The following is a 71,890-nucleotide window of genomic DNA, read 5'->3' as shown; positions in this document are numbered from 1 at the left end:
TAGGACCTGCGGGGTGTTATCTCCTCTTTGGAGGCCTTCGCCTCCCAATTCACTTCTCTGGAGGCAGACAAGGCTTGGCTGCAAAAGGAAGTTAAATCTTCCTCCTCGAAGTTGGATGGCACAGTCAAGATAGCTACCGAAGCTCGCCAAGAAGTCGACTCCCTGAAGGAGGAACTGGGCAAGCTAAGGGAGAAGCTGAAAGAGGAGGAGGCATCCAGGCTGGCTACCGAGGCTCGGGCAGCTGAAAAGGATGAACTCCTTCGTCAGTCTTCCTTGGCTTTACTTGGTAATCTCTTTTGTACACCTCTTTCGATTATTGCACTTGTGGATTCGATCCTTTGTCAGTGACCTTTTCCATTTCATTCTCTTGCAGAGGCCGCCAACATCCCTGCCGATGCCTTGGACAAAATTCCAAACAACTCTCCGGCAAACGGTGTGTCGATGACTCTCGCCTCCCACCAGCTTACGCGGGAGCTTCTTGAAAAGGGAAAAGGTGCCATGGCGCGGATGCACTCAATGATCTTCCCCAAGATCAATCAAGACAAAACTCTGGTGCTGTTGATCGACGCCTTCGCGGTTGACACCAATGAGGTTATCGAGGTATTCAAACGCACTTTGCGTACCTATGGTGCCCTCCTTGCCTTCCAACTTATGATGAGTCATGGCTTTAAGGCTGACATCGAAGAAATGTCTAAGGAGCTGCCGAAAGAGCAGGATGGGCGGTTTGTTGATTTAAGCATCTTCAAGACATCGGCTCTTAAGTGTGCACGCCAGCTCCTCGAGCTGGTGTCATAAGGAAGACATCGGCTGGCCCTAGTTTATCGACTCAGACCCAAGCCCTTTGATTTTTGTAACAAAACTTTCTTTGAGCTGATGTGAAACAATGCTCTGTCGGATAACTTCTGCTTGTAATAAACTTTGTGCTAGCAATGTTGCTAGCGCACTCTATGTTATGATATTTTTGCTTGCATTCTCCCGATGGGAGTACCTTCAGATGTTGATATGAATCGATCTGTCATGCCTTTGACGCTTTTCCTTGCAGGTGTTCCCAGTGCCTGCATTTGTTGACGATTCTTCGGTTGCTCTTTCTGAAGATGATCGAGTCCAACGTATGAAGGATCGGATCACACAGTTGGAAAAGGATCTGCGCAGCACCTATGCCTTGGCTGCTATCATCAAGAAGAAGGGCGAGATTGCAGCTGACGTAGAGCGCTATGCTCTTACTGAACTGCATAAGGCCACTGAAAGTTTAAACTGTAAGTTCCCTGGTCCTTGCGTTCATTACTTTTCCGTCAAAAACGTATTGCCTGATCTTCCGTTGATTACTCTGCTAGTCATATCTTTGAACCGTGCGGAAGAAACAGGCGGATTCACGAGCGTGTGCATGCATTGACCCAGTTATCATCAACCGAAGAAATTTTCTGGCGGGAACACTCGAAGGCTTCGGCTGTTGCACAATTCCAGGATCGGGTCTGATACGTCCAATTTGCATCACTATTTTATATCATAATTTGCTGTTATTCATTGATATATTTCATATTGGGACACATTACTTATGTTATTTCATCTATTTTGCATGTTTCATCGTTATTGGAGGATCGAACACCGGAGCCAGGATTCTGCTGGGAAAAGCACCGTCAGAACGCAATATTTCGGAAGATCAACTCTGGAAGGAAATTATACCAAAAATCCTATTTTTCAAGATGACGAAGGAAGCCAGAAGGAGGAGCCAGGAGCAGCCAGGGTGGGCCCACACCCTAGGGCGGCGCGGCCCAGGCCCTGGCCGCGCCGGCCTGTGGTGTGGAGGGCCCACGACCCCTTTCGCCTCCTTTTCTTCGCCAAACCCTTCGTCCCGAAGACCTAAGCCACAGAGGGTACCTCGCAAAGAGTTACAGCCGCCTCTGCGGGGCGGAGAACACCAGAGAGAAAAGAGCTCTCCGGCGGGCAGGAATCCGCCGGGGAAATTCCCTCCGGGAGGGGGAAATCGACGCCATCGTCACCGTCATCGAGCTGGACATCATCGCCATCACCATCATCATCATCTCCACCATCATCACCGCCGTCATCACCGCTGGACACCATCACCGCCATAGCAATTTGGGTTTGATCTTGATTGTTTGATAGGGGAAACTCTCCCGGTATCGATTTCTACTTGTTGTTGATGCTATTGAGTGAAACCATTGAACCAAGTTTATGTTCAGATTGTTATTCATCATCATATCACCTCTGATCATGTTCCGTATGATGTCTCGTGAGTAGTTCGTTTAGTTCTTGAGGACATGGGTGAAGTCTAAATGTTAGTAGTGAACTATGGATGAGTAATATTCAATGGTGTGATATTTAAGTTGTGGTGTTATTCTTCTAGTGGTGTCATGTGAACGTCGACTACATGACACTTCACCATTTATGGGCCTAGGGGAATGCATCTTGTATTTGTTTGCCAATTGCGGGGTTGCCGGAGTGACGAAACCTAAACCCCCGTTGGTATATCGATGCGGAGGGATCGCAGGATCTCGAGTTTAAGGCTGTGGTTAGATTTATTTCTTAATTACTTTCTTGTAGTTGCGGATGCTTGCAAGGGGTATAATCACAAGTATGTATTAGTCCTAGGAAGGGCGGTACATTAGCATAGGTTCACCCACACAACACTTATCACAACAATGAAGATTATTTAGCCGTATGTAGCGAAAGCACTAGACTAAAATCCCGTGTGTCCTCGAGAACATTTGGTCATTATAAGTAAACAAACCGGCTTGTCCTTTGTGCTAAAAAGGATTGGGCCACTCGCTGCAATTGTTACTCTCGCACTTTACTTACTCGTACTTTATTCAACTGTTACATCAAAACCCCCTGAATACTTGTCTGTGAGCATTTACAGTGAATCCTTCATCGAAACTGCTTGTCAACACCTTCTGCTCCTCGTTGGGATCGACATTCTTACTTATCGAAGATACTACGATACACCCTATACTTGTGGGTCATCAAGACTATTTTCTGGCGCCGTTGCCGGGAGTGAAGCGCTATTGGTAAGTGGAATTGGTAAGGAAAACCTTTCTTGTTGTGCTGATTTTATTTCTGCTGCTATAAGTCATTATGGAGAGATCTTCTCTTCAATTTCTATTTGGGAAATCTACTACTACTGCAACGGTAGTGGATGGGGCGCCAGGTGAGGAAGTGATACCATATAAAATACCTATGAAAATTATTGAACGTGTTATGGATAACCGCTATGAAGGGGATGGAACTGTCCATCCCGGTGATCATTTACTGTTTTTGCATGAATTATGCGGGTTATTCAAATGTGCAGGTATTGCTATGGATGAAGTGAGGAAGAAATTATTCTCTTTATCGCTGTCTGGTAAAGCGGCGCATTGGTATAAATTACTGGATAATGGGGATTCTCTTGAATGGAATGATATTGTGCCCCGGTTTTATTCTAAGTTCTATCCTCCAAGTGAAATTCATAAGGATCGGAATCGCATATATAATTTTTGGCCTCATGATGGAGAGAGTATTGCCCAAGCTTGGGGGAGACTGAAGTCTTTAATGCTCAAATGCCCCATTCATGAGCTTCCTGGTAATGTTATTATTGATAATTTCTATGCAAGACTTTCTTTTCAAGACAAGACCTTGCTGGATACTTCTTGTTCTGGATCATTTACACGCAACAAAGAAGAGTTTAAAAGGGACCTTCTTGATCGAATCCAAGAAAATACTGAAGGATGGGAGAACGACAAAGATCGAGAATCAGGTATAATTTATGATTATAAATGCATTGAAGCTTTTATGGATACTGATAAATTTCGTAATATGAGTGCTACATATGGTCTTGATTCTCAAGTTGCTGTAAATCTTTTTAAAGCTTTTGCCTCTCATTATGAATTGCCAAAGAAGAACTTTGATAAGTATCATGAACCATATAAAGATAAAATTGATTCATCTATTAATAAATGTGTTGTAGTTGAAACTGCTGATCATGTTATTCCTGAGGTTTATATTGAAAAAACTCCTTTCCCTGCTAAAATGAAGGAGTACTCTGTTATAAATAGTGCGGTTCATAAAAGTGAAAAGAAACCTGTAGAACCTGAAGAACAAATAAAAGTTGAACCTCTTTGTTGCAATAGTTAAAGATCTTGTGACTGAAAATGTGGAGGATGGTCATATTATTTTACGTGAAGATGCTTCACATATTGTTTCACATCCTAATAAACCCAAACAAGCTAGTGTTCCTATGCTATCTGTTAGAATTGGTGATCATTGCTATTATGGATTATGTGATATTGGTGCAAGTGTTAGTGCTATTCCGTATGAGCTTTACACGGAGATTATGCACGAAATTGATTCTTGTGAACTTGAAGATATTGATGTGGTTATTCAGCTGGCTAATAGAGAAACTATTTCTCCAATTGGTATTGTTCGAGATGTGGAAGTTTTATGCGGTAAGATTAAATATCCTGCTGACTTTTTGGTACTTGGTTCTGCTTGCTAGTGATTATTGTCCTATTATCTTTGGTAGACCTTTTCTAAATACTTGTGGAGCTATTATAGATTGCAAGAAAGAGAAAATTTTGACTAAATTTGCTGGTGAATCTTATGAGTTTAACTTCTCTAAATTTACTAAAACTCCTTATAAAGCTGATTTGCCTAGTAATGATATTAAAATGGAGCAATGTGCATCTATTGTTCTTGTTCCTAATAATCCTTTGCAGCAACATTTGGAGGATAGCGAGAGCGAAATTTTTAGGAAAGAAAGAGATGAGCTTGAGGAAATTTTTCTTCGCCAACCTATTCTCAAGCATGATTTACCGGTGGAAGATTTGGGTACAACACCGCCACCAAAGGAAGATCCTGTTTTTGATTTAAAGCCTTTACCGATAATCTTAAATATGCTCATATTGATGATAAGAAAATATATCCTGTTATTATTAGTTCTAAGCTTTCGAGAGATTGAGGAAGAAAGGTTATTGGAAATATTGAAGAAGCATCGAGGCGCTATTGGCTACACTCTTGATGATTTGAAGGGGATTTCTCCTTCTATTTGCCAACATGCTATTAATATGGAAGATGATGCAAAGCCTGTTGTTGAACCTCAGCGTCGTCTAATTCCAAAGATGAAGGAAGTGGTAAGGAATGAGGTACTACGACTCCTTGAAGCTGGTATTATATATCCTATTGCTGATAGTAGATGGGTTAGTCCTGTGCATTGCGTTCCCAAGAAAGGAGGTATGACTGTTGTGCCTAATGATAATGATGAGCTCATTCCTCAAAGAGTAGTTGTAGGGTATAGAATGTGCATTGATTTTCGAAAAGTTAATAAAGTTACTAAAAAGATCATTACCCTTTACCCTTTATTGATCAAATGCTAGAAAGATTATCTAAAAATACTCATTTTTGCTTTCTTGATGGTTATTCTGGGTTTTCACAAATTGCTGTTAAAGCTAAAGATCAAGAGAAAACCACTTTTACCTGTCCCTATGGAACTTATGCTTATAGACGCATGCCTTTTGGTTTATGTAATGCTCCTGCTACTTTTCAAAGATGCATGTCTGCTATTTTTCATGGTTTTTGTGAAAGTATTGTAGAGGTATTCATGGATGATTTTTCCGTCTATGGGAATTCTTTTGATAGCTGCTTGCGAAACCTTGATAAAGTTTTGCAGAGATGTGAAGAAACTAACCTTGTTCTTAATTGGGAGAAATGCCACTTTATGGTTAATGAAGGAATTGTATTGGGACATAAAATTTCTGAGAGAGGTATTGAAGTTGATAGAGCTAAAGTTGAAGCAATCGAGAAGATGCCTTATCCGAGGGATGTTAAAGGTATTCGTAGTGTTCTTGGTCATGCTGGGTTTTATAGGAGATTTATTAAAGATTTCTCTAAGATTTCAAAGCCTCTTACTAATCTTCTTCAAAAAGATGTACCATTTGTTTTTGATGATGATTGTAAGGAAGCGTTTGAAACTCTTAAGAAAGCCTTAACAACTGCTCCTATAGTTGAACCCCCTGATTGGAATTTACCCTTTGAAATTATGTGTGATGCTAGTGATTTTGCTGTAGGCGCTGTCCTTGGACAGCGAGTAGATAAAAAACTGAATGTTATTCATTATGCTAGTAAAACTCTTGATGCTGCTCAAAGAAATTATGCTACAACTGAAAAGGAATTATTAGCTGTAGTTTTTGCTTGTGATAAATTTAGATCTTATATTGTTGATTCAAAAGTTACTATTCATACTGATCATGCGGCAATTAGATACCTAATGACAAAGAAAGATGCTAAGCCAAGGCTTATTAGATGGGTACTTCTGTTGCAAGAATTTGATTTACATATTGTAGATAGGAAAGGTGCTGATAATCCTGTTGCTGATAATTTGTCTAGATTGGAAAATATTGCTTATGATCCTGTTCCTGTTAATGATAGTTTTCCAAATGAACAATTGGCTGTAATAAAGGTGAGCTCGCGAGACAGTCCTTGGTATGCTGATTATGCTAACTTTATTGTTTCCAAGTACTTGCCTCCAACCTTTTCAGTTCAGCAAAGGAGGAAATTCTTTTATGATTTGAGGCATTATTTCTGGGATGACCCACACTTATATAAAGAAGGAGTGGATGGTATTATGCGAAGATGTGTTCCCGAATATGAACAACAGGAGATATTGAGTAAATGTCATGGTAGTGCTTATGGAGGACATCACGCCGGAGAAAGAACCGCGCAAAAGGTTCTACAATCAGGTTTTTATTGGCCAACTCTCTTCAAAGATGCGAGAAAGTTTATTTTATCTTGTGATGAATGCCAAAGGGTTGGTAATATCTCCAGACGCAATGAAATGCCTATGAATTATACTCTTGTTATTGAACCGTTTGATTGTTGGGGATTTGACTTCATGGGACCTTTTCCGTCTTCAGAAGGTAACACTCATATACTTGTTGCTGTTGATTATGTTACTAAATGGGTGGAGGCTATACCTACAAAAAGTGCTGATGGTGAGACCTCTTTAAGAATGCTTTTAGATATTATTTTTCCTAGATTTGGAGTACCTAGATATATTATGACTGATGGAGGTTCTCATTTCATTCATGGAGGTTTTAGAAAAACTCTTGCTAGGTATGGTATTAATCATAGAATTGCTTCTGCTTATCATCCTCAAACTAGTGGTCAAGTAGAGTTATCAAATAGAGAGATTAAATCTATTTTGGGAAAGACCGTTAATAAAACTAGAAAGAATTGGGCTAGTAAATTGAAGGATGCACTTTGGGCTTATAGAACTGCTTATAAAAATCCCATGGGAATGTCACCTTATAAAATGGTTTATGGGAAAGCTTGTCATTTACCTTTAGAACTAGAGCACAAAGCTTATTGGGCTGTTAGAGAATTAAATAAAGATCCTAAACTTGCCGGTGATAAGAGGTTGTTGCAATTGAGTTCCCTAGATGAATGGAGAAGTGAAGCTTATGAAAATGCTAAACTCTTTAAAGAGAAAGTTAAAAAATGGCATGATAGGAGGATTATCAAAAGAGAATTTAATATTGGGGATAAAGTCCTATTGTATCGGTCTCGTCTCAGATTCTTTGCAGGGAAATTACTCTCGAAATGGGAAGGACCATATGTTGTCGAGGAGGTGTATCGTTCAGGAGCAATCAAAATTAGCTCTCTCCAAGGCAATGCTACGCAAGTGGTGAATGGACAAAGACTCAAGCATTATATCTCAGGTGATTCCTATAATGTTGATGTTGATATTATTCAAGTGGAGACACCGGAAGATTTCATCAAAGGGCAAATTGACAATCCGCTTAACTCGACTTTGAATAGGTAATAAGATCTGGTAATGAAAAGTACGCAATTTACCTTCCTAAATATATTTTTGCTGTTTTTGGAAAATATTAGAAATTACGAGTTCGAAACGGAGTGGAAAGGACGCACGAGGGGTGCCACCATAGGCGGCGCGGCCTGACCTGGGCCCGCGCCGGCCTATGGTTTGGCCGCCCGTCGCTCCTTTCCGACTGGGTTCGATCTGGTATTTTCCTTATTTCGCGAAAATATTTGCTATATAATCTCCCGGACCCCTGGAGGTCCGTATATCGTGTTTTCGACGTGTTTTGTTTCGAGCTGTTTCTGCCAGGATTTGTTTTGGATCTAGAGTCATCATGTCTTCGTCGGAAACTCCGAAGGACGGCTCCAGCAAGGATGTTGGCAACTTGTACATGGAGGAGCTGAAGATGCACCCCAAGGAGTTGCTGCTCGTTGAAGGAGAACTGCAGGTCAAGGATGTCCAGGGTCCTAAAGGAGAAGGAAGCCTGGAAGACAGGATGGAGAAGTTAGAACAAGAGGTTTTCAAGTACAAGAAGATGGCTGAGCGTGAGGTGGATATCTTCCACAGGATTGTGTCTGAACTCATTGCTGAACATGAGAAGGAAACTGCAAAGCTTTGGAGCGACATCCTCTCGCTTCACGACACCACCAACAAGCTCCAAGCACAACTCTATGATTTTCAGAATCGGAACTCGTGAGTATGAAAACAGGTTTAAATACATAAGCCGTGCTTTGCTAGTTTCAGGATCCCCGAGACCAAGACGTCGTTTCTTGATGGAGAGCCTCTTCCTTGGAAGTTTGATGACGGGAGTTCATCACCACCATCGCCGCAGGAGTAATTCATCATCGGTATTGGCATCCCCTTGGTTTGTTCCAAGCTTGGGGGAGTGCCGCGGTATCACATTATCACTACCTTTTACTTTTATTGTCAAGTAGTGTCATATCATGAGTAGGGAAGTTATCATATAAGATGGGTTGCGTTTGGAAGTATCTCTCCTTTAGTTGGTTGTCTATGTATCCCTTGGTGTGAGTTATCGTTATGGAATATTAATGAGAAGTCTTATCATTTACATATTGCACATCTTATTTTAGTTTGCAATCTTTACTATATGATTCACCTTGTTGTTAGTATTGGTATCACTTTGGGAGCATTGAATAAATCTATTTGGTTTTGGCAAACTTAGCATGGGTCAATAGCAACAACACTTTAAGGTTTAAATAGAAAAGAGAAATACATGTAGATGTTTCATTGTCTTTCTTGTTAGCTCATAGCTTATTATTCTGAAGTTAAAATTGTTTGTGCTTACAAGGAAGATGCATGATTGTTTCTATCACATGTATATTTGTTTGTTTCCCTCGACTCTTATGCTTGCTAATTAACCTTGCTAGCCAAAGACCTGTACTGAGAGGGAATACTTCTCGTGCATCCAAACCTTAACCCAAACCTATGCCATTTGTGTCCACCATACCTACCTACTACATGGTATTTTCTGCCATTCCAAGTAAATACTTCATGTGCTACCTTTAAACAATTCAAAACTTAGTATCTCTTATTTGTGTTAATGTTTCATAGCTCATGAGGAAGTATGTGGTGTTTTATCTTTCAATCTTGTTGGGCAACTTTCACCAATGGACTAGTGGCTACATCCGCTTATCCAATAATTCTGCAAAAAGAGCTGGCAATGGGATTCCCAGTCCCAAATTAATTAAACTAAATAGACACTCCTCCATGGTATGTGATTGATGGACGGCACCCGAAGGATTCGGTTAGCCATGGCTTGTGTAAGCAAAGGTTGGGAGGAGTGTCATCATAATAAAACTAAAATAAAAAGGCACTCCTTCATGGTATGAGATTGTTGGCAGGCACCCGAGGATTCGGTTAGCCATGGTTTGTGAAAGAAAGGTTGGAAGGAGTGCCACACAAAATGAAAATAATATGGGAGCCGCTCTTAGGAGGTTGTCTGGCAAGGGGGCTAGAGTACCCGCTACCAGTCGTTGACAACAACAAACACTTCTCAAAATGTTACTTTTATTCTCTTTATATGATTGCAAAACTGAAAAAGCTCTAGCACATGATTTAACCCCTGCTTCCCTCTGCGAAGGGCCTATCTTTTACTTTATGTTGAGTCAGTAAACCTATTTCCCTCCATCTCAAGCAAGCATTTGAGTAGTTGTGATCAAACCATTATATTGCGATTTGCTACATCATGTCTTTTATTCTTCCTTGTTTAGTACAAGTTTTATCTGAATGAATATAGCTTTGCAAGTTATCAATGACCATGAGAAGACCATTATGATTGAGTATGCAAGTTGTGCCTTATAAACTCTAACATGAGAGCGCTGCTCAATAAGATAAATATAATCTGTTAGTTGTTCTCTGACCAAGAACGAAGTTTGCCATCACCAATCATGATTTCTCATGCACCTTTACTTGTGATTACCCTATACTTGTTTCAATATGAGTTATAAGAGGTTGTCTACTATAATGTCCTGTGTGAATGAATATGATGCTTCTTGTCCGTATTTTATTTATCGACTCTTCACTCCATAAACATGTGGTCATGTCTATCGAGCTCAGTTTCGCTTGGGGACAAGCGAAGTCTAAGCTTGGGGGGAGTTGATACGTCCAATTTGCATCACTATTTTATTTCATAATTTGCTGTTATTCATTGATATTTTTCATATTGGGACTCAGTACTTATGTTATTTCATATATTTTGCATGTTTCATCGTTATTGGAGGATCGAACACGGAGCCGTGGATTCTGCTGGAAAAAGCACCGTCGTAACGCAATATTTCGGAAGATCAACTGCGGAAGGAAATTATACCAAAAATCCTATTTTTCAAGATGACGAAGGAAGCCAGAAGGAGGAGCCAGGGAGCAGCCAGGGTGGGCCCACACCCTAGGGCGGCGCGGCCCAGGCCCTGGCCGCGCCGGCTGTGGTGTGGAGGGCCCACGACCCCTTTCGCCTCCTTTTCTTCGCCAAACCCTTCGTCCCGAAGACCTAAGCCACAGAGGGTACCTCGCAAAGAGTTACTGACCGCCTCTGCGGGGCGGAGAACACCAGAGAGAAAAGAGCTCTCCGGCGGGCAGGAATCCGCCGGGAAATTCCCTCCGGGAGGGGAAATCGACGCCATCGTCACCGTCATCGAGCTGGACATCATCGCCATCACCATCATCATCATCTCCACCATCATCACCGCCGTCATCACCGCTGGACACCATCACCGCCATAGCAATTTGGGTTTGATCTTGATTGTTTGATAGGGGAAACTCTCCCGGTATCGATTTCTACTTGTTGTTGATGCTATTGAGTGAAACCATTGAACCAAGTTTATGTTCAGATTGTTATTCATCATCATATCACCTCTGATCATGTTCCGTATGATGTCTCGTGAGTAGTTCGTTTAGTTCTTGAGGACATGGGTGAAGTCTAAATGTTAGTAGTGAACTATGGATGAGTAATATTCAATGGTGTGATATTTAAGTTGTGGTGTTATTCTTCTAGTGGTGTCATGTGAACGTCGACTACATGACACTTCACCATTTATGGGCCTAGGGGAATGCATCTTGTATTCGTTTGCCAATTGCGGGGTTGCCGGAGTGACAGAAACCTAAACCCCCGTTGGTATATCGATGCAGGAGGGATCGCAGGATCTCAGAGTTTAAGGCTGTGGTTAGATTTATTTCTTAATTACTTTCTTGTAGTTGCGGATGCTTGCAAGGGGTATAATCACAAGTATGTATTAGTCCTAGGAAGGGCGGTACATTAGCATAGGTTCACCCACACAACACTTATCACAACAATGAAGATTATTTAGCCGTATGTAGCGAAAGCACTAGACTAAAATCCCGTGTGTCCTCGAGAACGTTTGGTCATTATAAGTAAACAAACCGGCTTGTCCTTTGTGCTAAAAAGGATTGGGCCACTCGCTGCAATTGTTACTCTCGCACTTTACTTACTCGTACTTTATTCAACTGTTACATCAAAACCCCCTGAATACTTGTCTGTGAGCATTTACAGTGAATCCTTCATCGAAACTGCTTGTCAACACCTTCTGCTCCTCGTTGGGATCGACATTCTTACTTATCGAAGATACTACGATACACCCCCTATACTTGTGGGTCATCAGGGTCCAACAGGTCCACCATTTCTTCGACAAGTGCTACAAAGCCCTGAGGGTAATTTGGAGGACGATGTTCCCCTTGAACAGGGTTCCTCCTACGCTGCTAACTCTGATGTCTGAGTTTGGAAATACCAAGAAGATTCGAGATTTGGTGCGAACTCAGGTCTTTGCAGGGGCCAGGTTTACACTTGCCCTTGTCCTTGCACGTTATCCCTCAGCGAATCTGCTGTCTATTGCCAATGCAATTGGTGATTTGGAGACACTGTATCCGAAGGTATTGTTGCCCGCCAATATGATTGTCGACAAGCTTGAAAAGGATACAAAGGTACCTGAGGAAAAAGAGACTCCGCAAGGGTGATTCAAGGGTTAAGGTTGTTTTGTAAATAGGTATTTTGGCTATTTCATCCGAGTGTTTGGATTGTTTAGCCGAGACTTTTTATTCGGTAGATACATGTATATGTACTTTTACCGTGTTAATGCCGTTGGCAAATTTTGAAGGAGCAAATCTTAATTGCCCGTTTAGATGTATGTGTATTCGTTGGTCAGCAAATCATTTGAGTGATCAGCTCGTGTTGCAGGTTTTGCTAAACCTGTTGTATGCGCAACTTTGCTTTCAACCGATGTATGTTTCGACAGCCACTCCCGAATATTTCGGGTGCAATGATTCTGCCGATGAGCCCGTTGTTCTTTGATATTTCCATAAGTAAAATATCGAACGTGGGTTGTGTTTATATGTATTTCCAAACTCTTGCTATTTACGGCGCTCGTAGAGGCATCTATAGCAGAGGGAAGAGTTAATGTCCTTGTTTATTTTGCATCCTGTAGCACTCGTAGATGCTTTTTTCGGAGCACGATCTTCTGCCGCGCACTATGTTGTACCATCGTTCACCAAGGGGCGTAGGCAAGGTTTACAACGATGCGGTTTAGGTGATCCGATTAACTGCAATGCTTTCCAAGGGATCAAAACTTAAATTCTCATTAATGAAAAACACGAGATTAAAGGGCGAAAAAAGGGAGAGCCCTGCTTGAAAAGAAAAGGGAAGCTAAGCACTAGTGGATTGCTTAAGCGTTGAAGGGGTTGACGGAATCCTGCAAGCTGACACGAGACATCGGTTCACAGACAAGCGGGGAGAGCGATTTACTCAGGTTCGGGGCCCTCGATGAGGTAAAACCCTTACGTCATGCCTGTCTGTTCTTGATTATGAAGATATTGGGTTACAATGGGGTGCCGAATAGTTCGGCTGAGATCTCGTCGAGAGGCTAAGTGCTGCGGCGACCTAGCTCTAGACTTTTGGTGGCTAAGACTGCTAAGATTGATTGTGTCCCGCGGCAGCCCCTCTCCTGGCCTTTATATAGGGTGCCAGGTCTCAAGAGGTCTAACCGAGTACGACTAGGTTTACAGTAGTTTTAAAATCTAATCTTTCCTTATTCGGCTACTTCCTTATCTTGCTCGTCAAGGAATCTTCTGGTGCGCCATCCAGGTGGCCCGTCTTGCCTCCAAGTGCCTTCATGGACCTCCAACTAGATAATATGGGATAGGGCAATGTCGGTTACCCGAAGGGTAATGCCCACGTCACCGGCGCCTCCCGCGCCAACCATCATCACCTCGACGCTGCCGGCGGCGCAGTTGGAGCGCGGCCCGCGAGCAGCTGAAGACCTTGGCGGATCCGGCGCCACCAGCACCAGCGATGGGTATTGGCGCTCCGGCATGGTGCCAAAGTAGATGCGGTGGGAGCCGAACTCGAAGATGCAACCGTTCTTGGGGAAGCGACCGCCACGAAGCAGCCCGCGTTGTCATTGACCAAATCCAACGAGCCGAGGCGCTGGACGAGGCCGGGCACCACACGCTCGCCGGAGACGGTGAGGAGGCCCGCCCGGATATGAACTCCAGCAAGCGCAGCTGCTGGCCCCACGGTGGACGCCAACTGTCATCGTGGTGTAACAACAGATGCCATAGGATGGCTTAAGTTGGGGCCGAATGTGCGCTAGAGGATCCGGGGGAGGGTTTGGTTAACAGGGAAAGAGAGAAAAGAAACCGGTATATATTGACGAACTTGGCCGATGGCCAGAGGTTGAAGATTGTACGGTACATGTTGGGGGGATAACCCCCGGTATGCCAAAGGCATGCCAAACCGGATGGTTTGAGCCATCGAGATACCGGTTTAATGTTCTTGCCGGAAGCCTAGTAGGAATCCGGGAGAGCAAGGCTAAGCCGGTATCCCCAAAGGGGTATGCCGGGACCCGGTATAAAAGATACCGGAAAGGAGAGCCTGTCGGCAGGACTGGTCAAAGATTCTCTTCAGAGCAAGAAGACAAGGATGAGCTAAGCCAAGTAACTTTATTCAGAGCCCTGGCGCCAAAGAGAGAGGTGACGGAGAAAGAAGCCGGGGGACGTCAGCTTCTATGATAAAAGAAGGCCCCGGTGTCATCTATGATTAAAGTAGCTTTGTACAAGAGCTTGATTAAAGTAGCTTTGTACAGTAACTCTGTAAAGTAGTTTGTCCAGTCAAAGATGCCATTAGGGTTTCTTGCAGTGTAAGCCACCCTCTCCCCTATATAAGGAGAGGGGGCAGCCCATCTTCACGGGAAAGTATGTACGCGTGTATGTAGGAAGGCAGAGCCTGTAACTTGTGTGAATCTATGAACATGGTGATCTAGAGGGAGTTCTTCCTTGTGTCTTTCTTCTTCAACCTCTGGCCTTGGCCAAGTTCTTGAGGAAACCATCCGGAATCTCTTCCCACCTGATCGCAAACCCTCCCCCGAATCCTCTTGCGTCCATTCGGCCCCAATCTAAGCCATCCTATGGCATCTGCTCGTTCACCACGACGACAGTTGGCGCCCACCGTGGGGCATGAAGTGGCGCTTGATGGAGTTCACATTCGGGCGGGCGTTCTCGAGATCTCCGGCGAGCGTACGGTGTCCGCGTTGGTGTAGAGCATCTACGCCATGGACTTCATCAACGACAACGCGGGCTGCTTCGCCAACGGCGGCGTCTTCCCCAAGAACGGCCGCATCATCGAGTTCGGCAGCCATCGCGTCTACTTCGGCACCGTCCCCGTGCGCCAGCGCCTCTCGCCGGTGCTGGTGGCACCGGACCCGCCAAGATGGCTCTGTGCTGGCCGCGCCGCCGGCAGCGTCGAGGTAATGATGACCGGTGTGGCTGGTGCAGGAAAGGAGGTTGCGGCTGAAGGTGCCGGTCGCGCGGTTTCGACCCGTGCGGCTAAGCCACCGCTGAGCGCGGCGCAGGCGCAGCGGGAGCATCATCCGCGCCACCGGAGACACCGCTCCAGGCGGCGATGAACGTCCTCGCCACCCCCATCGCGCAGAACATCGATCCGGCAGCGGCTCAGGCGGAGCTGGAGGCGCAGCGCCAGAAGATGCTGGAGAGCGGCAAGGACATCGTCAGGGCGCAGCGCGAGCTGAACCTAACCGTACGTGAGTATAACGCTGCCCATGGCTTTGCTTCTGTTAGCGCGCATGCTGCTAGGATGCCGGAAAACCGGCTAAAAGCTCGCAACCTAGATCAAGATTTGCGCAAAGAGATTCTTACCGGCAAGAGCGCCTACGCATCCGTTAGCATCGTGGAAAAGCCTAAGTATAGCAGCCGGATAAAACTATAAAAGCTGCTAAGGCCGTAGAGCTGCGAGTCGCTTTCCGGAGAGGCTTTGGTAAAGCAGCAAGAGCGTGTTAGAGAGCTGCTGGAAACCATTGAGCAGCAAAATGCTGAGCAGCTGGCTAAGCTGAACAAGGCAGCGGCCTCAAAATCCGCGCGTTCAACAAAGAATGCCGGTAGCAAATCCCATGGGCAGGCTTCGTCCCCATCCGGATAGAAGGAGAGAAAAAGAAGTGAATGCGCAGCAGATGACCGTGTACGATCCGGTTCTTGCCGGAAAGCAACAAGCCGGGCAACACGATGCCGGTAGAAAAAGCCAAGGGGCAGAGCGAGGCTACGCCAGAGGCTATGCCGGAAACAATCATGCCGGTAGATATGAGACCGGGCAAAACTATCGAGCTGCAAGGGCAGCGTACGAGGAGGAGGAAATAGATCCCCCAAGGTATCGGCAGGCAAGGGCCGCGGTACCGGAATGTCACGATGAAGCCGATTCCACGAGACCGGCAGCATACCGGAACCCATTGGGAGAACGCCGGGGAGAGAGATACTTACCGGAACGGGATGCGAGGCACCGTCTGGATAGAGTATACTTGTCGAAATGATCGAGGAGGAAGGTCCTCCGGGTCCAAAGTGTTTTGGCCCAAGGATCATGAAAGAAAAACCACCCGATTCGCAACTTTATGTTGCCCCGTGACACAAAGACGTATGACGGCACCACGAAGCCGGAAGATTGGCTCGCGGATTACGTGACCGCGGTATACGTTGGTGCGGTGGAGGAACCGTAGCGAGAGGAGGAAACCGGCGTTGGGCCGTGAGGATCATACCATCGTGTTTGGTTGGACCGGCAAGAATCTGGCTAAACAACTTGCCGGCAGGAAGCATAAATGGCTGGCTGGATTTTGAGGAGGCCTGTGTGAGCACTTTCAGCAGCACCTATCAGAGGCCCAACATGCCGCAGCAACTTGCTCTGTGCGTGCAGCGCCCGAATGAAACAGACCGGGATTATCTAGCCCGGTGGAACACCACAAGGAACTCCACTGAGTGGGTGATCGAGTCACAAGCCATTGCTTGTTTTAGCAGAGGATGCAGAATAGGTTCACCGTTGTTGCAAAAGTAGCAGCGCAACATGCAGACAACGTTGGCGAGATGATACGTGTGGCGGATAGCTATGCGTTGGGAGACCCAACGCAACCGGCAGTGCAACCGGAGCCGGAACAGCTGCGCCACGAACAACACCGGGACAACCGGAATAACAAAAGAAGGGAAGATTTTCCGGATCGAAGGTACGGTCCGCAGCAAGTTGCTGCTGTGCAGAAAACTTTGAGGCCAGCGACAACCAGAGGCAAAAACCGGATCGCAGCCATGGGCGGGTCCTAAGAAACAATGGGTGGAAAAGAAACCCTGGGTCCGGAAGAAGAACTGCAAGAACCCGCGAAATACACCATGGAAGCTGCCATGGATCAACCTTGCCGGTGGCCCACGCCGCATCCGGCACATCCGTCAAACCATCTGACGAAGGATTGTACCTGGACCAAGTACTTGATGCAAAAAGGAACAGTGAAAGATGCGCGGCCACCGCAAGACATGCCGCGGCAGCAACAACAGCTACCGCCACCACCACCACTTACCGGGGCAAACGCCTTACCGGTGCAGCCAAACCGGCAGCAGTACCAGCAAGTTAACCGGGTGGAGCAAAATGATAACCAGCCACCTCCACCGGCACCTTTAGGCCGGAATGTTTACGAAGATCCGCATCTGTGCTGTGTTGTCTTTGTCACTGAGCCAACAGACCGGCAAAGTGTACACCGGCGCTCCATGGAGGTCAATCTGTGATGCGGCAGTTCCCAAGTACATGATGTGGTCCAATCAGGAAATTACCTGGTCATCCAAGGATCACCCAAAGATCATGCCGAATCCGGGTGGATATGCTCTTGTTGTGGACCCGATCATGAAAGGGCCGCAAACTCGAGTGAAGTTCAGCAAGGTGCTGATAGACAATGGCAGTAGCATCAACATCATGTACAAGCACACCATGCAAACGCTGGGCATAACAGAAAACATGCTTCAGCCAACGCGCACAACGTTCCATGGGATCGTCCCTGGCTTGTCCTGTGCCCTGATAAGAAAAGTTCGGGTGGACGTGGCATTTGGAGGACGTGACAATTGCCGGGTGGAAAATCTGGAGTTTGAGGTGGTGGATCTGGACAGTCCCTACCATGCATTGCTGGGGAGACCGGCGTTGGCTGCTTTCATGGCCACCACTCATACGGCTTACCTCAAGATGAAGATGCCGGCACCTCGTGGGCCATTGACTCGTGGTGGGAAACTATAAGATCTCACTGAAATCGCATCTGCCGGATCAAACCTAGCGAGAATCGCTGGTGATCGCGGAGGAAAAGAAAAGAATGCGAGACATTGTTGCGCTGGCTCAATCCTCACAAATGAGTTTGGCGGCAATGAGTGAAAACATGGGCACACCGGCATTCAAGCCAACCAATGAAACAAAGAACATTGTGCTGGATCCGGCTTACCCAGAGCGCACCGTTCGTATCGGCGCCGGCCTTGATCAAGCATAGGAAAGCGCGCTCGTCAGCTTCCTCCGTGAGAATCGGAATATCTTTGCCTGGTCAACTGATGATTTGGTAGGTGTTCCGAGGGAGCTGGCTGAGCACTCTCTAAACGTCCGGAAAGATGCCAAGCCGGTGCGGCAACCACTGCGTCGGTTCGCTGAAGACAGAAGAAAGATCATAGGAGAAGAAGTAACCAAGCTGCTTGTTGCCGGATTCATTGTGGAGGTCACGCACACAGAGTGGCTGGCCAATCCGGTAATGGTTGAAAAGAAGAAAGATGAGAACCTGGAGGCAAAAGCTCCGAAGGTGTGGCGCATGTGCATCGACTACACCAACCTGAACAAGGCTTGCCCAAGAGATCCTTTTCCTTTGCCACGAATCGATCAAGTGATTGATTCAACTGCCGGATGTGAGTTGTTGTCCTTCACGGATGCCTAGTCCGGTTTCCACCAACGTCCCTTACAAAAGGAAGATCAAATAAAAACTGCGTTCATTACCCCGCACGGGGCTTATTGCTATGTCACTATGCCTTTTGGGTTGCGCAACGCTGGTGCAACGTACCAGCGCTGTATGCAAAAATGCTTGTTTGATCAAATTGGAAAAAATGTGCAAGTCTATGTGGATGACATCGTGATAAAAACTAAGGTAAAAAACACTTTAATCGATGACATCCGGCAAACATTCGATAACCTAAGGCGGTTCGGATGAAACTCAATCCGGCAAAATGTACCTTTGGTGTCCCCGCCGCAAGCTGCTCGGTTTCCTGGTTTCAAGCCGGGGCATAGAGGTTAATCCGGTAAAGATCCGGGCGATAGAAAGAATGGCTATCCCTCGAGAGTTAAAAGATGTGCAAAAGTTTACCGGAAGCTTGGCATCGCTGAGCCGGTTTGTAAGCAGGTTGGGAGAAAAAGCTCGCCACTCTATGCTCTCATGAAGAAATCGACACGTTCGTCCTGGACCCCTCGTGCTACGCAGCGTTTAAGGAGCTAAAACGATGCTAGCCACAGCACCCATACCGGCTTCACCTCTAGAAAGGGAGCCTATGCTGTTATACATAGCAGCAACAAACCGGGTTGTGAGTGTAGTGGTTGTGGTTGAAAGAGAAGAGGAAGAAAAACCGTCCGAGGCCGGTATACTACTTGAGCGAGGTGCTCTCCCTCTCAAAACAAAACTACCCTCACTTCCAGAAAATGACTTATGGCGTGTACATGGCCGCCACAAAACTCAAGCACTACTTTGAGGAGCACCCCATGAAGGTGGTGAGTGAAGCACCAATTTCCGACATCATGTGCAACAAAGATGCCAGCGGCCGGATTGCAAAATGGGCGATCCGGATATCACCGTACGTGCCGGTATATGAAAGAAGAGATGCCATAAAATCACAGGCTTTGGCTGATTTCCTTGTTGATTGGGCGGAGATGCAATACAAACCGCGGATCGAGGATAGAATACTTGGAAGATGCACTTTGATGGATCTAAGCTCAAGGAGGGTCTAGGTGCCGGTGTGGTGCTTACTTCACCAAAAGGAGACCACCTCCGGTATGTTTTGCAAGTACATTTCAGGGCATCGAACAATGTCGCTGAATATGAAGCTTTGATCCATGGGCTTAAGGTCGCAAAAGAAATCGGTGCACACCGGATCATTTGCTATGGCGATTCAGACCTTGTGGTACAGCAGTGCTCAGGAGATTGGGATGCAAAAGACGCCAACATGGCCTCGTACCGGTTTCACGTGCAAAAGATTGCCGGATTCTTGAAGGATGTGCGTTTCACCATGTGCCGCGAGCAGAAAATGAAGCCGCGGATGCTTTGTCCAAGTTGGGCTCATCTAGGCAAGAAATTCCTCCCGAATAGCTTTGGCTCACCTAAGAGTGCCATCGATCAAGCCGAGCCCGGAATCGGAATCAATTTTTGTACCGAGTCACACGTAGTACCCATGGATATCGATGAAGGGAACCTGGGACTGCTCCGGCAAGCTCGGGGACTGCTCCGGTAGGCTCGGGGACTGCTGTACCCATACCGGAAAAAACGATGCTGGTAGATAGCATGGAGATAGATGCACCGGTGTTTTTGGTTCGAGAAATACCATCATGGGTTAAACCTATTAAGGAATTCCTGATCAGCGGCACCTTGCCGGCTGACGAAAATGAATCAAGGAGGATACAAAGAAGGTCCAAAGCTTACACATTCATCAATGGTGAGGTGTACAAGAGAAGCGTTACCGGTGTCCTTCAAAGATGTGTGGAACCGGAGGAAGGAAAAGAAATGCTTGAGGAAATTCACCAAGGAGAATGTGGGCATCATGCTTCATCAAGGGCTTTGGTAGCAAAAGTATTCCGGCATGGGTTCTATTGGCCCACCGCTTTGGAGGACGCCGAGGATTTGGTAAGAAAATGCAACGGCTGCAGAGGTACGCCAAGCAAAACCATACCCCAGCATCCGGTTTAAAGACAATACCGCTAACATGGCCATTCGCTGTTTGGTGCCTTGACATGGTTGGACCATTCAAAACTGCAAGAAGCAGCATGACTCACATCTTGGTCATGGTGGATAAGTTCACCAAGTGGCTGGAAGTAAAACCTATCGCAAAGTGTGATGGGCATACAGCTGTGAAATTCTTGAAAGATGTCATTTTGCGGTATGGATACCCGCACAAAGATCATCAACGATAACGGAACCAACTTTGCTCAAGGTGAGTTCAAAAGGTTACGTGAAGAAAAGAACATCCGGTTGGATTTGTGCTCGATGGCACATCCACAGTGGCAATGGCCAAGTAGAAAGAATGAATGCCTTGGTGCTTTCGGTATCAAGCCTAGACTCATTGATGCGGTGGAAAAGTCACCGGGATGTTGGCTCGATGAGCTACCATCAGTACTGTGGAGTATAAGAACAACTCCAAACCGGTCTACCGGATACACTCCCTTCTTCATGGTTTATGGAGCAGAAGCGGTGATACCAACCGATATCATCCATGATTCACCAAGGGTACAGCTCTATACTGAGCAAGAGGTCAAAGAGGCCAGAGAAAACGATGTGGACTTGCTAGAAGAAGCAAGAGAGCTGGCTTTGGCAAGAACAACCATTTACCAGCAAAACCTAAGACGCTATCATAACCGGAAGGTTAACCCAAGAGTTTTCCGGGAAGGAGATCTTGTACTTCGCACAGTGCAGCGCACTGAAGGCCGGCATAAGCTTTTGCCACCGTGGGAAGGTCCCTTCATTGTAAGCAAGGTGCTTCACAATGATGCATACTACTTGATAGATGCACAGGAATGGAAGAAAGGAAAGGCGGACGGTCCGGCGAGGAGAGCAAGCGTCCATGGAACGTAGCTCTGTTGCGTCCTTTCTACTCTTGAAGTGGTGGTGTAAGAAGTTCCTTTTTGTACCTTATATGCTATGAATAAAAGATGCCGGAACCTTGAGTGAATCTCGGGGACTACCCCAACTTAAGTTGCATGTAACTTGTCTATTTTTTCAGTTTACCGGTTGCTTATTGAATGTTTTTTCTTTCCGGTTTAGTAGTGTGCTAAATCCTACCGGAGTCTTCGACTCTGCTGCTGTCCGCAAACCGGCTTCATGGCAAGCAAGATAAACCGGTAGGGGATAAGCACATGAACTGCGAAAAGGGAGAGCAGGAAAGAACAATCTAAAAAATTTAATTAACCCCGGTTAAACCGGTTTTTTGCAAAATTTCAAAGTTATTTCTAAGTTCAAGAAGATGCTTGTTTGGTGAAAGAACCTTGTGCTCATACGCCAAAGAACGCCCAGAGAAGGCAGGCAGAGCCAAGGCAAAAGAACCAAGTATGCATCAAATTGGATGCGGAAGCAATTGAGAAATCTTTGCAGTGCAGGATAAAAGCGGAACCAAAAGCAAAATATGCTAAGGCAAACTCATAAGTACTTAGCTACCGGTATAACTTACCGGCAGGAAATGTTGTAGCACAACCACAGGCAAACTTAAGTTTTACATCATAAGCCCCGGCATTCCGGGGCAGAATTTAACAGATATTGTCTTAAAGCAACAGGACCAACAGATATAATGAGCAAACACTTCAAAGGAAATCATCATGCGGCGGGGCTTCCGGAGGAGCATCGCCGTCACCAGCATCGCCCAGGACCTCTTATTCGGCTTCACCCTCCTCCTCGTCGAGATAATCCGTGACGCCAGGAGGGGGAGGGATGAAGGTGCGCATGTCGGCATACTCCGCGATGCGGTACGCGCGATCCTGCCGCTTGGCGGAGAGGATCGGGTCCAGATCCGTTTCTGCGCCTTCGCGCACGCCGGTAAGGGCGTCCAGATTGAGCTCCGGGTACCAGGAGCAGGCGACGCGGAGGGCGGAGTCCGCTCCAGCGCGGGCAGCAGAGCACTGCCACTCGCGGATCCTCCTGCCGGCACCTTTCAGACGGTCGTTGATGAGGGAGAAGGTGTCCGGCACCTCCTCGCCAGGCCATAAAGTCCTGTATAGCTGGGTAGCTACATCAGGGATGTCCGAAAGATTGCGGTCTATGCAGCGCATATGGGACACCCGCGCGTTAAGCGCGACCAGATGGTCCTTGGGCGTCCATGGCACGGTAAGATCCGCTTGGCCTTTGTCCCTGCGCTGCGCGTCGACCTTCTTGACGGCATACCTCTGCGAGTCCGGAAAGAGGCCTGTGCAAAGAAAGAAAAAGCTTAAGGAAAAGAGTCCGGAAGAAAAAGAGACCGGAAGAAAAAGAGACCGGAAGAAAAAGAGACCGGAGAGAAAAGAATCCGGAAGAAGAGAGACCGGACGGAAAGATAGCGGAAACAAAAATGGGGTCGAAGGAAAAAAGGCTCGTATGCAGTAGTCAAAGTGTAAAAGAAAACAACTTACGGAGGGCAAGTGTGTCGGTCTGCAGGATCAGCTGATCGCACTCCTTGTGCCCCTCCTCCAGCCGCGCGGCCTTCTCCTCGGCACCCTTCCGGGCCATGGCCATCTCCTCCAGCTCTGCCCGCAACACCACAGTGGCATTGCAGGCATTCTCCAGAGCCTCGTCCAACTTGGCCGCTGCGGTCACTTCAGCGGCCTTGAGGGCCTTGGCGTGGTCAAGCCCCAGCTGAATCAACTGAGACTTGAGCTCCTGGTAGCTGGTCTTGAGGGCGTTTAGCTCCTCCTGGTGCTGCCGGCTGAGCTCGTCCTTCTCCCCTGTAACCGGGGAAAAGGGTGTTAACAAGGTTACACTAGTAAAAATGAAAAGAAACCAAGTTCAAATGAGAAAGGAAAAAATAGTACGTTGGGCCGTGGCGAGCTGCTCCTTGAGAGCGTCGATGGAAGCTTCCGGGATCACTGTTGAACAGAAACTGTGAATATCACAAGGAAAAGAGGTTTCCGGTAGCAAAGATGCCGGTGAAACGAAAAACTTACCTTGGCACTTGTCATGTGCCTCAGCGAGCTCCCGGTGCTCCCATAAAAGCTCCTCGAAGAGGGCCTTCCGAGTGTCAGCGGTGACCTGTTCAAGAAAAAGAAGAAATAAGGTAAAATTTTGTGCTAAGAACCAAGTTCTTAACCCGAAACTCGGGGACTGGCAGTGCCGGTTTTGCGTTTCTAAGATAAGTTTTGCGCTAAGAACAAAGTTCTTAACCCGAAACTCGGGGACTGGCAGTGCCGGTTTTGCGTTTCTAAGTTAAGTTTTGCGCTAAGAACAAAGTTCTTAACCCGAAACTCGGGGACTGGCAGTGCCGGTTTTGCGCATTTCTAAGGTAAATTATGTGTTAAGAAGAAGATGTTTAACCCGAAACTCGGGGACTGGCAGTGCCGGTTTTGCGCTAAAAACTTAAGTTAAGTTTTGCGCTAAGAGCTGCGCTCTCACCACAAAACTCGGGGACTGGGAAGATAGACAAGAGAGAAACCGGCATGAAACTAAGGAAAAGATAAAGCAGAACCGGAAACGAAGAAACCGGCAAAGATTGAAAGTTAGTACTACATACCGTCAGATTGTTCGTGGAATCGTACCACGCGCTGTCAAGCTCTTTTACGGCAGCCCGGAGCCGCATGAAGTGCTCCTCAGAACACCGATCCCCGACAGGATCAGGTGCCGGCAGCCGATCCTTGCCCATGCCGCGGGTCGCCGGAGTGATGTCCGCGGCGTTCCACTTTTGGGCATACGGCAGGAGGTGCCCTGTGTCCCGGCCTTGGCGCTGGAACTCCGTAATGCGGCCGAGGAGGCCGGTGGCCTTCATGCTGGCGCTTTTGGCAGCCTTGGAGACGTGCAGCACCAAGGGCTGCTGGCCGCCCGAAGGGGCGCTGGAGGCCGTCGCCTTCCCCTTGATGAGCTTGGAGGGCTTGGGCGGCGGCGCGGTAGAAGAGGCCCCGGAAGTCTTAGCCGGCGGCGCGCCAGGAGCGGCCTTGGAGGGCTGGGCGCGAGGAGCCTCAGGCGGAGGCATGAGGATGGTGCGTGGAGAAGTGGGAGCGCTAGGAGCGTCACCCGTCTTGGAGCCTTCCGGCGCGGAAGATTCCGGCGCGGAAGTTGTCTTTTCGAGGACGGGAGGAGCAAAAGGCTCCGCCCGCCCGGCAGCTTCTTCTTCTCCGGCGCCGGTGTTGCTGGCGCCGGTGTCTTGGTGTTCCGGGAGGAAGGAAAGATCCTCCTCCGTGCGGTGATCTGACAGTGAAGGGGCCGCACGCCCCGACTTGTTGTGCCCCCCGAAAGGGAGGCAGAGGTGTTGCCGGCACCAGATGGTGCCGGGCTTGAACGAGGAGGAGGGGTTGAGGTCCTTGCGGATCCCTCAGAGCCCGATGGCCTTGGGCCAAGCTTGAGAGCGGGGCTGAGAAAAAGAAAAAAGACAAGTGGTTGAGAAGAAGCAACCGGAAAAAGAACTTAGCAAAAAAGGAGGCAAGCCGGAAAATGAAATTACCCGGAAGCGGTTGGCATCGCTTTGCGCCCGTAGCGGCGCACGCCCACTTCTTTCTCCCCCACGGGCTCCGTCCGGAAGCGCTTGGAGGGAGGAGCATGGCTGGAGCCGGCAGTAGATGCCGGCTGCTTGTTCTTCTGGCCCTTGGCCATGAGTTTGTCCACAAACTCAGTGCCGGCCTCGGCGCGCAGGGGCGGCACGCGCTCGTGGATCTATGAGTTGGATATGGCTAAGAAGCAATTCGCAAGAAAGCGATAATGGCAAAGTATAAGAAGCCGGAAAAGAAAATACCTCGAGCACAACCAGCTCCTCCGGCTTTCCGGGGGGCTCCGGCGGGTCCCGGCCAAGGCGCGCAGCCGGAGTCTTCCCATCTTCAGATCCTTCCAAAAGATGTAGGGATCCGGGTCGAAGGAGTCAAAGGCACGCTTCCGGAGAGGTCCTCGCGGCTTTGCCTCGGATAGAGGGGAAGCGGTCCCTGGCTCGAAACAAGGTAAAAGATGGTTAGCAAAAGCAGAAACTTACCGGCAAAGACAACCCCAAATTGCGCAATCTCTTACTTCTTGGGTCGGACGGTTAGAGAAACTGAGGGGAAGGAGGCCCCATTCCCACGCAAAAGGCATAGCAGTTTGACAAATCTGCTTGGCCTTGAGAACAACGTCTTTCTTGCCGAGAGCGCGGCCCGTGATCTTGGTAGGATCGCACGGGCCATACATCTCGCTCATCCTATGTGCGCGGCGCTTAGGAAGCACCCGGCGCGATATGAAAGTCCGGATGATATCGTCGTGCAGATGTTGGTCTCCTTCTTCAGAGAGGCCAAGAAACGCACTACCCGGTTGTTTTCGGCGTGTTCCGTCCTTGGGTTGTATCTCTAGTTGGTGCTACTGGGGCGCCCCGCTTGAGATGGAGGAAGATTGATGCGATCAGCGCGCCGGTGTTCTTCACGTAAAAGAAAGTTCCTTGCCAGGTGCGGCAAGACTCGAGGCCGGAAAGCTTAAGAAAAGTGCTCCCTTGGCGGGAGCCGACGATGCAGGAGCCGCACTGCACGGGCGGCTTGGGCTTGGGGATCTCCTTGCCCTGGACGGAGTTGATCCGCAGGTTGAAGAAACGGGCAAACGTCTCACGAGTGGGACGAATGCCGATGTAAGCCTCCATGAAGGTGGCATAACAAGAAAGATAGAAAAGGGCGTTGCTGTGGAAGGTGGTGAGGTTGGAGATCGTAGAAATCCAGGAAATCCCGGAAAAAAGTAGAGGCAGGAAGGCCGAAGCCGCGCTCAAAGTGAGCGAGAAAAACAACATGCTCGTCGTCTTCCGGATCCGGTTCGATCTCGTTATCCGGAATCCGGCAGGCAACTCCTTCCGGAATCCTCCGAGACCGGTACAGCCAATCGATCTCAAACTCGGTAACGTAGGAGCCCATCCAGCTCCGCGGGTGGTTGGGGAAGGCTCCTCGCCGGAAGATTGGCTGGAGCTGCTAGAGGCTTGACCAGAGCCACCGGCCTCTTGGCTACCGGAAGCTTGGCTAAAGCTACCGGATTCTAGGTGGCCGCCGGACTCTTGGGGTCACCGGATTCCTGCTGGTTGCCGGAATCGGTTTCCATTGGATCTGAGGCCGTAGATTCACCGGGAGAAGGTCTACGGCGCTTGAGAGAAAGAGAAGAAGAGGATGCAGAGGAAGATCCTCGTCGGACATCGCAAGGATGGGCGGAGAAACAGGAATCCCAAACTTCAACCCCGTGTGAAGATCTACGAGTAAGAAGAAAACCAAAGAAAAGGAGCAAATAAGAACACCAAAGGCTCAAGATCTGGAAAGCAAGCGAACGGCGAGTAAAGCGAAATTGATACCAACCTTGAGCGGCGCGGACGCTGAGGGGAGTGTTTGCTGGCGGTGGAGCGGCTCTGCGGTCGCCGGCGAGCTCCGTCGATGGCGAAGCGGAAAAGCTCGCGAAGAAGCACAAATGCGGCGGACGCGAGGAAGGTGCTGCCAAAGAACTCCGCACGGCGAAGTTCGGCGGAGGGGCGGCGTAAGTTCGCCGGGCGCCGGAGCTTGAACGGGCGACGGCGGACGGAGAGCGGCGGAGGCGCAGAGGCGTGGAGCTACGTGCGCGAAGGAGGAGAATGCGAAGAAGATGAAGGGGAACGGGCATTTGTGCTTATATAGCAGAGTGAAAGTGGGAAGCGAACCGCATGGACGCGGCGGTTCGCCTCGCGGCCCGCGACGGTTCGCACCTTGGGCCGCCACGTGGCGAACGGATACACGCGCGAAAAACGGAGGCCACACGGAGGCGCACGCGGGATCCCGAAGAGGTAGTGGGATCCGCTGCGGTGCATTAAATGCGTGCGCGGGAGTCGAAACGATGTGACAGCGGACATCGGCGCGTCGATTACGATGCGCATGTCACTGACAGGCGCGGGGCCAGATATATTCTCGACTTCGCCGAGGAAGGAGCAAAGACACGTGGTGCCGGAAAAAAGAGATGCCGGAACGAGCCTTGCAAAGAGAAGAAAAGGAACAAGGGTAAAGGTGCCGGAACTAAGCTCAAGAGATGAGTGACTAAACCGGAATCTTAGAAAGATGAAAACCTGGCATGGTCTGTAGGATAGAATCCTCCAGGCTATACCAGCTTCGGGGACTAATGTTGGGGGGATAACCCCCGGTATGCCAAAGGCATGCCAAACCGGATGGTTTGAGCCATCGAGATACCGGTTTAATGTTCTTGCCGGAAGCCTAGTAGGAATCCGGGAGAGCAAGGCTAAGCCGGTATCCCCAAAGGGGTATGCCGGGACCCGGTATAAAAGATACCGGAAAGGAGAGCCTGTCGGCAGGACTGGTCAAAGATTCTCTTCAGAGCAAGAAGACAAGGATGAGCTAAGCCAAGTAACTTTATTCAGAGCCCTGGCGCCAAAGAGAGAGGTGACGGAGAAAGAAGCCGGGGGACGTCAGCTTCTATGATAAAAGAAGGCCCCGGTGTCATCTATGATTAAAGTAGCTTTGTACAAGAGCCGATTAAAGTAGCTTTGTACAGTAACTCTGTAAAGTAGTTTGTCCAGTCAAAGATGCCATTAGGGTTTCTTGCAGTGTAAGCCACCCTCTCCCCTATATAAGGAGAGGGGGCAGCCCATCTTCACGGGAAAGTATGTACGCGTGTATGTAGGAAGGCAGAGCCTGTAACTTGTGTGAATCTATGAACATGGTGATCTAGAGGGAGTTCTTCCTTGTGTCTTTCTTCTTCAACCTCCGGCCTTGGCCAAGTTCTTGAGGAAACCATCCGGAATCTCTTCCCACCTGATCGCAAACCCTCCCCCGAATCCTCTTGCGTCCATTCGGCCCCAATCTAAGCCATCCTATGGCATCTGCTCGTTCACCACGACGACAGTACAGAACCTCAGCTATTTGCTACTGATCGTCTAATCGATCTCTCCCTTTTCTCTGTCCTGCGCAGGGGTGTGCCCCCTCTCCTTATATAGGGGAGAGGGTGGCTTACAGGGGAAGAAACCCTAATGGAATATTTGATGAGCTAAGCTACTTTATAAAGTTACTTTTGCCCAGCTGACTCCGGTTCTGTCTTTAATCAGGGACTGATGACCTTGTCCGGTATATTTTACGTCATCCTCAGCTTTGGCGTCAGGGCTTTGATTAAAGCTGAGGTGCTTCGCTCATCTTGTCCTCTAGTCCTTGGTGGAATCTTTGACTGGAGTGCCGACATGCTACAGTGAACCTTTACCGGATCCCCGGTACCTTTACCTCTGGGTTCCGGTATCCTGGTCCTTGGTGGCGCACCTCTCCTGCTCCTCGTACTCCGGCATACCCCTCCTGGGATACCGGTTTGTACCAGCTTCACGTGGCTGAACTTAACCTTTAGAATCCGGATCAATCTTTAATCCGGTTTACAACTACCATATTATGGCTTATTTGCCATAGTCTTGGCCTACCGGGGGCCATCCCCCCGACACCATGTGTATTAGGTTAGTTAAACAACTTACCACTGGGGGCTTTGTGGGAGTCAAAGTAAATGAGACAAAGAGTGATTTCTTCCTCACTGGAAAAGGCTTGAGACATTTTTACCCCTTGTCTCCAGGTCTAATTTTGTGGTAGATGTGTTCTCTAAGATGTTATATAAGAGGTGTTCTGCTGGTATGATTAGAGGGTTGTGCCCCAAAAAATTTCCTTGGGATGTGGTGTGTTTACAATATGCTGATGACACTTTACTTTTCTTGGAAAAGATACTAGGGTAGCAAGAGATTTGAAATGGGTGTCGACCTGTTTTGAACAATTTCTGGTATTAGAATTAACTATCATAAAAGTGAGTTGATTCCAATCAACTTAGATGTTGAGGGATGTGCTCCTTTTCTAGATATATTTGGATGTGTGTTGGGTTCTTTTCTAATCAAATATTTAGGTGTGCCTTTGCACCATAATAAATTGAAGAGAGAGAACTTGCAACCTCTGGTAGATGCTTTGCTTGGTAGGATGATGGGGTGGAGAGGTAAGTTGATGTCTTCTGCAGCAAAAGGAGAATTAGTGAAATCTGTGCTAGCTAGTATTTCTGTTTACTTACTTTTCTTTTTCAAATTTCCAAAATGGGCTTTAAAACTGATAAATACCCAGATAGCAGAATGTTTGTGGTGAAGAGGGTAATCATAAAATTCATTTAGCAAATTGGAGTTCGGCAGCATGGGTATACCTCATTTACAAGATTTAAATTTATGTTTATTAGGCTCCCGGATTAAAAGGTATATTGAAGGGGAAGACACTCTTTGAAAAAAAAGATCATTCATAGCAAGTGTAATACTAGTGATACAAATATTCTCTGTTGTCGTGACACACAACCTTCTAATTTTTGGAAAGGGGTTATGTGGCAGCAGAAACTATTAAATTTGGTTATAAATGGAAAATTGGAAATGGTAGAGGTGTTAAGTTTTAGGAAGACATTTGGTTTGGTAATACCAATTTAGCCACTCGGTTTTGGGACATTTATTTTGTGTCCAATCAACAATCTAGAACTATAGCCGAGCTGTGGGATGGGACAACTCTTAGATGTAATTTTAGAAGAACCTTTTCTGATGAGATGATGTTCCTGGTGGCATGAGCTTTTGGTCATTGCCAACACTATTACTTTTTCTGATGAAGATGATTAGCTTCTCTTGTTCTATGAAACTAATGGTGTTTATTCTTCTAAATCTATATATGCTTTAGTCAATTTTAGAGGTGTCCTACCTATTGTTTGTAATCTCAAAATCCCCCTAGAGTTCAAGTCTTTCTATGGCTTTTCTCTCGGAATAAGGTCATGACTAGAGATAACCTTACGAGGAGAGGGAATTCCAAAGCCACTATAATGTACTTTCTGCAGATATTTTAAATATGTTTATCATATGTTCTTTGAGTGTGTGGTTGCTACAATTATGTGGGAGCTGGTGGATAGAATCTGTAAATTCCAAGTTAACAAGTTTGAAGATGTTGCTACTAGGTGGCTTTGCAATAAACGTTTCTTACAATTTAATTTCATTTCCTCTGATGTACTTTGGGGAATCTGGATTTTTTGAAATCAACTAGTGTTAAATAGTGTAACTTGGATTGATATTAAACTGGAGGTTGGTTCTAGCTTATCTGAGAAATTGGAAAGTTCTTTTCAAGGATTAGTGCTCGAGGGAGGTGGATCAGTTTTCAAAATTGTCAAATTGATACTGACACTCCTAAAAAAAACCCTGGGACTGCCGTTGAGCTGAAGTGTACCAGCTTCAGATGGATTTCTTCTTGGGCTCTTGCTGCAAAACTGGGGCATGGGGGGTGAGCTCCGGTGGCTTATCTGAAGGATCACCCAGAGGAAGATGTTGCAAGCAGCGTCTGAATTAGAATAGCTACTGGTTATTCCTGATCTTGCAAGCAGCGTCTGAATTAGCACTAGTGTCTAGTGTAGATCTTTGTTAGGTTGGCTGGCTTTTGAAGCTTTAGAAATGGAAAGGTTTTGGCAGTTTCTGCTAAGTGATGGTTGTAAGCCCTGCTTAGTTTCTCGTTCTTAGACTCCTTTTGTGACATGTTGTCTGAACATTGGGCTTCATTTCATGAAATGGAACCGGGGAGGTGTCTCCCTGTGAATCTAAAAAAAACTGCTACATGGGTTGTTTGATGTTTATGGGCTTGTGTTTGTTTGCAAGTAGTATTGTATTATTTCCATTGTTTGGCATAGGGTCACAATTTTTTCAGCTCTTGTCTGGCTTTGAGGCCGAATACCACCTTAGCCTACAAAATAGGGTTTCAACCTAGCTTATTTCAACTGCATATCGGTTTTATAGTGCAAACAAAGAAGCCATGCTTGAGCTTGTCCGCTCGCCCCGAACAAAAATACCCTAAAGTTGCTCTAATTACTACTCACTATTGCTCTAATTACTACTCACTATTGTCGCCCCATCACACCTCACTAGCCCAAACCCGACTCCCGCTTTATCAGGTTGTCCTTTCAATTGTTCTCTTATCCCTCGTGCCCAAACCCACGCCAGGATTCTCCTCCGCCACCACCAACATCGCCACTGCCCACACTCACTTCGAGCTTCGCCTCTCCTTACGAGGACATCAACATCCACCTTGGTGCAAGCACGTCCGCCTTATCATCGACTTTCACCTCATCCTCGACCTATGCCTCTCAGCCTGAGCACGTCGTCTTTGGCCTCCACAACGTTCATGTTAGCTTTCCCCGCAAAAAAAAAAAGTTCATGTTAGCTTGCATTGGACATAATGGTGTTAATCATCAGAGAATGCAGTGTTTTCAAGATCTGTGTTAGCATGTATTTGGATTAACTTTGGGGTTGATATGATATATATAATGACATTATCTATTAATTATAGCAAAACTGAAGTTTGTGGGCATTACAGACTTTGCACGATTTCATACAAAAAATAATCCTAAATTTTATCAGACGAAAAGAATAGGAAAAAAAAGTTCTCAAACCTTCTCACGAATGTGGTTTATTTCCATCACGGTCTATAAGTCAGTTTCTCGAGAAGCTTAAGCTCAAAAGAAGTCATGACTCGTGACCCATATTCTTGTCTGGTATGAACCATTCGATCTTGAGGTCTCAAAGGGCATTCCAGTGGAAAACTGGATATGTATGTGCATCTTAATAACATTATAAGATGTCGAAGCTGGCATGACGAAGAAGGAAGATATTATCAGTCTCATAATTCACTATGCTGTGCCGAATCAATGGTAAAGTAGCCACCAAGAGCAAACATATAGAAAGAGCGCTGTGCACAAGAGAGAAGGCAAACATAAAAGGTGGAGCTTGACAGCGATAGTGTGCCTACTTCGAAAAGAGCTGATATGTGTGCAGTGGTGCGATGTGCCCACATTACCAAATGCATCACACCCTCAAGACATTTCATTGCCCACTATGCATCTTCCCAACCACTAATGCAATGTCGATTAAGATTCCCATGAAACTGCCTCTCCAGAACCTTTTTGTATCTTAGGGAATGTCTGCAGAAATATTAGTAAGATCGGGACGTTTATGCAATGTAAAGTTGTATCGGAAATCTGAAGCTTCCAGCTGATGTTTCTGTTCTATTTTCCAATGTAGCCGGCATCTATGACTAAAGAAGTTGGGTGTGTGCTGTTTGCCTCTTCCACATGGTCACAGTCACATCACATGAAGTCATGCAACAAGTTGCTGAGAAGTGCAAGATTCTGCGTTGAGAATATAATGATACATAAGCAATCACCACCGAAAATATGTAAAGTGGATTGCGGCACAAGATTTTGCACCAACCAACCTTTCTAGAATAAAATTAAGCAACCAGCTAGACTATTGCTCCACAGATTCACAGGAAAAATGATTAGAATTAAGAAAAAGGAAACAGTACCAACGATTATACAACATGGACAAGGAAGACAAGAGTCCTTGCAGGCGAAAGAGACAGTCATCCTACCGAATCATACACCACCACTCCAGCCTGTAGGAGGCCATAAATTAAATTGGTACCAAAATAATACCCTCCAGCCCATCGACCACCCATGACAGTAGGCAACAATAACAACAATCATGCATGCTCCAGATGGATGGATTCCCTTCGGCAAGTCAGCTTGTTTCTAGCAGACCAGTAAACTAGTGAAGCTGCTCCTGCCATGAGACTGAGAAGGGACTTCAGGACAGTGCCAAGAAGGAGAGGAGGAGGGCAGCAATGGAGGCAGCTAGCTTGATCGACGGAAGCAAGTCGGCCGCTGCCGCGGTGCCATCCATGCTGCCAGTCCCCATACCAGGGCTGAAGGTGCCTGCACTCGTCCCGGTGCCGTTGAACCCGGTGCCCATCCCAGGGCTGAAGGTGCCCGTACTTGTCCCGGTTCCGGTGCCGGTGCCGGTGCCGGTGCTTGTTCCGGTGCCTGTAGTCGTCCCGGTTGCCGTAGTCGTCCCAGCAGCACTGCGTCAAAGAAACGAAAAGATTACACACTTACACTGCCTCATAGTGTCACCCTTCTGTTTCCGAATAGAAAGGATTCAAAACATGAATGCAGACAGAGAAATGTATGTTATAACAGAGTTTCTGAATTATCTGTGTTTCTCTTTTTTCTAATTCATATATGTTTCTGGAGTCTATTGTGTCAGAATCTGATTTCTCATAATAGCATGGCACATCGTTCTGTCAGTTAATCTCTCGTTTTGTCTTCAGACACTAGCACATGTTAAAAGAAAACCTGGCGACCTTTTTTTGTTTCGATGTGACGATCAAGCTTATAAAATGCTTTTGTGCTTCCTTTTTGTCAGGAAGTTATGACAAAACTGCAAGACACTGAAGTCAAGCAAAATTGTTTTTTGCTTTTCTGGAAAGTTACTAGTGCAAAGGATGGAAGCTGGCTACGAAAAGCTTACTTTCCATCTCAAGAGAAAGCCATCCATTCCAAATTAGCTGGGAAAAGTTGCAATTCAGCAGCTTCAAGAAAAATAGAGAACTACACCACTTCGGATGATGCAACGAACGAACCTGTGTGTAAAACGCTTCGAATGGAAACAATATTATTTGGAGGCTTGTTGTACTTTGTAGCCAATATTGTTAGAGAACGCTTGTTTGGGTAGGTTACAACATCAACTTGATCGAAGTATCCCGCATACTTGATCTAGGACGAATCAATATTGAAAATTGCTATATTTTAAAACTAGTGTCGGTGGACCATGATTGACAATTTTGTAATGCAACCATGATTAATATTCAAAGGTGTATTTGACTAGTTTGTGTGAATCGCTTTGACTATATTCCGTCGTAGGAGTTCTAATGCAGCAGGTTTTACGGTCTAAATGCTGATACTTTTTTGTAAATAATATTTGATCAAAATTTACAAAGTTCGACTTTGACTAAACCCAGAACGCGGAATAACTGAGAACTGAAGGAGTACATTGGCACAATGCAAGTGAATGGCAACGTAATTCACACTTCAAGCGAAGAACTGCTGGAAGAAGACGGGATGAAGCTGCCAAAACACTAGCACCACTTAATGCAAGAGCAAGCAAGGAGGCTCATAAAGTGTATGTACCTGGCACTCGAAGGAAACGTACACCCTGAAAAACCTGCAACTCAGAGCACATAGGTGAGAACTGGAATCACACAATGCAAGGACGAGACGAGGCTGCATCGCAGACTGGACGTACTGGGGTCGGTGGAGGAGAGAGTGGCGACGCCGGTGAAGTCGCAGGTGGCGCCGGTGGCCCTGTTCTTCTGGAAGTAGCTGTTGGCGGCCCAGGAGCAGTGCGAGGCGACGTCGTTGGGGTTGTAGCAGGCGCCGGTCTGCTGGATCTCCGTGCAGTCCGCGCCCTGCCCGCACGAGTAGTCGATCGTCTTCTGCAGCGCCGCCGTCGACTGGTCAGACCGGCACACGCAGAAATCTGGCACGCCGACAGATCAAAGCAAAAAAAAGATTAATCATCAGACATTCAGTGCCAAAGTAAGAAGAGAGGAAGATTACAGGAGCTACAGCCAACCTGAAGCAACAAGGGCCGAGGACGAGAGGAGCACCGCCGCGACCAGCACCAATGCCGCCTCCATTAGCCAAGACGCAGAGCAGCAAACAACCAAGATCGAAGGAGCAGATCGATGCTGGCTGGAAGTGGCTCTGATCAGTAAGAATTCTCCGAGCTCTCGGCAGCTAGGCAGTCGCCGTCCGTCCGGTGTGAAGAAGCCTCGAAGGCCAACGTGGGTTGGGTGAGAGGAGAACAGGCAGCTACTAGCACTACTACTGCGTTTTCTACTTAAGAGAGCGTGCGCACTAGCTGTACTTTGTTCCGCGCAAGCGTGTAGCTATGTATCGCCCCCATCGAGCCGATGGTATCTCCGGTTGGTAGGCTACAGGACAAGGCACGAACGATTGTGTGCTTGAGCCGAAAGTAGTTTGGTGCGTTCGTCGGTTCGACCCGTCCCGATGTTTCTTCTTTCTTTACTGCTTCTTCAAGTAACATGAGAGACAGATCGACGAACTGCCGTGGATCTGAACCTTCTGACAGGGTTTCCTTTTACTAATCCCGATTTCTTCTTCTCCGATCAACAACGGTCCAATCGGATCCTTGTGGTCGTGCTGCCAAGAGTTTAGCCACCGCTCACTGTGTTCTAAATTGTATTTTTTTTTTAGAGCAATCACATATTTTATTAATTGAAAATCAAGTTACATGAAGCGTGTTCCAAATTGTTCACGGACTAACACTTGCCCTTCAATGGAGAGGTAAGCCGACTGAAGCTCTCGCTAAAGAGTTCCGAGATCAATTGTTGCTATATTATCTTATCACTCATATTAAAGCTTTAGTTGAGGGTGTTAGAAACATTTCATTTGTAAACGTGGATTGGGCACGAAATAGGGCTAGTCATACTCTTACGAATTTAGCAATTCGCAAGAGTGAAAGGTGCAACTGTAATGTGGCATGACTCAGGACCTGATTCTTTGCTTCAGGTACTTGATAATGATCTACTTGTAAACCCTATGGAGTAATAAATTCCCCCTTTACCTGTAAAATGATATCTACAACGTCGAACCTATATACTATGAACAATATATTTTATGACGAATCTAACGGAACTAAATTGGGTGTTTGAGATATTAATACTTGGTTTACAAATTCAATGAAAATTAAAATAGTTTGACTTAGAACAGTCTCTCCCTTTGTTCTATATTAGTTGCCGTAGATTCGATGTATTACAGAAAATGTGTGTACACACATCCAAATCAGCGTCAACTAATTATATGGAACAAAGGGAGTAGGGGTTAAGTTGATTTAAAACGTAGAGAGTACACTTCAAGGGATGAATCGATGTTGATTAGATACGTGTTCCAATACAAGGATATATATACCCAAGGGTGCATCGTCACTAATGCTAAAGTAAGCCTTTGGGCTAAGAAACTACAATTTTGGACCTTTTTCATATTCATTGCCATGCATCAACACATTCATCTTAACTTTTCCACACTAACCAGAAGTTCCTATTATTGTATTGCATCATCAAATGATCTCGGTATGGAGTTTTATGGACCATATGATCACTTCTTCCTTAATTAACATAGCAAACACACCTGAAATGCCCTTCTTTCTTCGCTTTTCAGTTGCTCCCAATTTTCGCCTCTGTTTTTTCTTGTTTTCTTGGAAACATTTAGGGTGCGCTTTTTATTTTCCTAGTGTTGCCCTATCAAAATATTTGGCTAGCCAAAATTTCAGTTAAAGCTTTGCTTGCCCATAAGTTAGAAAAAATGAATTAAATTGGTAAAGTAAGCATTGACATGCCAAAAGATTCCTCCTAAAGAAAGACGTGCCAAGATTGTGATGGTACATCGGATTTCTCTATCAAGTGTCGAAGATTTAATTTAATTTAGTATAATTTTTTTTAATTGAGATAGTCTAAATTTAAATTAAAAGCCTCGGATGTAGCATTCTTTTTTGTAGGAGATAATCTTCATCTTTTGTTTTCTTATTATAGACAGGTTTACATATAGTAAGAAGTTGACCCGTCAGCACATACGGCCCAGCCCACTCGTGACAGCCGGCAGAGCCTACGAATTGCCCTCTCCAACATCCACCACACCGTGGCTGGTATCCCCATTCTCAGACGCCGATCCTGCTCCTCCTCTCGCCCGGCAACGGTGGCCTCTCTTCAACCGCACCTCCCTTCTCCTACCACGCCGCCACCCCATCCTCCCTCGCGACCAGATCGACAGCCACCCCTTTCATCCCCGTTCTTCCTATTGGGTCTCTGGAGATCTACACCGGCGACGACCCTCTTTGCCGGCGGCCCGCCTTGACCGACGGTTCTTCTTCTTCCTAAACACGGTGAGTTCCTTCACCTCCCTGTACTCTATATCCCCTTCTTCTTTGCAGACCACCACTCCGATTTTCGGCTACCGCTGAGCCTGTGGCTAGGCAAAGCCCAAGTAAAATTCCATTTCAACGCTAGGTTGTTCTGATTGTTCTGTTGTGTATTGGAGGAGTTTGTACGTTTAGATTGTAGATCTTCTTATGAACGCTTGTTGTTTCATTACCACGTTGATTTACTGCCCGACATCATCATGATTTAAGGTATATTTCTCATGTTTTCAGCTCATATATCAATTCATTTTAGGGTAATCTTATACGGTTAGAATGATCGTGTTCATGACCGTGTAACATATATATATTCATACTGGTGACAAGTATATTTAACATCGGCTTAGAGTTGTATGGCATAATACGTAGCTTGCAAGGGGATTGCTTTGACTAACAAGATGAATATGATAGCTATCTTTTTTAGGTTTTCCTATGTTCCACTTGGTACCTAGGGTTCCGTACATATTTACTGAAGCCGATACTTGCTTTCTTATCTTGCCTGCATAATTTTGCTGTGTAGTTTCATTGGCAATAATTTCAATCAAGAAAGATTGGAGTGGTTGATGATAAATGAATGTGTTGGATGATTAACAGGGACATGATGCATCAACAATAAAGATGTTTGCTGTCTTAGGTGGTCTGTGCTTTTGAGTAAAACCTTCTCATATGCCAATATTACAAACCGAAACTGGAAAGGAACATATTATAAAATTATTCTTTGCCAAAAACAAAAGGGTACAGCCTTTTTCAAAAGGTACTATCCTGAACCCTGTAGATTTGGTGCTCCTTGATAATTATTGACTAGCAGCACAAGTAGGACCATATTTTGCTGAACATCTACACTTCAAGGCACCATAACATATGCTGATTGTGGTACAATGTCCAAATCAGATTGATCTTAGCAACTACTCATGCTAATAGATTGGACCATTTGATTGTGACTTTACCAGAGGGAAACGTATTTTCCATCAGTACCACTGTTATTTGACCTCCTCCCTCCTCCGCCCCCCCCCCCCCCCCCCCAACCCACCCACCCACCCAAACACACAGGCACACTCTCACACGCCTTAACTCCAACAGACACCACATTTGCAAAATTATTATTGATCCGAAACATGGAAACTATATTGGATATGTTGTACCAATGGCTATTTGTCCATGTTCTGCTTATTACAGTATGTTTTTCTTTGTTTACCATCCTTATACAATTCAAATTACAGCGATGTAAAAGATAGGAGTAATCGTGCTACTTTTATTTATTCTTATCATGAATTAACCTGTCTTTGTTTGACCATCCCTTATTAATAGGCACCTCTGGTTCAGCTCTTGGTTTCTATCTGAACCCTGTCTGTATCCTAGAGGGTAGACAGCATTCCATTTTCTTCAGTGAAGTGATTAAGAATGGAAAATGGATTTCCCGGTGAAGTTCTCAAGGCCGTTTTCCCTCTAATGGATGGTAAAGACTTGGTCTTTTGCATGCTTGTATGCCGCCAATGGCGCGAAATAGCAAAGGACGACTACTTCTGGAAATGTATCTGCTCGCGGAAATGGCCTTCCATTTGCAAGGAGCCTCCTTCTGACACAAATTTCCAAAAACTTTATGTAACTTTCTCCAAGCCAAGGAAGACAATGCACCTTCCTGTACCTAAGCTCACTTTTGAGGATCTGGTGTTTTACATTGATATGTGGCATGAGGGATCACTGGTCTTCTCTCAAGCAGTTTCAGGATGCATTCTTCGAGCAGGTCTTCAGAACACACCTGGCGGCATTCCAGATATACTGGTAGCACATCTGAATACCACAGACTGCACTCTGATGATGGAAGTCAAACCCAAGTTGACAGTCCCTATGGGGCCAGTCATCACCGTATCGGTTCTTGCCCACCGCAAGGACACCCACAAGATGACTTGCATAATTAATACGTCGACTTTTGATTACATTGATGGGAATGCAGCGCGTGCATTGGCATATGAATATCTCAGGTTTTCACCAAGATACCCTTTCATATCAGACATCCGTGCGTGGATGTCCTTGCTTTTCCTGTACAAAGGAGCACACTCTATAGAGGTATTTGGTATTGAACTAGATTTTTGTGATGCGGCAAGATCGGAGTCTGAGATCTTGTGGCTCTTAGACATGCTTGATTGGAAATAGAAGTTAACCTTTAGTTGTAATTTTAGCCCTTGTGGTATGTAAAGGATGTTCATGATTTCTTGATCATTTCCTGTTGTAATACTGAACTAGATGCTTTATAATACTGGAAATAAATGGCGATGTGTGGCCATCTGTTTTGTTATACTCTCATCTCATGCCCAGATGACTGATCTGGCGTTTGAATCTCGAACACTTATTCGCTGAATCTGTGGTGCCATTCTGAATTTGCCAATTCTGAATTTGCTAGCCGAGAGATGAACAGTAATCATGTAAGACCTGCCAAGATGCCGGATGAGTTGCTCAACTCCAAGTCAAAGACACATAATAGCTGTCTATAAACAGTTCTGTATTCTTCACAGTATGAAAAACTCGAGATTAATCAGAGGTATAGGAAATCAATGTCATTTTGATGTTCTGAAATTGAGTTTCTGATGTTCGATATCACTGAAACAAGTAGATTGTGCATCCCTTTGTCTCTGATTGATTGGCTGTAAAATTTGGGATCTCGAATACTTCCAACTTGTTTTCTGAATGTGTGTTCCTCTCTAAAACGAGGGAAGTTTCTGTGAACCAATTCTGGAATGTTTCCTACGCCTGTGTATCATTTGGGCCTGAAGGGTCCTTACCTTATTGCCAGCAGCGTGAATGTTCAATATGCTGGGATTATATAAGGCCTGTAATTTTACAGTCCGAATCAAGGTGTCTTTGTCGTTTGCTAATGGACATTTTGACAAATTCAGCACCCAGTATTCGCTCAAAATGAAAAGATTGCCACTATAATAGCACCAAAGTTCCAAGGTGAAATAATGGACAACTCTAAGCCTATGATGTATGCAGCGAAATCCAGAGCTTAACTGAAACTGAATGCTACTGGATTTAGCCTGATAAACTGCTAGTAAATAGAAGAGGAACTTCAACAGTACACCCTTCGGCTGAGAACTTGGATTAACTTCGGCTGACCAACTCGCAATGTTCAATGCGCCTTCATGAAGAGGAACGGGATCGGCAGCTGGGATGGGTCCGGCGACAGGGCGAAGGTCGGCCCTGCGTACTGATGCGTCTCCAGCTCCAAGACATCGTCAGCTTCATCAGTCCACTGCTTCGCCTTCTTCTCGAACCGGTTGGCCGACGGCGCACGGCTGGCCGCTCTTTTGCTCCAGCCGTCCCTCCACGTCGGGCGGCTCGCGCGCTCGCCCCCCGAGGTCGACGTGCCGGCGCGGCCGAGCAGCTTGTCCTCCACCCAGCTTGAGCCCAGGGAGGCTCGGACGGGCATTTTGCTAGGGTTCCGATCAGCCGATTCGCCGCCGCCGCCGACTTTGCTTCGATCCGATGAAACGCCGCCGCCGGCAAGTTTATCCTTGACCCAACTCTCACTCAACGTTGCGCGGCCCGGACGCTTCCTGGACACATATGACGCCGGAGGGGGCGTCAGGCCGATGCAGCCCCTCGGGGTAGGCAGCAGCGGCGGAAGACCGCCGGCGACCACGGGCCCAGCCATTGCTACAAAATCAGGCAGAATCAAGAAATTAAATCGAATCTAAAACCTAACCCTAATAACCCTAAACAAGAAGGAGATCGAAATTGAAAGATCTAGAACGGCGAACTGGAACTGGAAATGGAAAGAGAGATCGAAAAAGCTTATCTCAAGAAATTAAATCGAATCTAAACCCTAACCCTAATAACCCTAAACAAGAACGAGATCGAAATTGACAGATCTAGAACGAGAACTGAAACTGGAAATAGAAAGAGGGATCGAAAAAGCTTATCGCGATCGTGGCTCAGGGAACGAATGAACTGGGCGCGAGACGAGAGCCGAAACGAAGGACGGAGGCGGGCTTTTGTTTTCTTTGCGGGAAAAAGGAGGGAGACAGGTTGCTACGTATGGAAGGGTACAGGTATTGTACATATTTATGGTACTGGCGAACCGCCTTGTATACAACTCGTATTGGTATTGGAATCGGAGTCGAAAACAGAAAGATCACACTTGTACAGCTATTTGACAGATCGGATACAGAAGTGCAGGCCGCGTACAAGGTTAGATGGGCCGAGCTACCCCCGGATCGCAACTAAAAAAGGATTAGAGCATGCCTGCCGTCTACCATTTTGTCAGTGGGTCGGCCTAACAGGTTCTGCACGCTGCTTGCTTAGAAGAACGAGAATAAATCTAGAAATCGAAACACTGATCGAAAAGCTTATCTGGATCCATCGCGGCGGGAAAATCTGCATCGCGCCGGCGTACGGATGAGATACGGACGTACGGTATACAATTTAGACTGGCAATTTTAGCAGTCTAATCAGTCTATGTGGATAGATATTGTAAAAGAGATAGAGTTGTTGGAACAATGGATCATTTTTTAAGATGTTAGAGCATCTGCCAACGGGGCAACACATAAATTGTCTGCATGCGTCTGTTTTGCGTCGCTTGAGGATGCGAAAATTGCCATGCGTCCGTTTAGGTCGAGGTGTCTCCGGCGGGCCGACACATTTTAGCAACGGGTCATTTTTCTAGAATATCGAAAAACTACATCAACAAGCAAATTGCATGAACATATGGCCATCATATTGACTCAAATTGAGGTCTGAAATAAGCCTATCACATTGTGCACATGATGTGGCACAAAATATAATCCAAAAGAAGCACAAACATGGCTAGAAAAATAAATATAGTCCAAAAAGCCATGGTGTTTGACTATGGCGACGCAGATCATGCGTCGCGCGGATTTCGTCGTCCATGCTGCCCAAGTCAGCCAGCATGATCCTTGTGTCCTTTGCCCGGATCTTGGCCTCGGCGTCCATCCTTCTGCCCTCGGCGTCACGCATTTTGGCCTTGGCGTCTGCCTTATTGGCCTCGACGTCCAATCTTTGGACCTCAATGGCCTCTTTGGTGAGGTTAAGGTAGATGGCACTAGAGATCTCCTTTTTCAGGCGCCTCTTCTCGTCCCATTTAGCCTGGGCGGCTTGAGACTCGGCCATGATCTTCTTCAAGGTCTGGCTCAACATAAGGGCTGATGCCTCCCGAGCAAGATCGGCCTTGGTAGCCTTATGGCCCTGGGGACGAGGCGCAAGGGCTTTCTGCCCTGGTTCGTCGTCTTCACTGTCCACGATCAACGTGGTTCTCCCATTCTTAACAGCTTCATTGTAGGCCACATAGCTAATCCTCTACTTCGGCGTGTCCTTCAACTTTTCCCAACAATGGACCATATATAAGCCCTTCCTATGAGTTGCTATGAATTTCTCCAAAGCCGTGGGTACCTGCAATTGCTAAAAGTTAGGTTCATGGTTTGCTAATGCTAAGTGCATATATGGAATGATGATGCCCGTTTCTCTACCACTGCTAGCACGCCCGTGGATGTTGGTCCATTTTTTTGGGATGGACTCTTCCGTGCGTTCGCTGCGCATCTCGTAGGGTTTGTGGTGCTTTCTCTCTTCATATTGTTGGACTACCTTGGACCAACAGACTTGGCGCTTTTGTTGGGCACCATTCATGTAGTCATTGTTGGTCGCTAGCCACGCATCGCACAAACATTTGTCCTCGTCGTCGTTGAAGCCGCTGGTCCTGTGGCTCTCCCCCTTCTTCTTGCCAGCATCATCCCTGGTTAGGACGGGCCTGGTTGTTGGCTGCGTGGGCTAGCTGGAGAACAACCATCTGCCATCGATGTCTGCCCCATCAGCGTGTGTTCCCACTTTTCCTGCGTCCCTGGGCCAGGATCCTACGTCCCTATCTCGATGCCGGCTTCGCAGACGAAACCGCCGCCGAAGATCATAGCCTAGATATCGCCCTCATTGCGTCTCGTACAATAGGCCTAAGAATCACCAGACGTCAGACGAATGACACACGGCAGAGCGAGACACTGAGAGAGCAAACGTATCGAGTCATCCATCGTCGGGGCAGACGGTATCATTTCCTCAAACAGGGTGCGGGGCACCGGCATGTTCTCCTCCGAGACCTATCGCATCTTTTGTGTCGCGGTCGAGCACGAGTCACCGCTCCTCGGCGTCCGGTTCAGGTCGGGAACCTAGGCCCCATTGAACTGGACCGGCCAGAAGAAGACCGTCTTCTCGACGCACTGTCTCTTCTTGAGATTCATGCGGATCTGGTGCGTTGTAGCATCTTTGACGCCCAAGCTGCGTTTTCGCGCTTGTTCCCTTATTTCTTCCCGAAGAAAAAGGAACCCGACGCCTTTGCTGACCTTGCCAAATGCTTCGTCCCCCACGAAGACCTTGGGCTTGCTCTCCGCCAAGAAAACTTGAAGATTGGCGTGGAAGGCACTATAGCACTGGTTGCCGAGAGCCAGCAAAATGTCGATTGGGCAAAAGTTGGCGAAGCCACAAAGCTGAAACAGGATAAATGGCCATCTCTAATCAGGGCTGCAAAGCCCCACTCAAAGAAGATCCTGGATTTCCTCGGGTACAAGCCAACGCCCTCCTCCAGTTCCGCCAAAACGGAGGTCAAGTAGATCGCCCTGCCTATCTTTTTTCTCTTTTTTCTTTCTTTTGACGCTTGTCGCCATAGATGTAGCTTGCGACAGCGTATGCTTGGTTCACTAGGATCCAATCTTTTGTAAGAACTATGTAAATATATTTGAAATCAATGAAAATCTATTTCACGTTATGATTGATGTTGAAATTTTCTTTCCAGTTGGTATTTGACAACTATACTTCAACTCCTCATCCCTCCGATGCTTTGCATGCGTCCTCTTACTCGAGGAAAATGTCAACCGGTAACGAATTTATTGAAGATTCTTCGAGTACGGATCCAACACATGACTTGGAAGAACTCTGCCAACAACTTCAATCAATGAAAAAACAGGCACTTGTGATAATGGAACAATCTCGAAGATCCTCTGAGAGAGAGAAAATTGTACAACAGCAAGCTCAGGAAGCTATAGCTTCAAAAGAAGCTGCAGTCGCTGAAGCTACACAGTCTACTTCCCGAGAAAATTTTATGCTTGAATTGATGACTGAGGCGAGCCTGGAAATGGCAGGTATACTTCTCAAGCCTAAACTGCCTCTGTTGTTTGCTTGTTTTCTTTCTCTAACTGGTGTGCTGTCGTCAAACAGGTCCCTTTTTGGACGCCGCTGCAGAAGATCAACGGGTTGACACAAGATTAAATTTCCTTGTTAATCTGGCACTGGACCATGGCTCCCTTTTTTGGGCTACACCTGAGCGTACCCGACAAATCGTCAGGTTTCAAGATCGGCGTGTCAAATTCGTGAGTTCCTTGAATTTTGTACCAAAACATTGTCCATGGTCTACAACTCCATGTTCCCTCGAAATATTCAGCCTAAGACCCTTCCGGAGCTGATGACCAAGTTTAAGGACTCGCACAAAATCCATGGTTTTGTAAAAGCTCAACTAGTAGCCGGTGCCAGATTTGCCCTTATCATGCTTCAAATCTGCCACTCAAAAATGGATATGACCAAGGTGGTTGAAACTGTCCATACCAAGCTGAGGCGACGACGGAGAGGTGTCGACAAAATTGATGTGATAGTTACACCAGTGGCTGAAGAGATAATTGATGACCTTCTTCGAATGGATGCCAACTTTTTTGCGGATGGCCATTATGCCGATTTTCTGGGTGCCTCTGCCGAAGAAGACAGAATAAATATTGATGTTCTGCTAGGTCGCGACTAAATCTACTTCTTCGGTAGATAACTTATCTTGTCGAAAGAGCCTGTAACTTGATGTATATATATTTTAATACAAAGATATGTATTTTTCTTTTCCCTAGCCCCCGAGTGTCTCGGTGGCTAGTGTCTTTATTGTATTTGCGAGGTATTTCAAACCAAGGCAAAGATTTTTTTGTAAATTTATATGTTGTATAAGTTGTTCTTGTGCAGAATAAAACTATGTCGGGTAGGAAAACCCCGAACCTGTCGAATGAAAAGATGTATATCACCAATATATTTACTATATTGCAGCACCGCGAGCCCGCCTCATTAAAAACCTTTCAGCCCCACTCGGTGCCCTGAAAGGAAAAGAGTGCGTCTGAAAACTCGCGGGCGTTTCAGTACATTGTATGTTTACAGAGAGGACTATATTTCGACTTCAAGCGTAAAAACGCCTAAGTTGCGCCACGTTCCAGGGATTTGGCTTGGCGACTCCTGTCTTCTTGTCCTTTATTCTGTACGCTCCTCCTTCAATTACTTCTGTGACGATGTATGGGCCAACCCATGGCGACTCAAGTTTCTCATGGCTAGTTTGCATGAGCCGAAGAACTAAGTCGCCTACCTGGAAGGATCTTGGTCGCAGACATCGACTGTGGTAGTTTTTCAGATCTTGCTGGTACTTGGTAACTCGTGACAGTACTTCGTCTCGAGCTTCGTCGAGCGCGTCGACATCGTCCTCTACTGCCTTTCTTGAAGTTTCTTCGTCATACTCCGCCACTCTCGGAGAATTGTGTTCTATTTCTATTGGCAACACTGCTTCAGCTCCGTGAACCAGAAAAAACGTTGTTTCCTGTGTCGCTGTATTTGGTGTTGTTCGGATACTCCATAGAACACTCGGCAACTCTTCTGGCCATGTGTGTCTAGCTTTTTCCAATGGTGTGAGCAGACGTTTCTTGATGCCATTGCAGATGATACATTTGCTTTCTCGACTTGCCCATTGGTTTGCGGGTGCGCAACTGATGCAAAGTGTAGTTTGATGCCTACCTCTACACAATAAGCTTTGAATTCCTTAGATGTGAAATTGCTGCCGTTGTCTGTGACTATGCTATGAGGGACTCCAAACCGAAAGATGATGCTTTTCACGAACTTAATTGCAGATGCTGCATCTGGTGAATTTATCGGTTTTGCTTCTATCCACTTTGTGAACTTGTCGACAGCTACGAGCATATACTCGTATCCTCCTGGCCAGGCCTTGTGCAATTTTCCCACCATATCGAGACCCCATTGAGCAAAGGGCCATGACAATGGTATTGGCATCAACTCTGCTGCTGGGGAGTGCGGTTTTGCGGCAAACCTTTGGCACGCGTCACAAGTGCGTACTATGTCCTTTGCTTCCTCGATTGTTGTTAGCCAATAAAACCCTACTCTGAAAACCTTGGCTGCTATAGCTCGGCTGCTTGCGTGGTGTCCGCATACTCCTTCGTGTACATCTTTCAAAATTAGCCTTCCCTCCTCGGGTGTGACGCATGTTTGCAACACTCCCAAAATACTTTGTTTGTATAACTCCCCTTTGACCACAGTAAAGGCTTTAGAACGTCTGATAACTCGCCTTGCTTCAACTGGATCGTCGGGTATTTCCTTTCTTAGGATGTGTGCTATGTATGCTTGCATCCAAGGAATTTGTACCATCATCACTACGTCTGGTTCCTCTTCTTCTTCCAGTGATGCTATTTTAGCCCCCGAGGGCTTCTCATCCTTCTCCTTCTTCTGCTGTTTCTTCGGCTTGGTAGATCTCTCGGCTATCTCCTCCCAAAACACGCCAGGTGGAATCACGAGGCATTGCGACCCGATGTTTGCGAGAACATCGGCTTCATCGTTGCTGAGCATGCTGATATGATTTACTTCGCACCCGTCGAATAACTTCTCGAGCTCGTTATATACCTCTTTATATGTTATCATGCTATCATTGACTGCGTCGCATTGATTCAACACTTGTTGGGCCACCAACTGTGAGTCGCCAAAGATTTTTAGTCGGGTTGCTCCACAAGCTTTTGCCATCTTCATCCCGTGTATGAGTGCTTCATACTCTGCTTCATTATTGGATGCGTTTGGAAACGTCACCCGCAACACATATTTCAGCTTGTCGCCTTGGGGTGATACTAATATCACACCTGCTCCTGCTCCTTCTAATCTCTTGGACCCATCGAAGTTCATAGTCCAGGTTCTCGACAAATCTGGAGGTCCCGTGTTTTGTAGCTCCATCCACTCTGCGATGAAGTCTCGCAGGATTTGCGACTTTATTGCTTTTCTTTTCTCGTATGTGATGTCCCGAGGGGAAAGTTCTATTCCCCAAAGGGAGACACGACACGTGGCTTCTGGATTTTTTAGTATGTTGGATAAAGGCGCTTCATTAACCACTATTATCGGATGTGCCGAAAAATAGTGTCGTATTTTTCTTGCGGTTGTAAATACTCCATATTCCAACTTCTGATACTGCGGGTACCTCTGTTTTGAAGGCGATAAAACTTCGCTGACGAAGCATACCGGCCGCTGCACTCCGTGGAGTTTTCCTTCTTCTTCTCTTTCGACCACCAGGACTGTGCTGACCACCTGAGGTGTGGCCGCTATATATAATAGGAGAGGCTCCTTCTCCCTAGGTGCCACCAGGATTGGTGGTGTCGAGATTGTTGCTTGTGACGGTACAGCACGCTGATACGTCTCCAACGTATCGATAATTTCTTATGTTCCATGCTACTTTATTGATGATATACACATGTTTTATACATACTTTATGTCATATTTATGCATTTTCCGGTACTAACCTATTAACAAGGTGCCGAAGAGCCAGTTGCTGTTTTCTGATGTTTTTGGTTTCAGAAATCCTAGTAAGGAAATATTCTCGGAATTTGACGAAATCAACGCCAAGGGTCTTATTTTTTCCACGAAGCTTCCAGAAGTCCGAAAGGGAAACAAAGTGGGGCGACGAGGCGACGCCACAGTAGGGCGGCGCGGCCCAGGCCCTGGCCGCGCGGCCCTAGCGTGTGGGCCCCTCGTGACGCCCCCTGACCGACCCTTCCGCCTATAAGAAGCCTTCGTTGCGAATACCCCAGTACCGAGAGCCACGATACGGAAAATCTTCTAGAGACGCCGCCGCCAATCCCATCTCGGGGGATTCAGGAGATCGCCTCCGGCACCCTGCCGGAGAGGGGAATCATCTCCCGAGGACTCTTCATCGCCATGATCGCCTCCGGAGTGATGTGTGAGTAGTTCACCCCTGGACTATGGGTCCATAGCAGTAGCTAGATGGTTGTCTTCTCCTCATTGTGCTATCATTGTCGGATCTTGTGACCTGCCTAACATGATCAAGATCATCTATTTGTAATGCTATATGTTGCGTTTGTTGGGATCCGATGAATATGGAATGCTATGTTATGTTGATTATCAATCTATCATCTATGTGTTGTTTATGATCTTGCATGCTCTCCGTTATTAGTAGAGGCTCTGGCCAAGTCGTTACTTGTAACTCCAAGTGGGAGTATTTATGCTCGATAGTGGGTTCATGCCTCCATTAAATCTGGGACAGTGACAGAAAGTTCTAAGGGCATCTCCAACCGGGCGACCCAAACGGACGCGCTGGGCCGTCCGTTTTGGGCCGTTTGCGTACCCGAGCGGACGCGCGGACGGAGCCCCGCGTCCGCGCGTCCGTTTGGGTCGCGCGCTGCGCCCAACGCGCCAGATTTGGGTCGCGGCGCCCCATGGTATGTTTTTCTTGTAAATTCACTAGAAAAACGCAAAATAAATTATAGAAAAAATATATAAAGTAGTTCAAATGCTCAAAATGTATTACACATTACATAGTCCATGTAATCAAGGATAAAGTATTATTCAAATAAAATGAAAAAACGATACAAAATGCTCTAGGCTTAATCATTGTTGTTTGCAGCATTGTTGCCTACATGCTGCCACATGTGCTCGACCAAATCAGCCTGAAGCTGGTTGTGCACAGCTAGATCTCGAATTTCATGGTGCGCATGAAGAATGTCCTGGAATGATGCCGGAGCACGTTGAGGAGTAACCAACTCTCCTTGGCCTTCCCAGTCATTATCAAAGAGTGAATCATCCCGCTCTACCTCAACAATCATGATATGCATGATTACACAAGCGGTCATCACCTCCCACAGAGTTTGCACATCCCAGGCTCTGGCAGGGTGTCTGACGATTACCCAACGAGCTTGGAGGATGCCAAACGCCCGCTCGACATCTTTCCGGGCTGCCTCCTGCTCTTTGGCAAACCTTGCCTCCTGCTCTGAGTTGGGGTTTCGGATTGTCTTCACGAGTGTAGCCCAAGGTGGATAGATACCATCAGCAAGGTAGTACCCCTTGGTGTAGTGGTGGCCATTGATCTCAAAATCCACATCAGGGGACTGACCGTACGCTAGCCTATCAAACACCGGAGAGCGCTGCAGCACATTGATGTCATTGTGCGAGCCAGCCATTCCGAAGAATGAGTGCCAAATCCATGTGTCATGGGAAGCAACAGCTTCAAGAATGACTGTGCACCCCTCAGAATGGCCGCTGTATGCCCCCTGCCAACCAAAGGGGCAGTTCTTCCACTCCCAGTGCATGCAGTCTATGCTGCCAAGCATCCCAGGAAAACCCCTGGAAGCGTTGATCGACAACAGACGAGCTGTGTCCTCTGCATTAGGTTGACGGAGGTACTGTTCTCCGAACGAACCGATCACAGCTCTGCAGAACCTGTACATCGATTCCAAGCCGGTTGACTCACTCATGCGCGTATACTCATCTACGAAATCACCGGCAACGCCATATGCGAGCATCCTAATCGCTGCCGTGCATTTCTGGTACGAAGAGAGGCCTACCTTGCCAATTGCATCCACTTTCGCATAGAAGTAGTCGTCGTAGATCTTGACGCCATCCATTATCCGGCGGAACAGCGGCCTGGTCATCCGAAAACGACAGCGAAACAAGTGCGGCACGAACAATGGAGTGGGTTGGAAGTAGTCGTTGTAGAGCTGGTCGTGGCCGCGTTCTCTTTTGCGGTCCAAGGTGGCCGCGCGCCCCGGCACGGACCCCTGGAACATGGGGATTTGCGAGACAGTGTGCTCGTGGATGAGCAGCGCAGCATCCGTGAAAAAATCGTCGTCGGACTCCTCTTCCGACGACGTGTCGATGAAGTTCTTGAAGTAGTATTCGTCGTCGCTGTCCACCATGATCTGAAAAGGACACATTTTAGTTCGAGCATTTGAACGAACACCTCGCAGGCGGAGGCGATCCAAATGCTTCTCTAGGGACCTGCAGCCATGGCCGTCTCAGCCGACTTGCGGTCTGGAAAGACGGTGCAGGAGAGCTCACCTCCGGCGGAAACGGCGCAGCTGCGAACGGCGGGAGGTGTCGCGACGGTGAGAGGACAACAGCGCCGGCGGCGGCCTCCTCCGACTCTGCTACGAGTCGGCGATAGCAGCGCGGGACCTCGACCTATGCTTCCGCCCCGCTTGCCGGCGTCTCGACGACGATGGCCGGCGTCGACGCGCTCCCAAATCGCCGGTCCGTGGGTGGCGGCAGAGCGGTGGGGAGATGTGTGCGATGGCCTTGTGTTTTGGGTGGCAGACAGGCGGGCCAGGGCGGACAAGGGGAGGACGCGAGCGACCAGCCTTTCGCGTCCGCGGCCACGCAAACCCGTCCAAGATTTGGGCCGGGTTTGGATCGTCCCGGACGCGCTGGGCCATCCGTTTTAGGGATGGGTCCGCGCGCTGGGACGCGGTTTTGTCCGTTTCGACCCATCCGGACGCGCGGGCGCGGGATGGGTCGCTCGGTTGGAGATGCCCTAAGGTTGTGGATGTGCTGTTGCCACTAGGGATAAAACATCAATGCTTTGTCTAATGATATTTGTGTTGATTACATTACGCACCATACTTAATGCAATTGTCTGTTGTTTGCAACTTAATACTGGAAGGGGTGCGGACGCTAACCCGAAGGTGGACTTTTTAGGCATAGATGCATGCTGGATAGCGGTCTATGTACTTTGTCGTAATGCCCAATTGAATTTCACACTACTCATCATAATATGTATGTGCATTGTCATGCCATCTTTATTTGTCAATTGCCCAACTGTAATTTGTTCACCCAACATGCTATTTCTTATGGGAGAGACACCACTAGTGAACTATGGACCCCGGTCCATTCTTTACATCGAATATAATCTACTGCAATACTTGTTTCTACTGTTCTCTGCAAACATCATCATCCACACTGTACATCTAATCCTTTGTTACAGCAAGCCGGTGAGATTGACAACCTCACTGTCACGTTGGGGCAAAGTATTTTGGTTGTGTTGTGCAGGTTCCACGTTGGCGCCGGAATCCCTGGTGTTGCGCCATACTACACTCCGCCGCCATCAACCTTCAACGTGCTTCTTGGCTCCTACTAGTTCGATAAACCTTGGTTTCTTACTAAGCGAAACTTGCCGCTGTACGCATCACACCTTCCTTTTGGGGTTCCCAACGGACGCGTGCTGTACGCGTATCACACGCGTCCGTTGGGAACCCCAAGAGGAAGGTGTGATGCGTACAGCGGCGAGTTTTCCCTTAGTAAGAAACCAAGGTTATCGAATCCAGTAGGAGTCAAGAAGCACGCTGAAGGTTGTTGGTGGCGGAGTGTAGTGCGGCGCAACACCAGGGATTCCGGCGCCAACATGGAACCTGCACAACACAACCAAAATACTTTGCCCCAACTTAACAGTGAGGTTGTCAATCTCACCGGCTTGCTGTAACAAAGGATTAGATGTATAGTGTGGAAGATTATGTTTGCAAAGAACAGTAAGAACAATGTTTGCAGTAGATTGTATTCGATGTAAAAGAATGGACCGGAGTCCACAGTTCACTAGTGGTGTCTCTCCGATAAGAAATAGCATGTTGGGTGAACAAATTACAGTTGGGCAATTGACAAATAAAGAGGGCATGACAATGCACATACATATCATGATGAGTAGTGTGAAATTCAATTGGACATTACGACAAATTACATAGAACGCTATCCAGCATGCATCTATGCCTAAAAAGTCCACCTTCGGGTTAGCATCCGCACCCCTTACAGTATTAAGTTGCAAACAACAGACAATTGCATTAAGTATGGTGCGTAATGTAATCAACACAAATATCCTTAGACAAAGCATTGATGTTTTATCCCTAGTGGCAACAGCACATCCACAACCTTAGGGGTTGCTGTCACTCCCCCAGATTTAATGGAGACATGAACCCACTATCGAGCATAAATACTCCCTCTTGGAGTTACAAGTATCAACTTGGCCAGAGCCTCTACTAGCTCGGAAAGCATGCAAGATCATAAACAACACATAGATGATAGATTGATAATCAACATAACATAGTATTCCATATTCACCGGATCCCAACGAACGCAACATGTAGCATTACAAATAGATGATCTTGATCATGATAGGCAGCTCACAAGATCCAACAATGATAGCACATGAGGAGAAGACGACCATCTAGCTACTGCTATGGACCCATAGTCCAGGGGTGAACTACTCACACATCAATCCGGAGGCGATCATGGCGATGAAGAGTCCTCCGAGAGATGATTCCCCTCTCCGGCAGGGTGCTGGAGGCGATCTCCTGAATCCCCCGAGATGGGATTGGCGGCGGCGTCTCCGGAAGGTTTTCCGTATCGTGGCTCTCGGTACTGGGGTATTCGCGATGAAGGCTTCTTATAGGCGGAAGGGTAGGTTTAGGGGCGACGCGAGGGGCCCACACAATAGGGCGGCGCGGCCCCACCCTTGGCCGCGCGGCCCTGGCGTGGCGGCGCCTCGTCGCCCCACTTCGTATCTCCTTCGGTCTTCTGGAAGCTTCGTGGAAAAATAAGACCTTGGGCGTTGATTTCGTCCAATTTCGAGAATATTTCCTTTGTAGGATTTCTGAAACCAAAAACAGCAGAAAATACCAACTGGCTCTTCGGCATCTTGTCAACAGGTTAGTGCCAGAAAATGCATAAATATGACATAAAGTGTGTATAAAACATGTGAGTCATCAATAAAGTAGCATGGAACATAAGAAATTATAGATACGTATGAGACATATCAAGCATCCCCAAGCTTAGTTCCTACTCGTCCTCGAGTAGGTAAACGATAACAAAGATAATTTCTGAAGTGACATGCTATCATAATCTTGATCAATACTATTGTAAGCATATGTAATGAATGAAGCGATTCGAAGCAATGGTAAAGACAATGAGTAAACAATTGAATCATATAGCAAAGACTTTTCATGAATAGTACTTTCAAGACAAGCATCAATAAGTCTTGCATAAGAGTTAACTCATAAAGCAATAAATTCAAAGTAAAGAGTTTTGAAGCAACACAAAGGAAGATATAAGTTTCAGCAGTTGCTTTCAACTTCAACATGTATATCTCATGGATAATTGTCAACACAAAGTAGTATGATGAATGCAAATATGCAGGTATGTAGGAATGAATGCACAGTTAACACAAGTGTTTGCTTCTAAGATAGAAAGAAGTAGGTAAACTGAATCAACATTAAAGTAGAAGAATGGCCCTTCGAAGAGGGAAGCATGGATTGCTATATTTGTGCTAGAGCTTTTATTTTGAAAACAAGAAACAATTTTGTCAACGGTAGTAATAAAGCATATGTGTTATGTATAAGATATCCTATAAGTTGCAAGCCTCATGCATAGATTACCAATAGTGCCCGCACCTTGTCCTAATTAGCTTGGATTTACATGGATTATCATTGCATAACATATGTTTTAACCAAGTATCACAAAGGGGTACCTCTATGCCGCCTGTACAAAGGTCTAAGGAGAAAGCTCGCATTGGATTTCTCGCTTTTGATTATTCTCAAATTAGACATCCATACCGGGACAACATAGACAACAGATAATGGACTCCTCTTTAATGCATAAGCATTCAACAACAGATAATATTCTCATAGGAGATTGAGGATTGTTGTCCAAACTGAAACTTCCACCATGGATCATGGCTTTAGTTAGCGGCCCAATGTTCTTCTCTAACAATATGCATACTCAAACCATTCAACTCATGATAAATCGCCCTTACTTCAGACAAGACGAACATGCATAGCAACTCACATGATATTCAACAAAGTGAAATAGTTGATGGCGTCCCCAGGAACATGGTTATCGCTCAACAAGCAACTTAATAGGAAATAAGATACATAAGTACATATTCAATAGCACAATAGTTTTTAAGCTATTTTCCCATGAGCTATATATTGTAAATACAAAGAATAGAATTTTAAAGGTAGCACTCAAGCAATTTACTTTGGAATGGCAGAAAATACCATGTAGTAGGTAGGTATGGTGGACACAAATGGCATAGTTTTTGGCTCAAGGATTTTGGATGCATGAGAAGTAATCCCTCTTAATACAAGGCTCAGGCTAGCAAGGTTATTTGAAGCAAACACAAGTATGAACCGGTACAGCAAAACTTGCATAAGAACATATTGCAAGCATTATAAGACTCTACACTGTCTTCCTTGTTGTTCAAACCCTCACCAGAAAATATCTAGACTTTAGAGAGACCAATCATGCAAACCAAATGTCAACAAGCTCTACAATATTTCTTCACTAATAGGTGCAAAGTACATGATGCAAGAGCTTAAACATGAGCACAACAATTTCCAAGTATCGAATTATTCAAGACATTATACCAATTACCACATGTAGCATTTTCTGTTTCCAATCATATAACAATTAACGAAACAGTTTCAACCGTCGCCATGAACTTTAAGAATAAAGCTAAGAACATATGTGTTCATATGCAATAGCGGAGCGTGTCTCTCTCCCACACAATGAATGCTAGGATCCAATTTTATTCAAACAAAACAAAAACAAGAACATAAAGACGCTCCAAGTAAAGCACATAAGATGTGATGGAATAAAAATATAGTTTCACTAGAGGTGACCTGATAATTTGTCGATGAAGAAGGGGATGCCCAAGGCATCCCCAAGCTTAGATGCTTGAGTCTTCTTGAAATATGCAGGGATGAACCACGGGGGCATCCCCAAGCTTAGAGCTTTCACTCTCCTTGATCATATTGTATCATCCTCCTCTCTTGATCCTTGAAAACTTCCTCCACACCAAACTCAAAACAAACTCATTAGAGGATTAGTGCATAATCAAAAATTCACATATTCAGAGGTGACATAATCATTATTAACACTTCTGGACATTGCACAAAGCTACTGAAAGTTAATGGAATAAAGAAATCCATCAAACATAGCAAAATAGGCAATGCGAAATAAAAGGCAGAATCTGTCAAAACAGAACAGTCCGTAAAGACGAATTTTTCTGGGGCACTAAACTTGCTCAGATGAAAATGCTCAAATTGAATGAAAGTTGCGTACATATCTCAGGATCACTCACGTAAATTGGTAGATTTTTCTGAGTTACCTACAGAGAATACTACTCAAATTCGTGACAGCAAGAAATCTGTTTCTGCGCAGTAATCCAAATCTAGTATGAACCTTACTATCAAAGACTTTACTTGGCACAACAATGCAACAAAATAAAGATAAGGAGAGGTTGCTACAGTAGTAACAACTTCCAAGACTCAAATATAAAACAAAAGTACTGTAGTAAAATCATGGGTTGTCTCCCATAAGCGCTTTTCTTTAACGCCTTTCAGCTAGGCGCAGAAAGTGTGAATCAAGTAACATCAAGAGATGAAGCATTAACATCATAATTTGTTCTAATGATAGAATCAAAAGGTAACTTCATTCTCTTTCTAGGGAAGTGTTCCATACCTTTCTTGAGAGGAAATTGATATTTAATATTACCTTCCTTCATATCAATAATAGCACCAACAGTTCGAAGAAAAGGTCTTCCCAAAATAATGGGACAAGATGCATTGCATTCAATATCCAAGACAACAAAATCAACGGGGACAAGGTTATTGTTAACCGTAATGCGAACATTATCAATCCTCCCCAAAAGTTTCTTTGTAGAATTATCAGCAAGAGTAACATCCAAATAACAATTTTTTAATGGTGGCAAGTCAAGCATATTGTAGAGTTTCTTAGGCATAATGGAAATACTTGCACCAAGATCACATAAAGCATTACAATCAAAATCATTGACCTTCATATTAATGATGGGCTCCCAACAATCTTCTAACTTCCTAGGAATAGAAGTTTCAAGTTTTAGTTTATCTTCTCTAGCTTTTATGAGAGCATTTGTAATATGTTTTGTAAAGGCCAAATTTATAGCACTAGCATTGGGACTTTTAGCAAGTTTTTGTAAGAACTTTATAACTTCAGAAATGTGACAATCATCAAAATCTAAACCATTATGATCTAAAGCAATGGGATCATTATCCCCAATATTTTGAAAAATTTCAGCAGTTTTATCACAAGCAATTTCAGCAGTTTTAGCAGTTTCAAGCAGTTTTTCACGCTTTGCATTAGGAGTAGAAACATTGCTAACAACAATTATTTTACCATTGATAGTAGGAGGTGTAGCAACATGTGAAGCATTTTCATTACTAGTGGTGGTAATAGTCCAAACTTTAGCTACATTATTCTCTTTAGCATATTCTTCTTTTTCCCACCTAGCACGCAATTCGGCCATCAATCTAATATTTTCATTAATTCGAACTTGGAGGCGTTTGCTGTAGTAACAATTTTATTATCAATATCCTCAGGTTTAGCAGCCATTTTATTAATTAAAGAAGATTGTGACGCAGACATGTGTGAGATTCGGTTTTCAGCATTTGAAAGCTTAGTTTGCAAACCCGAAATCTCCATATTCAAATTTTCAAGTTGATTTCCTATATTTTTCAACAAGGCAGATTGTTCATTCATAGTTTTAGTAAACAATTGATTTTGCTCATATTGTGATTGCATAAAGCTCTTAGTAGATCTTTCAATTTCTAACATCTTTTCCTCATTAGGTGAAACATATCTACCATAAGAATTACCATAATCATTACCATTATGAGAAGGATATGGCCTATAGTTGTTACCAGAATTATTCCTATAAGCATTGTTGTTGAAATTATTATTTTTAATGAAGTTCACATCAACATGTTCTTCTTGAGCAACCAATGAAGCTAAATGAACATTATTAGGATCAACATTAGATCTACCATTCACAAGCATAGACATAATAGCATCAATCTTATCACTCAAGGAGGAGGTTTCTTCAACTTAATTTACCTTCTTACCTTGTGGAGCTCTTTCCGTGTGCCATTCAGAGTAATTAATCATCATATTATCAAGAAGCTTTGTTGCGGCGCCTAGAGTGATGGACATAAAAGTACCTCCAGCAGCTGAATCCAATAAGTTCCGCGAAGAAAAATTCAGTCCTGCATAAAAGGTTTGGATGATCATCCAAGTAGTCAGTCCATGGGTAGGGCAATTTTTAACCAAAGATTTCATTCTTTCCCATGCTTGGGCAACATGCTCATTATCCAATTGCTTAAAATTCATTATGCTACTTCTCAAAGATATAATTTTAGCAGGAGGATAATATCTACCAATGAAAGCATCCTTACATTTAGTCCATGAATCAATACTATTCTTAGGCAAAGATAGAAACCAATCTTTAGCTCTTCCTCTTAATGAGAAAGGAAACAATTTTAATTTTATAATGTCACCATCTACATCCTTATATTTTTGCATTTCACATAGTTCAACAAAATTATTAAGATGGGCAGCAGCATCATCAGAACTAACACCAGAAAATTGCTCTCTCATAACAAGATTTAGTAAAGCAGGTTTAATTTCAAAGAATTCTGCTGTAGTAGCAGGTGGAGCAATAGGTGTGCATAAGAAATCATTATTATTTGTGTTTGTGAAGTCACACAACTTAGTATTTTCAGGAGTACCCATTTTAGCAATAGTAAATAAAGCAAACTAGATAAAATAAATGCAAGTAACTAATTTTTTTGTGTTTTTTAATATGGAGAACGCAAGCAAGATAGTAAATAAAGTAAAACAAGTAACTAATTTTTTTGTGTTTTGATATAATGAGCAAACAAAGCAGTAAATAAAATAAAGTAAAGCAAGACAAAAACAAAGTAAAGAGATTGGAAGTGGGAGACTCCCCTTGTAGCGTGTCTTGATCTCCCCGGCAACGGCGCCAGAAAAAACGTTGCTTGTGACGGTACAGCACGCGTCCGTTGGGAACCCCAAGAGGAAGATGTGATGCGTACAGCGGCGAGTTTTCCCTCAGTAAGAAACCAAGGTTATCGAATCCAGTAGGAGTCAAGAAGCACGTTGAAGGTTGTTGGTGGCGGAGTGTAGTGCGGTGCAACACCAGGGATTCCGGCGCCAACGTGGAATCTGCACAACACAACCAAAATACTTTGCCCCAACTTAACAGTGAGGTTGTCAATCTCACCGGATTGATGTAACAAAGGATTAGATGTATAGTGTGGAAGATGATGTTTGCAAAGAACAGTAAGAATAATGTTTGCAGTAGATTGTATTCGATGTAAAAGAATGGACCGGGGTCCACAGTTCACTAGTGGTGTCTCTCCGATAAGAAATAGCATGTTGGGTGAACAAATTACAGTTGGGCAATTGACAAATAAAGAGGGCATGACAATGCACATACATATCATGATGAGTAGTGTGAAATTCAATTGGGCATTACGACAAATTAATAGACCGCTATCCAACATGCATCTATGCCTAAAAAGTCCACCTTCGGGTTAGCATCCGCACCCCTTCCAGTATTAAGTTGCAAACAACAGACAATTGCATTAAGTATGGTGCGTAATGTAATCAACACAAATATCCTTAGACAAAGCATTGATGTTTTATCCCTAGTGGCAACAGCACATCAACAACCTTAGGGGTTCTTTGTCACTCCCTGCATTTAATGGAGACATGAACCCACTATCGAGCATAAATACTCCCTCTTGGAGTTACAAGTATCAACTTGGCCAGAGCCTCTATTAGCAACGGAGAGCATGTAAGATCATAAACAACACATAGATGATAGATTGATAATCAACATAACATAGTATTCCATATTCATCGGATCCCAACAAACGCAACATGTAGCATTACAAATAGATGATCTTGATCATGATAGGCAGCTCACAAGATCCAACAATGATAGCACATGAGGAGAAGACGACCATCTAGCTACTGCTATGGACCCATAGTCCAGGGGTGAACTACTCACACATCAATCCGGAGGCGATCATGGCGATGAAGAGTCCTCCGGGAGATGATTCCCCTCTCCGGCAGGGTGCCGGAGGCGATCTCCTGAATCCCCCGAGATGGGATTGGCGGCGGCGGCGTCTCTGGAAGGTTTTCCGTATCGTGGCTCTCGGTACTGGGGTATTCGTGACGAAGGCTTCTTATAGACGGAAGGGTAGGTTTAGGGGCGACGCGAGGGGCCCACACACTAGGGCGGCGCGGCCCCACCCTTGGCCGCGCGGCCCTGGCGTGGCGGCGCCTCGTCGCCCCACTTCGTATCTCCTTCGGTCTTCTGGAAGCTTCGTGGAAAAATAAGACCCTGGGCGTTGATTTCGTCCAATTCCGAGAATATTTCCTTTGTAGGATTTCTGAAACCAAAAACAGCAGAAAACAGCAACTGCCTCTTCGGCATCTTGTCGATAGGTTAGTGCCGGAAAATGCATAATTATGACATAAAGTGTGTATAAAACATGTGAGTATCATCAATAAAGTAGCATGGAACATAAGAAATTATAGATACGTATGAGACGTATCAATTGTGCGCTTGAGATCCTCGAAAGCTTGATGACCCACAAGTATAGGGGATCGCAACAGTCTTCGAGGGAAGTAAAACCCAATTTATTGATTCGACACAAGGGGAGACAAAGAACACTTGGAAGCCTTAACAGCGGAGTTGTCAATTCAGCTGCACCTGGAAACAGACTTGCTCGCAAGAGTTTATCAGTAGTAACAGTTTTATAGCAGTAGCAGTAGTGAAATAACAGCAGCAGAGTAACAAAGACAGCAGTAGTGATTTTAGTAAATAGCAGGATTAAAACACTGTAGGCACGGGGACGGATGATGGGCGTTGCATGGATGAGAGAAACTCATGTAACAATCATAGCAGGGCATTTGCAGATAATAATAAAACGGTGTCCAAGTACAAAGCAATCAATAGGCATGTGTTCCAATTATAGTCGTACGTGCTCGCAATGAGAAACTTGCACAACATCTTTTGTCCTACCAGCCGGTGGCAGCCGGGCCTCAAGGGAAACTACTGGATATTAAGGTACTCCTTTTAATAGAGTACCGGAGCAAAGCATTAACACTCCGTGAACACATGTGATCCTCACATCACTACCATTCCCTCCGGTTGTCCCGATTTCTGTCACTTCGGGGCCATCGGTTCCGGACAGTGACATGTGTATACAACTTGCAGGTAAGATCAATAAACAATGAATATCATGATGAAACAATAACATGTTCAGATCTGAGATCATGGCACTCGGGCCCTAGTGACAAGCATTAAGCATAACAAGTTGCAACAATATCATCAAAGTACCAATTACGGACACTCACTACAAGAAAAGTTCTGATAGACAACGTCTCAAAATCGTCCGCTAAGGGGTATTTTTCGTCGCCTATGGGCCTAACCCGACGATATAAGTCCTACGACGATTTTTTCGGTCCGTCGCGCTTGGGCGCCCTTCCGCCACGGAAAATCGGACCGTTGCCCAAGTGTTTCCGGGAGCCCGTTGACTGCTGACGTCATGCAAACTGACACGTGGCAGACGCCGTTAATCGCGATTAACGGCGTTAACCTACCGAAACCCCGTGGTAGATGGTAGGCCCACACGAGGCCTGCCACGTCTTAAGCGGGCCGGGCCAGCTGACATAGTTTGACCGGTCAACTATATAGCTGGGCTGGTCCATTAGTTACGTGGGCCGGGCCTAACCTCTAAGGTTGACTGGTCAAAACTTAAATGGGCCGGCCCATTTAACATGTGGGGTCCACCTTACAAAGAATCGGGCCGGCCCAAGAAGCAAGTGGGTCGGGCCAAAACACGAGTGGGTCCCACTTTCTGTTATAGGGCCGGCCCTTTTAGTGTGTGGGGTCAACCATTTAGCAAGTGGTCCGGGCCAAAAACACAGGTGGGTCCCACTTTCCAGTTAAAGGGTCGGCCCATTTAGTATGTGGGGTCCACCATATAGCAAGTGGGCCGCCCAACAAGATAGTGGGTCGGCCAAAACACATGTGGGGCCCACTTTCCGGTTAAAGGGCCGGCCCATTTGGTGTGTGGGGTCCACCATATAGCAAGTGGGCCGGCCCAACAAGATAGTGGGCCGGGCCAAAAGCACAGGTGGGTCCCACCTTCCTGTTAAAAGGCCAGCCCATTTAGTATGTGGGGTCCACCATATAGCAAGTGGGCCGGCCCAACAAGATAGTGGGCCGGGCCAAAAACACAGATGGGTCCCACTTTCCAGTTAAAAGGTCGGCCCATTTAGTATGTGGGGTCCACCATATAGCAAGTGGGCCGGCCCAACAAGATAGTGGGCCGGGCCAAAAACACAGGTGGGTCCCACCTTCCTGTTAAAGGGCCAGCCCATTTACCATGTGGGACCACCATATAGCAAATAGGCTGGCCCAACAAGATAGTGGGCCGGCCCAATAAGCATGTGGATCCCACTATCGTGTAACCGGGCCGGCCTACTAAAGAAGTGGGCTGGCCCAAAATGAAAGTGGGTCCCACACTATTGTAAGTGGGCCGGCCCAATCTGTTGTAGTGCCCTACTTGTTTGACTAGTCAACTTGCATTACATTTCATGAGCCTAAAATCTGATATCAATGATACACACAATTACATACACAAATAAAACAGGTAGGAAAATTACAAGGCAATTAATGTGCCCAAACAAAAAAATTACATAGAATCATTGAGGACTTCTATTAGCATCATCAATAACACATTGACATTTGGCAATCGCCTTGATTGAATCTTGTGTACTCTTTGTCAACATATCAGCTATAGATCTTAAAGCAGCAATACCATGTCTTTTATAAAGTACAGCCTTGAGATATTTACTGTTTGATGAAAGCAATGGTCTAGGTTGACGGCTATGAGAAGATGCATCAGAAGAAATATCAGAACTTTTTGTGGGCCTCACTTCTAATGAAGATTGCTTCATCACAAGCGCATTACGATAATAATGCAAAAAGAGTTAAACGATGAACTATGCAAACATTTATTATGCAATGTAGATATAAGATAATAACAAGTTGCATAAATAAGACAATGTATGGAACTTGTACTAAGCACAAACTTACATCATAATGTTGCACAGGGTCGCTACAGATCCTTTTTGGCGACTATCTTCTAATGATGACTGCTTCATTAAAGCGCATTCTGGTAACATTGCAAACATAGTTACAACAATTAACTATTCAAACATGTATTACGCAATGTAGAGATCAGATAACGACATGTAGCAGAAATAAGCACAAGATAAGATAAGATGCATGTACTAAGCACATATCGCTCGCTGCAGTCCTTCTCTTGCGTGCACTAGTCGTGGTCAACATGCCTGTCATTTTAGGTTCAGCCATCAAGTGAAATGCTAATCCTCCTGCTCCATTGTCCTTAATCTGTGTTTAGATATCACATTTAAGACCAAGTCATTGGTTTCAAATAACAAAAAACTTGAGCTGCCAAATGAATAAGCCAATATTTACCAGATATCAGATTAAAACCAACTAGATGTTGCTTTGCATGAGATACGAATTTCAGACATTCAGATTTAGAGTAGGGTAATGCCAAGGTTTTCCACATAAAGTAAACTCGGCATTAAGAATGACCAAATGTCAGGTTCAAATCACCTTTGCGCTTTCTCCAAGACAAGCATATCAAATAGGCAGAAACATAGTAAAGCATGAATGGCATTGCTATGGCAGGGTTCCAAGTGTTAATCTCTTGCATAAGGAACAATGCATATAGGTTATAGATAATAACGGAAGTAAACCGCCAAAATTACCAACCAAGAACTCAGATTCCAACCTTCCCTAGCGTCCCCGCTGTTAATGTTGGATGTTCTAATAAGTGGTTCGCATGATCAATCCCTAGGAAAAATAACATTGACAAGTCAGTCTACGATAATACAAAGACCAGACATGCACGCAGCAATAACTATATAAGCTAAAGACGAGGTATAAGAGCAAGCAGATTGGAAATGCACATAGCATGATTATAAAAGCAGTGTGAGAATAGCAGACACGAGAAAACAGCTAGCAGCTAGCGGTGAGCTAATGACGTGGTATAAGAACAAGCAGATTGGAAATGCCCATAGCATGACTATAAAAGCAGTGCGACAATAGCATGCAGTACAAAAACAGTAGGCAGCAAATGAATGGGTATAAGGCTATAAATATGTGGATGCACACAGTGTCGATAGAATGAACAGGATGGTAGCGACCGGATAATGCTTTTGTACTGTACAATATTTAAACAAACTTCATGCGAAGCAACACATCAAGAAAGTTAACGGCATATGAGATCTGCAAATAACTACACAAAACATGGCTAAAGAAACACCGCGATCTAACGGGCCAGCGTACTAACCAAGCTGCGGCGGGGTGGACGGGGGCGGCAACTTGCATTCCAGCGGCGGCGAACGCGGGAGACGATGAATCGACCCTGTTTCAGTAGAAGCGGGCGTTAGTGAAGCAGATCTGGTTGGCTGGCAAGGGATTCGGTGAAGTTGATACAGCCGCTGCGCCGAGGTAGTCGGTGGCGAGGTCGGCGGTGAAGCAGATCCGTCGGTGGCGAGGTCGGCGGTGAAGCTGATCCGTCGGTGGCGAGGTCGGCGGTGAAGCAGATCCGTCGGTGACGAGGGCGGCGGGGGAGCGGATCAGGTGGGTGGACAGCCAACACGATCAAGGCTACGCCGTGGAGGAGTATGCCGGCTGCGAAGCAGATCTAGTACTGTAGAGAGTCAGAGCTTTGGCGTGTGAGAGTATTTTTGAGCTAATGGGGCGAATGGTTGGTGGGTCGGTGTGGGCCTGTGGGGAGGGTTCGGGATCTAGGCAAGATATTTCATTGTTACCGAATGAGCCCTCCATGGTCGGTGGGTTGTAGCTTCCGGACCAGGGTTAAAAGGGTAAAACTGGTCACGGGATTTTCGAATGGATGCGGCGGGATGATTTGGCGCGCGGCCAAAATTTTCAGTTTCAAGCTACGAGCAGAACGACAAAAATAATGTTCTTCCCCAGGGAGCTCTCATTTCTTCCTCTTCTCTTTCTCTCTCGAGTCTCTCCCACTCCCCCGGCTCCTCTCCCCCTTCTCTCCGGCGGCCTCGCCGGCCGGAGACGAGGCCGACTTCTCTCTGTATATTGTACACCCTCCGAACTAAATTAATTGATTCAACTTTCCTTAGACGTGTATGTATCTAGAGTAAAAACATGTGTGGATACATCCATATTTAGATAAGCAAAGTTGAGTCAGCTAATTTGGATCCGAGGGAGTTAGTGTTGTTGTAAGCTTAGATCCAGTGTTTCCCATGAGCAGAATGGCGCAATGGAGTCGGGGATCTCGTCATCGGCTTCAGATCTGGCCTATGGTGAATCTGGCGGATCTTGCCGGCCAAACCCCGATCTGGTGCCATCAATGTGATGGCGCTAACGGTGAGGCTTGCTTTGGTCAGTGCTTCAGATCTGGTCAATGGGGAAGTCAAGCTGCTAAAGTTCACAAGCTCGGGGCATACGACGGCGTCATCCGTCTTGCCCGTGCACATCTTGGCCTTTCAGCGGCCCTTCTCAGAGCCAATATGCCGTTGCTGAGGCCCTTCTTCTCCTTCGTCCTGGCGACTACCGGCGACACCGTCCCAAGTGGTGCGTCCCCGGCGATGGAGTTGCTGGAAAGGATGCGGAGCAGAGATCTGATGTGCGGTCGAGAAGGACTCGATTGATTTTCTTCTATATGTTTTGGGGTCCTTTTTGTAAAGTTGCAGGTTCTATTAGTTATTGTCTAGTACTTTTGGTCCTCTATGTAATTTTTTGGACTAGTTTCCATTGGCACTGATAAACTTGAATTTTGACAAGTTCACAGGGAAAAAAAATCCTTTGCACATATGGCCTATCATGTATAAACATTCTTGAGATTTAAACTATATGTAATGTGCCATGCATTAACCCTAAACCATATATATGTAACTAACCCTAGCTGATCAAACCCAACTTAATTAAAACAAATAACCCTAAACTATACGCATGCACTTTATGCGCATAGGCGCGGGTGCCTCTAATAATGTGTGTGCGCACTCGATCGATGATCCCTAAACCTTATACAACCCTGAAACCCTAATCCCTAATCCCTAAACCCTAAACACCCTAAACACTAAACCCTATACCCTAAACCCTAACCCTAACCCTAAACCCTAATTAAACCCTATATATAGGCCAACGACACTTAAATGTGCATCAAGCAGGCCAGGGGTGCCTCGCGGTCCTCTAATTAAATTAAATGTGCCATGCATTAACCCTAAACCATATATATGTAACTAACCATAGCTAATCAACCCTACTTAATGAAAACACATAACCCTAAAGTATACTAGCTATAACCCGATCTAATAAAAACATGCTCTATATATAGCAGCTAGCTAGCAAACCTTAGATTAACACCAATTAATATATACATGGCCTATATCGATCATGTTGTATAACATATCCCTGAGATTCATTAATTAATTATATAATTATCGTGATAAATTAATTAACTCTAATTTTGACAAGTTCTCTCGAATGAAAACACATTTGATTAAGTTGCCTCATAATATATATATAATTAGTGTGCATGCATGGCCTACCATGCATTCGTGCATATATTTTAATGTATATTTGAACATATTCTTGGGGATTTCAATCTCTCTCTCGATCATCTATATATCGTTGGTGGCAAAAAAAACACACATATATATGCATGCAATTTATGCGTAAAGGCGCGGGTGCCTCTAATAATGTGTGTGCGCACTCGATCGATGATCCCTAAACCTTAAACAACCCTAAAACCTTAAATCTCTAATCCCTAATCCCTAAACCTAAACACCCTAAACACTAAACCCTAAACCCTAGACCCTAAACCCTAACCCTAAATCTAACCCTAACCCTAAACCCTAGCTAACCCTAAACCCTAATTAAACCCTATGTATAGGCCAACGACACTTTAATTGTGCATCGAGCAGGCCAGGGGTGCCTCGCGGTCCTCTAATTAAATTAAATGTGCCATGCATTAACCCTAAACCATATATATGTAACTAACCCTAGCTAATCAACCCTACTTAATTAAAACACATAACCCTAAACTATACTAGCTAGCTATAACCCGATCTAATAAAAACATGCTCTATATATAGCAATAGCGAGCAAACCGTAGATTAACACCAATTAAAATATACATGGCCTATATCGATCATGTTGTATAACATATCCCTGAGATTCATTAATTAATTATATAATTATCGTGATAAATTAATTAACTTGAATTTTGACAAGCTCTCTCGAATGAAAACACATTTGATTAAGTTGCCTCATAATATATATATAATTAGTGTGCATGCATAGCCTACAATGCATTCGTGCATATATTTTAATGTATATTTGAACATATTCTTGGGTATTTCAATCTCTCTGATCTCGATCATCTATATATCGTTGGTGGCCCAAAAAACACACATATATACGCATGCACTTTATGCGTAAAGGCGCGGGTGCCTCGATCTAATAATGTGTGTGCGCACTCGATCGATGATCCCTAAACCTTAAACAACCCTAAAACCCTAAATCCCTAATCCCTAATCCCTAAACCCTAAACACCCTAAACACTAAACCCTAGACCCTAGACCCTAAACCCTAACCCTAACCCTAACCATCTGCCCTAGCTAACCCTAAACCCTAATTAAACCCTATGTATAGGCCAACTACACTTAATTGTGCATCGAGCAGCCCAGGGGTGCCTCGCGGTCCTCTAATTAAATTAATTAAATGCGCCATGCATTAACCCTAAACCATATATATGTAAATAACCCTAGCTAATCAACCCTACTTAATTAAAACACATAACCCTAAACTATACTAGATATAACCCGATCTAATAAAAACATGCTCTATATATAGCAGCTAGCTAGCAAACCGTAGATTGACGCCAATTAAAATATACATGGCCTATATCGATCATGTTGTATAACATATCCCTGAGATTCATTAATTAATTATATAATTATCGTGATAAATTAATTAACTTGAATTTTGACAAGTTCTCTCGAATGAAAACACATTTGATTAAGTTGCCTCATAATATATATATATAATTAGTGTGCATGCATGGCCTACAATGCATTCGTGCATATATTTTAATGTATATTTGAACATATATATTCTTGGGGATTTCAATCTCGATCTCTCTCTCTCGATCATCTATATATCGTTGGTGGCCCAAAAACACACATATATACGCATGCACTTTATGCGTAAAGGCGCGCGCGGGTGCCTCTAATAATGTGTGTGCGCACTCGATCGATGATCCCTAAACCTTAAACAACCCCTAAAACCTTAAATCCCTAATCCCTAATAATCCCTAATCCCTAAACCCTAAACACCCTAAACACTAAACCCTAAACCCTAACCCTAACCCTAACCCTAACCCTAACCCTAACCCTAAACCCTAGCTAAACCTAAACCCTAAACCCTAGACCCTAAACCCTAGACCCTAAACCCTAACCCTAACCCTAACCCTAACCCTAACCCTAAACCCTAGCTAACCCTAAAACCCTAATTAAACCCTATGTATAGGCCAACGACACTTAATTGTACGTGCATCGAGCAGGCCAGGGGGTGCCTCGCGGTCCTCTAATTAAATTAAATGTGCCATGCATTAACCCTAAACCATATATATGTAACTAACCCTAGCTAGCTAATCAACCCTACTTAATTAAAACACATAACCCTAAACTATACTAGCTAGCTATAACCCGATCTAATAAAAACATGCTCTATATGTAGCAGCTAGCTAGCAAACCGTAGATTAACACCAATTAAAATATACATGGCCTATATCGATCATGTTGTATAACATATCCCTGAGATTCATTAATTAATTATATAATTATCGTGATAAATTAATTAACCTGAATTTTGAAAAGTTCTCTCGAATGAAAACACATTTGATTAAGTTGCCTCATAATATATATATATATATAATTAGTGTGCATCCATGGCCTACAATGCATTCGTGCATATATTTTAATGTATATTTGAACATATTCTTGGGGATTTCAATCTCTCTCTCGATCATCTATATATCGTTGGTGGCCCAAAAAACACACATATATACGCATGCACTTTATGCGTAAAGGCGTGTGCCTCGATCTAATAATGTGTGTGCGCACTCGATCGATGATCCCTAAACCTTAAACAACCCTAAAACCCTAAATCCCTAATCCCTAATCCCTAAACCCTAAACACCCTAAACACTAAAACCTAGACCCTAGACCCTAAACCCTAACCCTAACCCTAACCCTAACCATCTGCCCTAGCTAACCCTAAACCCTAATTAAACCCTATGTATAGGCCAACGACACTTAATTAATTAAATTAATTAAATGCGCCATGCATTAACCCTAAACCATATATATGTAACTAACCCTAGCTAATCAACCCTACTTAATTAAAACACATAACCCTAAACTATACTAGATATAACCCGATCTAATAAAAACATGCTCTATATATATATAGCAGCTAGCTAGCTAGCAAACCGTAGATTAACACCAATTAAAATATACATGGCCTATATCGATCATGTTGTATAACATATCCCTGACATTCATTAATTAATTATATAATTATCGTGATAAATTAATTAACTTGAATTTTGACAAGTTCTCTCGAATGAAAACACATTTGATTAAGTTGCCTCATAATATATATATATAATTAGTGTGCATGCATGGCCTACAATGCATTCGTGCATATATTTTAATGTGTATTTGAACATATATATTCTTGGGGATTTCAATCTCGATCTCTCTCTCTCGATCATCTATATATCGTTGGTGGCCCAAAAAACACACATATATACACATGCACTTTATGCGTAAAGGCGCGCGCGGGTGCCTCTAATAATGTGTGTGCGCACTCGATCGATGATCCCTAAACCTTAAACAACCCCTAAAACATTAAATCCCTAATCCCTAATAATCCCTAGCTAATCCCTAAACCCTAAATACCCTAAAAACTAAACCCTAAACCCTAAACCCTAACCCTAACCCTAACCCTAAACCCTAGCTAACCCTAAACCCTAAACCCTAGACCCTAAACCCTAGACCCTAAACCCTAACCCTAATTAACCCTAAACCCTAGCTTACCCCTAAAACCCTAATTAAACCCTATGTATAGGCCAACGACACTTAATTGTACGTGCATCGAGCAGGCCAGGGGGTGCCTCGCGGTCCTCTAATTAAATTAAATGTGCCATGCATTAACCCTAAACCATATATATGTAACTAACCCTAGCTAGCTAATCAACCCTACTTAATTAAAACACATAACCCTAAACTATACTAGCTAGCTATAACCCGATCTAATAAAAACATGCTCTATATGTAGCAGCTAGCTAGCAAACCGTAGATTAACACAAATTATAATATACATGGCCTATATCGATCATGTTGTATAACATATCCCTGAGATTCATTAATTAATTATATAATTATCGTGATAAATTAATTAACTTGAATTTTGACAAGTTCTCTCGAATGAAAACACATTTGATTAAGTTGCCTCATAATATATATATAATTAGTGTGCATGCATGGCCTACAATGCATTCGTGCATATATTTTAATGTATATTTGAACATATTCTTGGGGATTTCAATCTCTCTCTCGATCATCTATATATCGTTGGTGGCCCAAAAAACACACATATATACGCATGCACTTTATGCGTAAAGGCGCGGGTGCCTCGATCTAATAATGTGTGTGCGCACTCGATCGATGATCCCTAAACCTTAAACAACCCTAAAACCCTAAATCCCTAATCCCTAATCCCTAAACCCTAAACACCCTAAACACTAAAACCTAGACCCTAGACCCTAAACCCTAACCCTAACCCTAACCCTAACCATCTGCCCTAGCTAACCCTAAACCCTAATTAAACCCTATGTATAGGCCAACGACACTTAATTAATTAAATTAATTAAATGCGCCATGCATTAACCCTAAACCATATATATGTAACTAACCCTAGCTAATCAACCCTACTTAATTAAAACACATAACCCTAAACTATACTAGATATAACCCGATCTAATAAAAACATGCTCTATATATATATAGCAGCTAGCTAGCTAGCAAACCGTAGATTAACACCAATTAAAATATACATGGCCTATATCGATCATGTTGTATAACATATCCCTGACATTAATTAATTAATTATATAATTATCGTGATAAATTAATTAACTTGAATTTTGACAAGTTCTCTCGAATGAAAACACATTTGATTAAGTTGCCTCATAATATATATATAATTAGTGTGCATGCATGACCTACAATGCATTCGTGCATATATTTTAATGTGTATTTGAACATATATATTCTTGGGGATTTCAATCTCGATCTCTCTCTCTCGATCATCTATATATCGTTGGTGGCCCAAAAAACACACATATATACGCATGCACTTTATGCGTAAAGGCGCGCGCGGGTGCCTCTAATAATGTGTGTGCGCACTCGATCGATGATCCCTAAACCTTAAACAACCCCTAAAACCTTAAATCCCTAATCCCTAATAATCCCTAGCTAATCCCTAAACCCTAAACACCCTAAACACTAAACCCTAAACCCTAACCCTAACCCTAACCCTAAACCCTAGCAAACCCTAAACCCTAAACCCTAGACCCTAAACCCTAGACCCTAAACCCTAACCCTAATTAACCCTAAACCCTAGCTTACCCCTAAAACCCTAATTAAACCCTATGTATAGGCCAACGACACTTAATTGTACGTGCATCGAGCAGGCCAGGGGGTGCCTCGCGGTCCTCTAATTAAATTAAATGTGCCATGCATTAACCCTAAACCATATATATGTAACTAACCCTAGCTAGCTAATCAACCCTACTTAATTAAAACACATAACCCTAAACTATACTAGCTAGCTATAACCCGATCTAATAAAAACATGCTCTATATGTAGCAGCTAGCTAGCAAACCGTAGATTAACACCAATTAAAATATACATGGCCTATATCGATCATGTTGTATAACATATCCCTGAGATTCATTAATTAATTATATAATTATCGTGATAAATTAATTAACTTGAATTTTGACAAGTTCTCTCGAATGAAAACACATTTGATTAAGTTGCCTCATAATATATATATATAATTAGTGTGCATGCATGGCCTACAATGCATTCGTGCATATATTTTAATGTATATTTGAACATAAATATTCTTGGGGATTTCAGTCTCGATCTCTCTCTCTCTCTCTCTCTCTCTCTCTCTCTCTCTCTCTCTCTCTCTCTCGATCATCTATATATCGTTGGTGGCCCAAAAAACACACATATATACGCATGCACTTTATGCGCAAAGGCGCGGGTGCCTCTAATAATGTGCGTGCGCACTCGATCGATGATCCCTAAACCTTAAACTTAACAACCCCTAAAACCTTAAATCCCTAATCCCTAATAATCCCTAATCCCTAAACCCTAAACACCCTAAACACTAAACCCTAAACCCTAGACCCTAAACCCTAACCCTAACCCTAACCCTAACCCTAA

General features: G+C 45.1%; 4 protein-coding genes across 4 annotated transcripts; 1 reads left to right on the top strand and 3 right to left on the bottom strand.

Moving 5' to 3' along the window:
• Positions 1-22,238: 22,238 nt before the first annotated feature.
• On the bottom strand, positions 22,239-23,070 carry LOC139839311 (uncharacterized). The gene is made up of 2 exons (XM_071829357.1): positions 22,971-23,070; positions 22,239-22,768 (listed from the first exon to the last, which is right to left on the bottom strand). Exons 1-2 carry the CDS (start codon positions 23,065-23,067, stop codon positions 22,239-22,241), a joined length of 627 nt encoding a protein of 208 aa, XP_071685458.1. The 5' UTR covers positions 23,068-23,070.
• A 9,727-nt stretch (positions 23,071-32,797) lies between these two features.
• Positions 32,798-35,172, bottom strand: LOC127332509 (PLASMODESMATA CALLOSE-BINDING PROTEIN 1). The gene is made up of 4 exons (XM_051358810.2): positions 34,949-35,172; positions 34,619-34,852; positions 34,504-34,537; positions 32,798-33,395 (listed from the first exon to the last, which is right to left on the bottom strand). The coding sequence occupies exons 1-4, from the start codon at positions 35,010-35,012 to the stop codon at positions 33,122-33,124; spliced, it is 606 nt and encodes a 201-aa protein (XP_051214770.1). The 5' UTR covers positions 35,013-35,172; the 3' UTR covers positions 32,798-33,121.
• A 1,852-nt stretch (positions 35,173-37,024) lies between these two features.
• Positions 37,025-39,605, top strand: LOC127332510 (F-box protein At5g39250). Its single transcript, XM_051358812.2, has 2 exons — positions 37,025-37,276; positions 38,618-39,605. The coding sequence occupies exon 2, from the start codon at positions 38,711-38,713 to the stop codon at positions 39,461-39,463; it is 753 nt and encodes a 250-aa protein (XP_051214772.1). The 5' UTR covers positions 37,025-37,276; positions 38,618-38,710; the 3' UTR covers positions 39,464-39,605.
• A 3,874-nt stretch (positions 39,606-43,479) lies between these two features.
• On the bottom strand, positions 43,480-50,040 carry LOC127328529 (uncharacterized). The gene is made up of 2 exons (XM_071829356.1): positions 49,297-50,040; positions 43,480-43,797 (listed from the first exon to the last, which is right to left on the bottom strand). The coding sequence occupies exons 1-2, from the start codon at positions 50,038-50,040 to the stop codon at positions 43,480-43,482; spliced, it is 1,062 nt and encodes a 353-aa protein (XP_071685457.1).
• Between the last annotated feature and the right edge of the window lie 21,850 nt (positions 50,041-71,890).

The sequence above is a fragment of the Lolium perenne genome, chromosome 4 (assembly GCF_019359855.2).
Source record: "Lolium perenne isolate Kyuss_39 chromosome 4, Kyuss_2.0, whole genome shotgun sequence".
In the NCBI taxonomy this organism is placed as follows: Eukaryota; Viridiplantae; Streptophyta; class Magnoliopsida; order Poales; family Poaceae; genus Lolium; species Lolium perenne.
Note: the sequence above shows the minus strand (reverse complement) of the source record. Positions and strands in the feature narration are given on the sequence as shown.

Coding starts and splice junctions, on each gene's coding strand:
- LOC127332509 (XM_051358810.2), bottom strand. CDS start 35,012: ATGGAGGCGGCATTGGTGCTGGTCGCGGCGGTGCTCCTCTCGTCCTCG. Junction 34,853..34,948: donor CTCGGCCCTTGTTGCTTCAG/GTTGGCTGTAGC, acceptor TCGGCGTGCCAG/ATTTCTGCGTGTGCCGGTCT. Junction 34,538..34,618: donor TCTCTCCTCCACCGACCCCA/GTACGTCCAGTC, acceptor TCTGAGTTGCAG/GTTTTTCAGGGTGTACGTTT.
- LOC139839311 (XM_071829357.1), bottom strand. CDS start 23,067: ATGGCCCGGAAGGGTGCCGAGGAGAAGGCCGCGCGGCTGGAGGAGGGG. Junction 22,769..22,970: donor GACCGACACACTTGCCCTCC/GTAAGTTGTTTT, acceptor TTCTTTGCACAG/GCCTCTTTCCGGACTCGCAG.
- LOC127332510 (XM_051358812.2), top strand. CDS start 38,711: ATGGAAAATGGATTTCCCGGTGAAGTTCTCAAGGCCGTTTTCCCTCTA.
- LOC127328529 (XM_071829356.1), bottom strand. CDS start 50,040: ATGACCAGGCCGCTGTTCCGCCGGATAATGGATGGCGTCAAGATCTAC. Junction 43,798..49,296: donor GCATCCTCCAAGCTCGTTGG/GTAATCGTCAGA, acceptor ATCCTGTTTCAG/CTTTGTGGCTTCGCCAACTT.